This window comes from Epinephelus moara, chromosome 17, assembly GCF_006386435.1.
Source record: "Epinephelus moara isolate mb chromosome 17, YSFRI_EMoa_1.0, whole genome shotgun sequence".
In the NCBI taxonomy this organism is placed as follows: domain Eukaryota; kingdom Metazoa; phylum Chordata; class Actinopteri; order Perciformes; family Serranidae; genus Epinephelus; species Epinephelus moara.
In genome coordinates, this window is record NC_065522.1 from 20,956,297 (window position 1) to 21,027,735 (window position 71,439).

General features: G+C 42.3%; 4 protein-coding genes across 11 annotated transcripts in view; 2 read left to right on the forward strand and 2 right to left on the reverse strand.

Moving 5' to 3' along the window:
• Window positions 1-3,808, reverse strand: part of LOC126404509 (glycine-rich protein 1-like) — an 84,476-nt gene extending 80,668 nt beyond the window's left edge. For both annotated transcript variants that reach the window (XR_007571491.1, XM_050067780.1), the window contains exons 1-2: window positions 3,732-3,808; window positions 1-2,006 (exon numbers count right to left, since the gene is read on the reverse strand). The exon at window positions 1-2,006 is cut by the window's left edge. Coding sequence is in view for 1 of the 2 variants with exons in the window: in XM_050067780.1 (XP_049923737.1) it covers window positions 607-2,006; window positions 3,732-3,738 (1,407 nt within the window). In the remaining variant the exon portion in view is untranslated. The remainder of the gene's footprint in view (window positions 2,007-3,731) is intronic.
• Window positions 3,809-7,152: 3,344 nt separating this feature from the next.
• On the reverse strand, window positions 7,153-23,254 carry LOC126404532 (myeloid-associated differentiation marker homolog). 3 transcript variants are annotated; one of them, XM_050067809.1, is made up of 2 exons: window positions 23,120-23,254; window positions 7,153-9,685 (listed from the first exon to the last, which is right to left on the reverse strand). In XM_050067809.1, the coding sequence occupies exon 2, from the start codon at window positions 9,567-9,569 to the stop codon at window positions 8,724-8,726; it is 846 nt and encodes a 281-aa protein (XP_049923766.1). In that variant the 5' UTR covers window positions 9,570-9,685; window positions 23,120-23,254; the 3' UTR covers window positions 7,153-8,723. The 3 variants fall into 3 exon arrangements, with proteins under 3 accessions (XP_049923766.1, XP_049923764.1, XP_049923767.1); XM_050067807.1 differs by lacking the exon at window positions 23,120-23,254 and adding an exon at window positions 15,111-15,239; XM_050067810.1 differs by lacking the exon at window positions 23,120-23,254 and adding an exon at window positions 14,915-15,063.
• arhgef11 (Rho guanine nucleotide exchange factor (GEF) 11) lies at window positions 18,217-60,002 on the forward strand. Of its 5 annotated transcripts, XR_007571490.1 has the most exons (42): window positions 18,218-19,955; window positions 25,971-26,062; window positions 26,176-26,280; window positions 27,698-27,747; window positions 27,855-27,912; window positions 28,026-28,225; window positions 28,389-28,460; window positions 29,378-29,485; window positions 31,052-31,100; window positions 31,995-32,032; window positions 32,167-32,259; window positions 32,853-32,921; window positions 34,078-34,182; window positions 34,461-34,559; window positions 34,772-34,814; window positions 36,021-36,117; window positions 36,231-36,353; window positions 36,855-36,878; window positions 37,067-37,193; window positions 39,192-39,285; window positions 39,778-39,807; window positions 40,003-40,132; window positions 40,922-41,128; window positions 41,382-41,429; window positions 41,681-41,829; window positions 43,941-44,081; window positions 44,701-44,777; window positions 44,894-45,019; window positions 46,474-46,591; window positions 46,679-46,827; window positions 46,937-47,012; window positions 47,097-47,270; window positions 47,350-47,431; window positions 47,520-47,600; window positions 49,019-49,077; window positions 49,189-49,341; window positions 50,257-50,490; window positions 50,890-51,000; window positions 51,167-51,474; window positions 54,024-54,156; window positions 54,260-55,049; window positions 58,827-60,002. XR_007571490.1 is itself a non-coding variant. In XM_050067725.1 (41 exons), exons 1-41 carry the CDS (start codon window positions 19,921-19,923, stop codon window positions 54,307-54,309), a joined length of 4,317 nt encoding a protein of 1,438 aa, XP_049923682.1. In that variant the 5' UTR covers window positions 18,218-19,920; the 3' UTR covers window positions 54,310-55,349. The 5 variants fall into 5 exon arrangements, 4 of the variants coding, with proteins under 4 accessions (XP_049923685.1, XP_049923682.1, XP_049923684.1 ...); XM_050067725.1 differs by lacking the exon at window positions 58,827-60,002 and having other exon boundaries at window positions 54,260-55,349; XM_050067727.1 differs by lacking the exon at window positions 58,827-60,002 and having other exon boundaries at window positions 49,022-49,077; window positions 54,260-55,349.
• Window positions 60,003-61,452: 1,450 nt separating this feature from the next.
• Window positions 61,453-71,439, forward strand: part of LOC126404507 (vang-like protein 2) — a 23,558-nt gene continuing 13,571 nt past the window's right edge. The window contains exons 1-4 of the mRNA XM_050067778.1: window positions 61,453-61,734; window positions 68,171-68,415; window positions 71,178-71,301; window positions 71,382-71,439. The exon at window positions 71,382-71,439 is cut by the window's right edge and continues 550 nt beyond it. Coding sequence (XP_049923735.1) covers window positions 68,345-68,415; window positions 71,178-71,301; window positions 71,382-71,439 — 253 coding nt within the window. The 5' untranslated portion in view covers window positions 61,453-61,734; window positions 68,171-68,344. The remainder of the gene's footprint in view (window positions 61,735-68,170; window positions 68,416-71,177; window positions 71,302-71,381) is intronic.

Sequence of the window (71,439 nt, forward strand, 5' to 3'; positions counted from 1 at the left end):
CAATTCATCATTTTATCCTATTAGACATTTGTGTCATATAGTTAGTGTAGGAATTCTTGAGTTATAACCAAAATGTGTTTTGTGAGGTCACACTGACCTTGACCTTTGACCTTCAACCACCAAATTCTTCAGTCTAAGAGGATATTTTTGCCAAATTCAAAAACATTCCATCCAGGCGTTTGAGAGGAGTCGTGTTCATGAGATTGAGGCTGATGCAAGGTTACACTGACCTTGGCCTTTGACCAATGACCACAAAAATTTAATCAGGTCATGGTTGTGTCCAAGTGGACATTGGTGCCAAATTTGGCATTTTTTTGAGATACCACATTATCAAGAATTGGAGGGACGGACAGATGGATGGATGGAAGGACAGACAACCTGAAATCATAATTCCTTTCACTGGTGTGGAGGCATAAAGATAGATTGTAAAACAGGAAAAAGCTCTTGAAGCTCAGACAAGATAAAACCTGTGACATTATGAATAAACATACTTCAGCTCAAAGGTTAACGATGGGTTAAAAAGATTTTCATGTGATCTACGGGGAGACATGACTTTAATGATATATTTTCCTCCCCGTCTTCAGGAGTCACAGCTCATTGTAGGTTTTAACTCTCTTTTAACTTTGAATATGTTGGTTTGCTTGAAACATTCAAAGTTTTCAAACAATCTCCCACTCCATCTATGGTCGATTTGATAGACTGGGCTCCCTCGTTGAGAGCAGCTACTGTCATCTTTGCTGCTTCCCATGGTGTGTCTGCTCCCTCAGCTGCATGATATCCTTCATAACCTCCCACTGCTGCTCCCACTGCAGCAGATACCACTGCAACTGAGATCAATGCAATTCCAGTTGCTCCTAGTCCCCCTGCTACTGCTGCTCCTCCTGCTGTTGCTCCTGCTGCTGCTGCTCCTCCTCCTGCTGCTGTACCTGCTACTCCTGCTGCTCCTGTTGCTGTTCCTCCTGCAGCTGCTGCAGCAGCTGCTGCTGCTGCTGCTGCTTCTGCTGCTGCTGTTCCTCCTGCTGCTGCTGCTGCTCCTCCTGCAGCTACTGCTCCAGCGGCTGCTGCTCCTGCTGCTGTTTCTCCTGCAGCTACTGCTCCTGCAGCTGCTGCTCCTGCTGCTGTTCCTCCTGCACCAGCTGCTCCTGCTGCCAGTACAACTGTTTTGGCCGCAGGCACTAGTTCCTTTAAAGCGTAGACAACTACTCCAACCATCGCTACTGCACCAAACAAAGCTCCTAACAATGCACCTGTTCCAACACCTGCCAGTCTGATCCAGATCTCCTTAAATGCTCTGTCTTTAGCCTGCCGTGTGATCTCTTCCTCTGACATGTTTCCTGATGACTTTCTAATGTGCGTCTTCTTTTGTTCAATTATTTCCTGTACTTTTTGGAGCATCTCATTGGTGTAGCAGCCTCCTTTTTTTGCTTCAGTTACCTTATCTATTGTGTTAAGTATTTTCTCCACCTGGTACTTGTTGCTCCTGTATTCATCCTGTTGGTTGTTCTTCCAGTATTTATTATCAATGACATGGCAGCGGCCTCCGCATTTCTTCACCAGATCACTCAATGACTTATTATTGCAGACAAAATCCTCAATTTTTTTTCCTTCCTCCAGCTGGTCACCATGAGTGAAGACGATTGTTGCGTATTTGAAGACTTCAGAGAAGTATTGGCGTATTTTGTTGATGACATCCTGCTCTTGCTCTGTGAATTTCTCCACTTTCAGCACAATGAGAAAAGCATGAGGCCCAAGAGCGCACTCTATGATGCACCTCAGTATCTCACACTTCAGCTCTTCCTCAAATTTATCTGTGTCGAAGAAACCAGGAGTGTCGATCAAAGTGATGTTTCTTCCATTGACAGATCTGGTTTCTGCTTGACATTCTTTTGTTCCTGAGTTAGCAGTATTATCAACTTTGAATGGTTTCTCTCCAAATATGGTGTTAGCCAGGCTGCTTTTCCCAGCTCCAGTTTTTCCCAGAATGACAACTCTCCTTGTGTCTGGCACTGAAAGAGAATAATGTCCATCAATACATTGTACATTTATCTTTTGGTTGTTTCACATATATAGGAAGATACACATTAACTTATCTAAAATTGTCATTGGTCAAAAATAAGTTACTCACAAAACAATGGAATTGTTATTATAAGAGAATTAAGAGTGGTGTCAATACATGAAAAGAAACCAACATGACCCCGATCAGAGTCCTTTAATATTGGGTATCTGGCACAGACTCCAGACTCATACTTACATTTACCCAAACGTTAATGTTTATTTGGCACAGATGAAAGACAGACAGATAAAATGACAGCTGTAGACTACTCAATCATCTATGTTATTTCTAATTCCAGCCTTTATCTTGACTCAAATTGTCCCAACCATTAAATATGGCAGCTTAGTCAGTGGCCCTGTGCTTTAACCTATGACACTCAGAGCACCCCTCTAGCTTCTGTTTTTAAAGCTAAGGGACAGCGTGCCAATTTCTGCTCATTACAGGCAGTCTTTTCAAAATAAACGTCTATGTTCACAGGACACAGGCCACAAAACTAGTTGGTTATGTTTAGAAAAAAAATCATGGTGTGGCTTAAAATAAGAGCCTTTGTTGTGTATCTTAAGTTAGTTAGCAACTATGTTGTGATGTTCGTCACGTGACATTCACTACGTAACCAAGCTAAAAAATCTTGACATTTTACATGGGACATGAACACTGGTCTCCTGAGTCAAAGTCTCTTGTTTGTTTGACCCATCCACCACCCCTCCCTCCCTGCATGCACTTTCTTGCTCTTTATACTGTGTCATCACTGCAGATAGGTTTCCATTGGAGTTATTTGAGTTCTACTTTGTAGCACAGCACATTTATCATAGTTGGGTGGTGGTCTGGAAATAAATGAAAAGGTATGTAGTTCTTCAACTAGTAAGATAAGCAACATTTGGTTGAATTTGAGTTTTAAATCCTCTGTAAGACTTTGAATTTATAAGGTGCAAGGCAGTGGAAGATGATCTTCAGTTTACAGTTCAGTATTTACCAGAGAGGTAACATGGGTGAAACAGTCAAAACTCTCAGCAAGTCTTCCTCAGATACAGATGACACAGGATATTCTGCTGAAATGTTATTGGCCATGTTCCTTTTCCTGGTGTACAGTGAGTGGACATTTATACAAACCCAAGATCAAAAGTCTTTATAAGTGAAAGGTTAATTAAACTACTAACTACAGTGTGTGGGTAAAATTAAGGTGTGTGCATTTCATAACTGCTCTGATCATCAATTGCCAATCCTCCTCTGGTTCCTGGCTTTTCATTGAGTCTTTGAAAGAAGTTTAGTTTTCAGGGCCTTGCCCCAAAAGAGTCGTAACTATAGTAAACTGTCACTGTGGGTCCTGAACTCCTCCTAAATCCTTGTCTGTGGCGTCTCCAGGCCGTGTTGTAAGGTCAACTAGGCACTAAACTTCCATTTGTGACTCATTTCTGAAAGGAATTTCAGTTTTAGTGAAGGATCTGAATATTGTCTTCTGGACATTGTACATTTGGAGCATGAAGTGATTCTGATTCCGAAGAAAATCTGTCACTGTTCAACAAAATGAGAAAAAGAAGGAAGAAAAAACAGATCTATCAAAGCCATCTACTAATAGCACCTGTGCACTGTAAAATATATTTAAAACAAATAGCTATTATTCATATTTCAGTGTGCAGTTTTGAGTCCTGACAGAAACAATTGAAAGATATTAACTTACCATCCATGTTGTCAATGATGAAATAACAGGTGCAACAATAAGTCAGAGTCACACGACTGCCAGAGCGCTTGTGAATATGTTTGTTGTACCTTCTCTGACTTCTCTGTCACTAGTTCCCCTCTCTGACGTGTTTCACAATAGAGTAAAAAAAAAAAGCATACTGAACGTGTTTTCACACACGTGCGGCATTTAGTCACGTTTTAGATTTAATGATTTGGTTATTGTGAAAACACAGAGAAACACGTTGGACTGCTTTTCACTAAATGACTTTGCAGACCTTGTTATGAAGCTTAAAATCCATCAACATGTGGGCCTCTGTCACACTCAAAGGGAGGTAATAAATATAATAAAATACTACTACTACTTTGACTACTACTATTACTAATAGTACTACTACTACCACTACTACTACTATTTCTACCACTACTACTTCTACCACAACTACTTCTGTTGCTACTTCTACTTCTTCTTCCTCTACCATGATTAATTCTACTACTACTACTTCTACAACTACCATTACTACGTCTATTGCTACTACTTGCAAGCCCCGCACAACTGACCTCCACCTGAGCGCAAGTATCCCCTCGAGACCTTGGAACATGACCGGAAGTGCCAACTTCACTGTCTTTTTCTTTCTCTCTTTTTGTCATATTATTATATCCATTATTGTGTTTATGTAGGATTATACATTACTCTTTTCATTTTTCATATTATTTATTTCCTCCTAGTGTAATTTGCTCAGCCCTTCTTCTCTCTGTTATTTATCAGCCACAGACATGCACCCTAGTGCCCGTAGTAACCATCTATGGTATGGTAAAAACAACCAGTTTGTATATCAGTAGTGATGGCCAAATGAGGCCTCATGAACCACTGTCTTTATTTTCTGAAGCCACCAGATGGCGCTGTCTATTCAACAAAGGTTTGAAAGCACACTTCATTGCAAGTCCTTCAGCCTTTATCTTTAAACCAAGAGCGCCATCTGGTGGGGTCAGAAAATAAAGAAAGTGGTTCATGAGGCTTCATTTCACTATCACTACATATCAGTAACATCAAGAGTACTGTTATACCTGACTATATGTTGTTTGTTTTTGTGTTGCCCTGTTTTGTCCCATCTTGTCTATATTCCTGGCTTTATCTACCCCCTTGTATGCAGTGCCTGTCATTACCTGGATTTTTAGATTATTTAGATTATCTAATTGGTTAATTTGGTCAAATAGCATTATTCCCAAGTATATCACTACTGACGGAAATTTTCACAATCACATTTGCCTTCCTAGCACAGAGCATTTCTTCATGAACTTCATCCGTAATGAAACATAATGAGGAGCGGGGTGAAAATGAAAGAAGGGAAACATCTTGTGAACATATCTACAGGTTGAATAAATAATTCACCAACTGTTTGTCTGCTGCTTTTTAATGTGACAGAATCGTGTACCTGTTAATTTTTTACCATGATAAGTCTGTTTAATCTTGATGGCTTCATCAGTAGTTCAAGCACATTTCTGAGAAATTTTCCGAACAATTGTATCTGTCTGTCTGTGTCCCATATCTGTCTGCATCAAAGAAACCAGGAGTGCATGTTAACATACCAACCGCACCCTAGGCTGCTAAAAAAAATACCCACATGCCTCTCTGTCTGTCGACAGATTTTGTCAGTGCGATAGTGTCACAATCGTGCAAAATGCAGCTCAGAAACTTTACATGTGTGCAATTGAGATCAAAATAAAGGATGAGGTTTAAGATGGATGTGGTCTTAGCAAAAGGGGGCAGATGTAGGGGGGTAAAAAGTACAGAAGGAAATTCAGGAAGGAAATCAGATACACTCTGCAGAACCTCTTAAGCTTTTGCTGGCTTGATGATTCCCTGACTTTTACATCCAGTGCCGCTATAGCCCCGTTTCCACCAAACACTTTTGGTACAGTACCTTTTGAACCAAAAATAACCCTCCAGAAATGGTACCTAGACTCTATGCCCGCTTAGCGTTTCCACAACAAACAGCACTCTAAAATGTGGGCGGGGTTGTTGTCACTCACTGCTCCGTCCAGCACTCACTGTATATCCTCCTTTATGAGTCTGCACCTCATTTATCGTCCACAGAACGAGGCTGAATGTCAACATTTTCAGAACAAAATTAAACAGGCTGCAGTGAGAGTCTCTCTCCATGGGATATTTAAAAATATAGGGTTTGTGCATTTAGTCCTTCTCAGGCAAGCTCAGGGGTTTAGTGTTGCTGGAGCCCACAGGAACAACGCTCCACGATGCTTTTTTTTTCCCCCTAGAGTGAGGATTAGAATATATGCAGTTCACATAACCTGTTCGAAAATTAATATACACTAGTCCATACCCATTGGTAGCTTTGTCACCTTCTACCTATGCCAATCCTCAGTGCCTATGTGCAGTTTCACATAGATTGATCACATCAGTGAGTAGAAAAACGTGGGACAGACAGAATGACTGACTGACAGAATGACACACTGAAAGTTTCCNNNNCTAGATTATGTTCACCCAGTTTCATGCAGATCGGTCAAACTTCCTAGGAAGAGATCGATTTTAAGAGTTTTTCAAAAAATTCAAAATGGCGGAAAATCTGTATTATCAGAAGTTATGGGTTCTTGAGGCAAATGTGTTCCTCATGAGGAGAGGCATCTCTGTGCAAAGTTTCATGTCTCTACGACATACGGGGCATGAGATATACCCATTCCAAGTTTGCAATTTCAATCGGTTGCTATAGCGCCCCCCTTTGGCCAACAGATGTAATATTGCTTCATTCGCATCCTCCCATGACCCTCTGCCACTGTGCCAAATTTCACATGGATTGACCAAGTCAGTGAGGAGAAAAACGTGGAACAGAGACACAGACACACCCACAGACAGAGTTTTCGTCATTATATAGTAAGATATAAACACTTGAAGATCCACTCAGTACTAAAAGTGTATGTCATATAAAAACTAAAGTGATGGTCAAAGTTGTCACAGTGAAATTCAAGGTGTGCTGATTGATTCACATCGTCAACTCATACATTGAGTAACATTACATGTTCCACCTTAAAAGTCATCAGCAGTCGGCCCAGTGAATTAAGTTATTTTTTTCTCCGACTCCAGCTGCTACAAGAGGCAGCAAAACATCCTTTGATTTTATAGTTACAGTTTCCTAATAAAACTCTCCACAGTATGAACAGTGGTTACATGAGCCTCAAAACCAGCCACAACTCAGCCCTGAGCAGAGTGACCGTCCTCTATTGACCAATCAACAGACTGCAGTGTTCACAGCTCCACCTTTTAGTACCAGATCTGTGTGCTAGGTACCCCAACAGAGGGGGGACCAAAAATGGTATACCAAAAATTATGTATAAAGGGTCAAAGCTAGGCACAACAGGTAGTAAAATGATAATAATCACAGCACATACCGCATGCCATCACATGCTTTAAAATACAATATTTATTGGTTTCACAAAAACTGTATTTGCTCAAGTTACATTCTTTGATGTTTCAATACTGATGCTTTGTTATCAGGACAAAATGATAGCTTTTTCAAACCCACATTAACAAAAGATTATGAGACAGATACGGAACAAAGCTTTGACAAGTTGTGGTGAGAGTGCCCATTTTCTTGCACAAGATTCTTCCTCATCAGCAGCCAAAGTGCCGGGGTGTCTCAGATACAGTAAATACATTTCTTCTCCCTTCTGCTGTTCCAGTGTGTTGACTTGTTTGGATTTTAACAGCATTAACAGCCGACTTAGGTTTTGTCGTATCATTGTGAAAAACCCCACTTTTGTTAATGTAATACTTGTGTTGCACATTTAACACAAGCCCATTCACATTAGAGGTAAAATACTTTCATTGCAGATATCTGCAAACCAGTGGTGCCCCCAGAAATATTTCACAGGGGTGGCCAGATGGGGCCACTGAAAATCTTTGGGTGGCACACCAAAACCCAAATCCACGACTGAATTTAAGGAATTCGATTATACTGGTGAAGTTTAAGGGCTTGTTGAAAGCTATGTCAATGTGGTGAGTTAAAGAATCGCTTACAAATACTTTGCTTTCTCATTTTACAGTTAATATTACTGTTATCTGATGTGCACAGACTAATACTGACACAGTAAACATTTTGAGTTCTGTAACCATTCTGTTTTAACGTGTCTGGGCCACACTGCCCGCATGAGCAGTGCTGGTCTGCTGTGGAACACTTAGAGATTTGGAGTTTCCCCTACTTTTTTCTGCATGACGTGCACGGTTTTTAGCAAAAACAGATATCCACCCTTCACTACAGTTTCAGTTTATATATCAGTCATAATCATGAAAAATTGCTTTATTTTTTTTTAACTAAACCTTTCCTCTTACCGTTTCAAAATAAAAGCCCTCTGACAATGTGTCTGTGGACAGAATCCAAATCTTTTTACTGTGAAACATTTGCAGGGCTGTGTTGTTGACAAAGCAGTAGCTTCCACAGCTCTATAAATTTGTGGAATACTGGCTTTTAATTGTGAAAATTAAGTACTGCCCCGCAGCAGCAACGCCGTCTGTGTAAACACTACAAGCAAGGTAGCTGTCATCGCTGCTCACGCGGGCAGTGTGGCCTGAGCAATAGGTGTTTCTTCAAATAGGCTGGTTGTCCTTTTGTTTTAAAAGAAAAAAATATACAGCTTTAATTCGAAGGACTCCATTGATTGTAAGGGACAAAACATTGACATGTAACAAACCTTCTGAAGTTTAAAAATACCACGCAGAGGCCTCCAAATGTTTTTGTGATAAGTGGAGGCGCCACTGCTGCAAACGTGTACATATAGACACACTCTTAGTGAGTTTGGGATTTTTTTCCTTGTATCAACATAACATTTTACAATTAAACACAAAAAAGGGAAGAGATGTGTATTTTTTGTCAGAAATTCAACAGCAGCTACAATTTACTGCAAAGCTACTCAAGCTCTTAGCATCTTTATTTCTGTCCTTTGTCACTCAGTGTGTCTCCCTCCTTCTCTGTTCCTCTCAGGCACTGACAAACACCAGTCTGGCAGTGTAGGCCAGGTCAGCGAGGTAAAGCAGGAAGTTGAGGGCAGTGAGCACTGCCACAGCGATCAGTTTTGACTGATCGCCTCCATACTGGTACTTTCTGTCAAACTGGAATATGGGCCAGATGATGGTAGCTGTAAGGTACATGATAACCGCCAGGAGCCCGTAAGCTGACAGGAACTTGGAGAAGGGGATGGGGAGATAGCCGGTGCACTCGCCCACACACAGCACTACCACAGCCATGGAGAGGATGAAGCAGATGCAGTACACGGCCATGCACCACTTCAGAGCCGGATGGCGATCATACGACACAGGGTTGCTGACCAGGATGAAGATAATACAGGCCACAAAGGTCTGGCACACCTTCATCAGGCCTGGAGCTGTAGCCATGTAACCCGCCACTTCTCCTGGCCTCGCTTTCGTCAGGCTCACCTCCGCCATGTAGGTCACCGCTGCCAGGCAGGAGAAGACAGTGGAGGCGATGTTATAGTCGCGAGCTTCCCTGGAGATCCGCTGCTGGTCCTTAAGGAAAAAAAGTGGGAAGATGACGGAGGCAGAGAGGCAGAGCAGGGCGGCGTAGCAGGCAACTGTGATGGGAAAATTGGACCAAGACACTGGGGCTCGGGCCTGGAGGCCACACTGCTCCACCAGCAGGACCAGCAGGGTGCAGGCGAAGCTGAACGCCCAGCAGAAGATGCACCAGTCAGCCATACCTCCATGAGAGGCTCCGTGTGCTGCGACACTGAACGCCACGCAGGTGAACACCAGGGCGGCTACACGCACCCATAGAAGCTGGGAGGTGGGAAATACAATCAGTGGCATGATGGGATATCACAATCACTCAGGTGCTGAAAGTGGCCTCTGTAGTCCAGCGAGGGTAAATGTGAGATGTTGTATTGGCTGCTTGTCACACACTCTGTCGATATTTTTCACATATTCTGAAAGACAATAAAAAAAGAGAGTAATCAGAATAAATTAAAGCAGAAGTTTGGTGAGAAGATGATGTGATTTTGAAATATGTAGATGTAGAAAAAAACGTTCTTTATTGGTATCACATATTTTGCTTAAAGGGACAGTTCACCCCCAAATCAAAAATACATACTTTTGCCTCTTACATCTATTGGTACTTATTAATCTAGACTGTTTTGGTGTGAGGTGCAGAGTGTTTGAGAAGTCTGCCTTGGGGATGTCCGCCTTCTCTCAAATATAATGGAACTAGATGGAACTCTGTTTGTGGTGCTCAAAGCGCCCAAAAAAATACAACGTAAAAACTCAACAGCAATGTCTCTTTACAGAAATCATGACCCAGTTACTCAAGATAATCCAAAAACCTTGTTGTGAGCAATAGTTAGTGGAGTCCTGCTTGGCTGAGCTGAAACGTTAGAAAGCTCAGTGGTGCTCGGTGAGTAGCACATTCTTTCTGTGCATTGATACGGTTGGCAGGTATAGTTCAATAGGAAGAAGATAGTTCTACATGAAACTGCTTTACAACAAGGTCTTTGGATTATTTTGAGTGACCGGGTCATAATTTCTGGACACTGATGTTGAGTTTTTCAAATGCATATTTTTAATGCGTCGAGCACCACAAGCTGAGTGCCATCTAGTTCCATTATTCTGGAGAGAAGGCAGACATATATTGTCACGATATTGTCAACACTTGGCAACTCACACCAAAACAATCTTGATCGATAAATAGCACTACAGGTAAGAGGAAAAATATGTTATTGATTTTGAGGTGAACTGTCCCTTTAATGTTAGCAACAGGTAGTGATGGCCAAATGAGGCCTCATGAACCACTTTCTTTATTTTATGACCCCACCAGATTGGTTGGTTTAAAGATAAAGGCTGAGGGACTTGCAATGAAGTGTGCTTTCAAACCTTTGTTGAACAGACAGCGCCATCTGGTGGCTTCAGAAAATAAAGACAGTGGTTCATGAGGCCTCATTAGCCATTGCTAGCAACAGGCATGTTTGTCTTTCGGCTAATCAGAGCCTAATGTATTGGGGAAGTGGTCTTCTTAATGACTATAAAAATAATGTTGTCAAATGGTGAGAAACTGCAACATCAGAGCTGCTAATTTCATTAGCAATAACCTGATCATCCCTGACTGACGTGTCCAGGCTCACACTTAAGTTGTGTAAAAGACTGAGTAATGTTTGAGGAACCTGCTCAAGCTGTGACCTGTGCAGGGCAGGAAGCGGAAGTTTGTGTGCTTAAACGTGAAGGAGTTGGAAAGTCCCTCAGTCCAAAACGGAAGTGCACACTAAAAAGTGTGATGTTGGTGCCCTCTAGTGTCCAAACGGTTTTAGTGAAGGCTTTTTGCCTCAGAGAGCTATACACTTTGTTAAAGATGCAACCCCATCTACATCCCTGGAACAGATATAATTTAATCAATGCAATCAAGATCTCTTTTGCGGGAGAGAACATCAGATTTAGAAAATAACAGCCAATTAGAAAAGGATGCACAACATAAATGATGTACCGGATGTAACAAGAGATGAGATATTTTTAAAGTGATCTGTAATTCATGCTATTTGTAGATGCAAAGTAATAGAAGGCAGTCTTCCCAAGTTCAGTGTTAAATTTAAGAAGGCCCATGTTCTGTTTTTGCTGAGCAGTGGCTTAAAATTCAAGAAGCCATATGCTGTAGCAGCTTTAGCAGGAGACAGTACAGAATTAAGTTCTCTTTTTGTTTCCAATAAGGACCAGTTGGCTTTATGCACAGTGATGAGGATGATATTCTCCTGCACCAATAGACTGCATCAGGTTGCTTTAAGGTAGAGTGAGCAGCATGAGGATAAAGAATGTCATCATAGTCATGCACAGACATGATGGTTGACTGTATAATTATTTTCCCATCGTCACGATGGAAACATGATTTGTTCCGACATAAGAAACCCATTTCTGTCTTTAGTTTCTGTGCCAGTTGCTCCACGTGTTACTTAAACATGAATTCCCAAGTATTTATAAGATAAGGTGAGATAAGGAAAAACTTTGCCTGGGTAAAAAAAAAAAAAAAAAAAAAAAGAAGTGTTGAAACCTCACGAGGAGCAACAAGGGAGGAGTCCTTCCTCCATTTCCAGAGTTTAATGCGCTTAACTTTGGGAGGAGGAGGAACTGGCTTTTGCTTATGGAGCCAGGAAGCTGCCAAAATCAAAAATAAATAAATTAACCCTTTCAACTCTTCAACAGAAATTGTTTATCAGTGCATACACTGGCATTTTTTGCTTATTGTGATGTCATGTCCTGGAGTATCTTGAACTGCCTCATCTCCTCTAAAATCTGCACAACCTTGATCTAGCTCTGACAGACAGATAGAGCGAGTTACGGCACCTGAGGATTATGGCTGCCGGCATATTGACACAACACCACTCTATCCTGATAAAACAACACTCACAACTTGGATTAATCTTTATGAAAAGCCCATTTGATTATTTCATCTGAGGACCCTTACGGACTAAAGGAATATGAATAACTCACAGGGTAATCAAGGTATGGAAACATAATTTGAGGTAGCCAACAACCTGGTTTTATACATCCAAAGAAATAAAAATGAACTGCTTGGCAACCAGACCCGGCCTCTAATTGAGACAGGCCTGTATTTGTCAAAATGTGTAGTCACACCAGCCTAGTAAAAGGGACTGGGCGTTATATTGGGACTAGACTTTTAATTGATGTTTGAAGTGTTTTTGAGATACGCTCATTTTCATGAGCAGATTCCAAAGGGTTGTTGTAATAGATTAATCATTTATTCCTCTGGCGCCACCGCACATTTTCGTAAGCGTAATGATGTCATCAAGGGCGTACAAGATGGTGAAAAGGAAGACAGAGGCCTTAGCGTTCTGCTGCAAAAACAATACATGTTTTGGCCATTATGGTTCTTATTTTGGATTAATATATATAGGATTATGCAAACAAGAATCTCCTGTGGCCATTACGGGGAAATACCAGCAGAATTACTGGAATATACCACATTTGCACCACAGGTAAGGTAAGGTAAGGTAAGGTAATGGCATGATGATGGGAAAGACAGAAGCCTGAGCTTTCTAATGCAAAATGAATGAATGCTCTATCTATTATGGCTCTTAATTTAGATTGAATTAAAGTGTCATGCAAACAACTATGTCCCCCAGCTGTCCACGCAACACATTGTCACTCTGACCTCGTCACATATCTACGTTTGGTCATGGACTTTCCACGTCCAGATACGACATGAAAGGTACCCTGGGTGTGTTGGTTGTTGACGTTTTCGGACACCGTGTCAAGTTCTGCCTGTCACATGCATTGTCTTCTTTCAAAATACACTTTCATTTTCACAGGAAATGTAACACTTAAATACAGTCTCTTTCAAAATAAACACACCTTCAACAACAAACAAACGTGGTTGGGTTTAGGCAACAAAAACACGTGGTTAGGTTTTGGAAATAAAAACAGGGATTGGCTTTAGAATCTTACAGGACACGAACACCGCTCTGTCAGGTGAAAGTCAGTGTTTGCCCGCCCTAGTCAGCCTTAACTTTCGTCCTTGTCCCACCAAGTCTCTTTCTGACGCCACCAGGTAGTGATGGTTAAATGAGGCCTCATGAACCACTGTCTTTGTTTTCTGAAGCCACCAGATGGCGCTGTCTGTTCAACAAAGGTTTGAAAGCACACTTCATTGCAAGTCCTTCAGCCTTTATCTTTAAACCAAGAGCGCCATCTGGTGGGGTCAGAAAATAAAGAAACTGTTTCATGAGGCTTCATTTGGCCATCACTACCACTAGGTGTTGTAAAACTGTAATAGCAACCGGCCGCGTGTATTACCAATGTTACAGGACGCCTTTTGTCATTGGTTTCTGACGCCTCAAGTCTTTACCCAAACGCCGGATTTTGGCGACTTCAGAGTGAGACCAGGCTCCAACATGGGACATCTGTTTTTAAAAGGCTACTATGCCATTAAATATAGCAAAAATAATTTTAAAAATGAATGTAGGTATCAATTAATTGATCAAATGTGACATAAAACATAATTTAATTTGCTTTATTTATTTACCTTTGCATTAATTTATTTACTTTCCTATTTAGTTTTACATTTTATTAGTTTATGTGTATTAATTTTCAAATTTATTTGTCTAATTTTTTTTTAATTCATTTTTAAATACACGTGTGTATGTATTTATTTACTTTGGCAGCTTTTGACCTCCATATATTCTTACACATGGCACCAATTACGTTTGCATTCACAGAATATATTGAAAGGAGGCAATGCATGTTTTGTCACAGGGGCTGCACAGCAATGCCAGATGTTGTCCAAACATGCAGAATTATGAAAAGCATGTCTGGTGCTTGACAAACTGATAATACTCTGGTGTGCTTTCGATGCAAATGCTATGACTACAGATCATTCAACTTTTAACACAGCCTCGAAAAGCCACACGTGCCACTCTACAGGTCATGGAGGAAAACATGCTCCGTCATTCTGCTAATGCAAACCTTGAATATTGTCTTTAAGCCATTAACTCCAGAGCCACACTTCCTGTTTTGTGTAATGACTCTCATACAAAGGAAGCAGCTCTGATGAGCTAATAGCACGTCTGCAGGAACCCACACAGGCAAACACAAGCCAAATGAGCATTTAATCTCTTTAGCAATCCAGCCTGGAGTTAGAGTTAGACATACAGCTCTTTCAGATCTCAGTTGTTAATACAAAAAAAGCTCCTCTTTAACACAAGCTTCAATCCATATCTGGTGACAACTGTGAGTTCAAACATACTTGGTTACCTAGTTTCATTACTGAGAAAGATGTTGGTTATTAACTGGGCTAAAAGAGAAACATAACATTCTGAGAAACATGTGGTTAGTGTGTGTGGTGTGTGTGGCCTCATGCCCCGCTGCTGACAGGAAACCAGACCTTGGTTTGCTTTTTTAGTAAAATAGTATCATGCATGCTTGAGTTCCTCACATAGCCTAAACCATCCTGAGAGCTACTGTATATCACTGTAGAGATTAAATGTTAGTTAATAATTACCACTGCTTTGAGATAAAGGGATGTGACCAGCTTCTTAACACTAACACTGAAATGCATTGTCATATCGTCTTTTAGGAGAATCCATGCTCCAAGCAGACACAGCAGCCTTACAGTAAAACCAGATGAGATACACTTAGTTTTAAGGGTAAAATCGGCTTACTTTAACTGAGACATTAAGTGAGTGATGAGGAGGTTTTCCGTCCCAAATAGCGGACATACCGCGCCCAGCGCTGTGCCATTGCAATCAGCTCTTTCTCACTGTTCCAAAAATAGACCATGATAACAAAAAAAAAACGCTGCTAACTTCTATACAAACTCTGACAAAAGGAAAACCCCAAGTCTGAAATGGATCTTACCGATTTCTTGGCTCGGAGTTTCATTTTTTGTTGTTGTTTTTTTGTCTTAAGCTTAAAGTTCCTGTTACAGCGTGCGTACTTGGAGACGCATCCCCTGCTCTCATCCACCAATGCCTCACAGCACAGTGTATCCCACGCCCCGCGCTGGCCATATTTGGTAAAGTGTTGAAACCCTCTGCAAGCCTCAATAAGGTCATCGCAATTCCTCTTCCCAAGTGTTTTGGATTGGGTAGCATACATATACAGCTACATATACCCTTGAGACTGTCAAACTCCCATCACTCTGGACGCACGAATACAAATTGTATCATTGAAAGATCTGTGATTTGGCGTCCCCACACATCTGCTTGTGCTTGTGCCTCAGTTACTAAATGAGTTCACAAGATGTGTTAATAATTGCAGTAAAAATCTCACATCGTTTTCTTAGGCCAAGGTTGTAGCCATGGATCCTAACTGTTTTTTCTTTTGGACCCTGATCCTGTTTGAGTTTTATTTTATTGTAATGTTCTCAGTGCTATAACAGAAAATGCACCCATATACTCAGAACACTCCCCTGGGTGCTGTCAGTGTCATCTAGAACACCTTTTCCAGTTCACTGTCAATGGAGGTCCGATGACATCACACATTTGAGTTTTAGCAGTTTTTGGTTTTTAAGAGAGAGTTGTTCATGTCACTCGAATATTTTTGGACTGTCTTAGATCATAGGAATAACTAGTGATGGCCAAATGAGGCCTCATGAACCACTGTCTTTATTTTCTGAAGCCACCAGATGGCGCTGTGTGTTCAACAAAGGTTTGAAAGCACACTTCATTGCTAGTGATGGCCAAATGAAGCCTCATGACCCAGTTTTTTTTTATTTTTTGACCCCACCAGAAGGTTTGAAAGCACGCTTCATTGCCAGTCCGTCAACCTTTACCTTTAAACCAAGAGCGCCATCTGGTGGGGTCAGAAAACAAAGAAAGTGGGTCATGAGGCTTCATTTGGCCATCACTACTTTTGTCTAATGGGAGTTAGGCAGATATAAGAAATACATAGACTATGTGATACAGTATTTGATGTATAACATATACTGGATTTACTGGAGGTAGTTAGCCTTCATATAGTTTATATATTGAATATTTTCTGCCATATCTGGTAACATTTAAAAACACAGATAAAATAAAGTTGAATGTTTTCCTTTCCTCTTCATACAGCATGCAGCCTTTCTTAAAATAATTTTACAAGACAGATGTGTTTACTTTGTATATTGCATGTACTTATAAGATATTCTCCTCCCTATGCCAGTTTATCCTCCTGAGACCCTGTGTCCTCATATAAGGACTTAACATTTGGGGTTTTCTGGACCTTCTACTTCATTCTGCTTAATTTAGACCTGTTGTCCTCGATCGTGGACACTTTTTTGTGCCATCTAGTGGTAGTAAGAGCACAATACACTAATCTGTGTAAAAACAAGATGGCAGCCATCTCTGCCAAGTCAGTCCGCAGCCGATCCCGACACATAAACAGACAATAATAAAGTCTTGATGTCTTTCAAAAAGCTGATGATGCATTCCAAAAGTCTTTAAACAAGTATTTTCTAATTAACATCGTCTTAGCTTGTTACTGTTGCTAAAATTGGTCAAATTTGTTGTCGTGTCATCTACAAACATTATTGATCATGAATAAACAACTTTCAACCATAAAATGTGATCAGGTTTTGGACCTTGTCAATTGGGGGACATTGGGACTTTATTATCATCTCATTTGAGGACATTGGGACTTTACTATCGTCTGAGGACATTGTGGCTTTATTATTGTCTTGTTTGAGTACACTGAGACATTTTTTTCAATCATCTGGTTTGAGGACATGGGGACTCTATTATCATCTTGTTCTAGGACAATGAGACTTTTTTATTGTCTTGTTTGAGGTAACTGGGACTTAATTATCGTCTCACTTTAGGACATTGAGACTTTATTGTCATCTCGTTTGAGAACATTGAGACTTTATTATTGTCTCTTTTCAGGTAATTGGGACTTTTTTATCTTCTCGTTTGAAGACACTGAGACATTATTATCATCTCATTTGAGGACATTGGAACTTCATTATCATCTCATTTGGAGACACTGAGACTTAACTATCGTCTCATTTCAGGACATTTGGACTAATTATCATCTCATTTGAGGACATTGGGACTTTACTATCGTCTGAGAACATTGTGGCTTTATTATTGTCTTGTTTGAGTACACTGAGACTTTTTTATCATTTGGTTTCAGGACATGGGGACTCTATTATCATCTTGTTCTAGGACAATGAGACTTTATTATTGTCTCGTTTGAGGTAACTGGGACTTCATTATCATCTCACTTTAGGACATTGAGACTTTATTATCGTCTCGTTGAAGACATAGAGACTTTACTATCGTCTCATTCCAGGACATTTAGACTTTATTATTGTCTTGTTTGAGGACACTGAGACTTTATTGTTGTCTCATTTGAGAACACTGGGACTTTATTATCATCTCATATGAGGACATTGAGACTTTGTTATTGTCTCTTTTGAGGTAATTGGGACTTTATTATCTTCTCGTTTGACAACACTGGGACTTTATTGTCTCGTTTGATGACATTGGGACTTAATTATCATCTCATTTGAAGACATAAAGACTTTACTATTGTCTATTTTCAGGGCATTTGGACTTTATTATCATCTTGTTTGAGGACACTGAGACTTTATTATCATCTGAGGACATTAGGACTTTATTATCATCTTGTTCTAGGACACTGAGACTTTATTATCATCTCATTTAGGGACATTAGAACTTTATTCTCATCTCGTTTGAGGACACTGGGACTTCTGATCTCATGTGGGGATACTGAGACTTTATTATTGTCTCGTTTGAAGACATTGGCCCTTTATTGTCGTTGACATTTTTTTATATACTTATCAGGTCCTACTGATCCCATACAGCTAGAAGAAATTAAAAATGCATACCAAAGAAAACTTTGGGTTTCAGGAGGCTGATGTAGCCACATAGTGTAGCCTCCATGGATCCGAGCACGTCATCAACGTCGAGATTGCGGTGGAGTGAACTACCTACAGTACCACAGTCCATCCACACGGGGGCGCTGCTGCACCCTGTTTGCACGTATGATCTTTGAGGACATGGTGGTGGATCAGCAGCCAGTCAAGGCAGCAGGATAACAACACAGCAGAGATCTTTATTTCAAGAACTGGGATCTTTTTTTTGAAGGCAATACATATCTGCAACGACAACTTCTGAGTTTTCAGGCATACCACGAGAGAGAGATCCGGATTTTACCACTGTGACTTGTTTTGGAGAAGAAGAAAAAAGACCTGAGGTGGAGCTGCACTGGAATCGCATTGCCTTCTAACGTTAGCCAGCTGGCTAACATGCAGCTTTAGTGTTTGAATTTGCACGAAAACAAGACTCTGGGATATATCGAGCAGGAATTTGCGTGGACTGCCACTATCTCGACCACTTTAACATCCAACTACTCGCATGCAGTTAAAGTCATGCTGGCGTTTCACCCTACAGACATAGCCGGTTAGCTAGCTACCCCCAAAGGACCGACTCGTTTGCGCAGCTGCAAGCCGAACCCACGGCGCTTTTGGTCGGCTTGACGACCAACGCCATGCCGCGGGTTGAAACCGGCCCATCCCTAGAGCTAACTTCAGGAAGCTAACGCTAGCTGGATACAGCAGGCCGCTTCAGATGGTCGTTATCATTCCCAAGTCGGCTAATTAGATAAGTCAAAACTCAGACTCTTGAAGCACCTTTATCTTTCATTCTGCACGGTGCTTTCATTTTTTTATACGCCCAGCAGCACACGTAGCTAATGCCGGGTAATCTGCTAATTAGCTAGCTAGTTCGTTAGCGAGTAATGTAAAGCCAACGGTAGCTTATCGGTTAGTTGTTGTTTACAGTGTGCTAGCATGCAAATTACAAGTTACAGTTAGCTTGGAAGCTAAGTTGGAGTGGTGCGGTAGTTAACTTTTTCCCCACTTATTAAACTAAGGTACGTTTGTTGTGTGTGTGGAGTAATTTGCATTAACTAGCCACATACACGTCAGTACAGCTAATGTCAAATTCACTGTGGGCATTCATGTTTGATTTTAGCATTATCCAGGCTAACATGACTGAGAGATGCGCGACATTAAAGGTTAGCTTGGATGGGATTATTTAGGTTGGCACAGCCACACATGTGAACAAGTCTGACTGCGTGCACGGTTCTGGTTAGTTATTTCATTGCAAGGTGTCACTACGTGTCAATCAAGAGTATGTGCTGTTATCTGGACGTCAGTTGTGCGTTTTAAAGCTGTTACTTTGAACATATGTGCCACCAATTATCTTCACACAGACACTAAAAGGCATGGGAGTCTGTGACCTCCTGGAGCATAGCGAGACATATCAGCCATTCATTCATGATTGATGACCTTTGAGGAAGCAGACTGTCCTTTATCCATTTTCCACTACCGCTGCTGAACACTGCACCAAGCCACTAATAGCCTGTCTTGTAGTATTTATTTTTAACCACTAATGTAGCAGCGAGGAGGGATTTTTTTTTAGTGTTAGTTTTAGCAGTTTAAGGTCCCACTGGCGTGGATGGGAACATGAGGAGCTCCCTGTCTGATCTGAACCAGCTTCCCAGTAGCTTGAAGGTCTGATCAAAGCACAACAGAGAGCCTCATTGTGTGGACTGAGAGCTGAAGAGGAAAGAGACGATGATGGGGATGATGATAAAAGAGGCCCAGTGACAGCGTTGATCTCCCCGCACCAGGAAGCAGAGGAGTGTCACAGAGGCAGCAGACATGAGTCTCCGCCAACCCACCTCAACGCTGGACAGGTACGCGACATGACACCCGCTGCACCCAGACAGTTTCTGTGGTTAAGGATGCATCTCAACGCCTTGCTTAGAAATGTACTGCTCCCAGATCAGCCTATTGACACGTCTTTATGTGACTGAGGTCCAGTCTGGCCTCTGGAAAAACTAGTTGGACAGGCTGTTTGCTGGGAGGTGATAAAACTACTCCTAGGAACAAAGAAATTACTGTATGCATGACAATATTAGAAGCCTTGGAATTCATGCTAAAACAAATAACATTAGATCCTGAATCAATTCGCAGATGCCAACATTTTATTTTATTGTATGCTGTTAATAGAGTTTGTTGACGGAACCATAACAGCGGAACTCAATAACAAGAGCACAGTGCAGCGACCGGACGACATACAGCGCGCACACGCTTGAATTATCTTGTAGTTCAGCTCTAAGAAAAGCAAGAGTTTAGGCGTTTTTGGGGGTTTTATAGCTTAATAATTTTGCGTGGCATAAATGTGCTTGTTTGTTAGTTTTACTAACTCAAAGTGCACATAGAAACAACAGCATTTATTCAGTGAATCAGACACAGACGACTGTAACAGCCTTCCTCATTAATTCACATATTTCCAGTTAAATAAGTTGCATGCTCACACTTTTTTTTTCTGTCACTATTTTCCTGTCAGGTCAGAAAGTGACCTTCATGACCAGTTAGTCGAGCTGCAAAGATCAATTAGTTTGTTGTCGACCATTAACCGCCAGCTAATTTGATAATCGATTAATCATTTGAAGTCATTCAAAATAAAACAACAAAATATTCTCTGAGCCCAGCTTCTTAAATGTGAGTATTTCCTGGTTTCTTTCAAAGAAAATGTAAAAGAAAGAAAGGTCATGACGACAGTGACAGCATTCACGGTGCCAGACTTTGGTGTCACGTCTATCGAAGCCAATGAAGCGGGCGCTGCAAATCACACTGTAACCCATCATATCTGTACTGTTTCACCTTTGACTGAAAAATCCTTCCACCAGATTAAAATTCACACATTACATGATGTCAGTTGACGTTTTGTATCGAAATATGTGCATTTGTGTCTCTTGTTATTGGTCTCCAAACTGTCCGTCAGCTGCATATAACTCAACTCGAGCCCCTGTTGGGTCCAAGATCGCTAGCCTACCTGCTGTTAGCGGGTAGTACTGTCGGCTATATGTATTGTAGGGCTGCAACTAACGATTATTTTCATTGTCGACTAATCTGTTGATTATTTCTTCGATTAGTCGACTGATCATTTTTATCAAAAAATGTGTTTAAATGTTGAAAAATGTCAGTCTGTCTCTCCCAAATCCCAAAATTATGTCATCTAATGTCTTGTTTCGTACTCACGCCAAAGTGTTAGTTCACCATCATGGGAGAGTGTGTGAAGCTAACAAGCTGCAATAAGAGTATTTTGGGGTACTTTCATAGTACTTTTCTATGAAAAATGACTCAAACCCATCAGTCGACTACTAAAATAGTCACCGATTATTTCAATAGTCGATTAGTCGACTAATCGTTGCAGCCCTAATGCATTTGATTATCAAAAACTAACCAAACTTAAAACTGTTAATGATAGTTAATAATATTCAGGAAAGCTAACGTCAGATGATGTTTCCCATTACTGTCAGGAGGTGAAGCCAATCTTTCTTGTTTATCAATTAACTAAAGCTGCATTTGCACTTTGTTTAGCTAACGTTAGCCAGCAGCAACGTCTCTATTGAGTCACCCTACACTTATCTGGACCGTAAATGATCGTAAGCGATAATCCTGGTCAAGGTGTAAAAGAAACAGACAGGGAGCTGCAGTGTTAGTGAGTGATAGCAAATGTTACAGCCTCTCAAACTTAACCGTTGTAATGACTTATATGTGTACTAGCTAATTAACGTTAGATGACTAATATTAGTACAAATGTAAATCACTGAGGCAAGCTACAAGGCATTATGGCATGCGGTCAAGTTCTAGTTTGGCAAATATTTACCTAGCTGACAGATCATAAAATTAAATCCAGCTGGAATAATAATCAGAGCCATTAATAAGTTGATCTGGTTATAATTGCAGTCTGGCCAGCAATAACAGGTTGGACCTGTTTGTTTATGTATTATGATGTAATGTTTGCTATCTTTGAGCAAACAATGATTGAGCTGCAGCTGCGGGACAGAGACATGATCTGTTTGGAGACAATAATAAGGAAAAATATTGTACATGGTTAGTTAAAAAACATCAGTTAGCATCACCTATTGTGTGTTTTTTAATCTGTAGTGTGCTTTGCTGTGCCCACTCCGTTGACTTCAAAGTGCGGCTCCTCAAACGCTGTCACTGACCTTTCCTTCTTTAATATTTTCCTTGGTTTCTTTACTTCTCTATGACAGTGAACAGAAAATCTTTGTGTTGTGGACAAAACAAGACATTTGAGGACGTCGTCTTGGGCTTTGGGAAACACTGATTGGCATTTTCCGACATTTTATAGATCAAACAGCTGATTGATAGTTGAGAAAATAATTGACAGAATAATCACTTAGCTAATCAAGAAAACAGTGGACAGTGAAAATAATTGTCACGTGCAGCCCTACTAGTTAGCTTAACTCAGAGTTTTGTTTCACATTGCAATTCACAGTCATGGAAAACTTGGGATAAGTCATGGAATTCCTCAATCCTATTTTCCAGGCCTAGAAAAGTCATTAATCGTTGAGCTTTCGTGGATAATATTCCATACTAGCATTTAGTTTCTGTAGCCGTCAACGTAACGTAGCTCTAAAATGCGTCAGGGTGTAAAGTTTTGCTCACCATCACGTATGTTTACTTATTTTTCCCCTGTGCGCCGTCTATCCCTCTGCGTATGCCAGCTAGTTGGAATCACATTTGAATAGAGTTTGAATCTGATATGTTTGAATAATGCTGGGCAAGAAGCAAAATGTTGTGACGGTGTGATTTAACATGTAGGGTCATGAATCTTGAAGCTACTTTTAAATGCGCTGCATTTTGGGGATGGAGCAGTTGACATTTTCCCAGGTTTTCAATCATCGCTCGTTGTGCCAGTGCACGTGTTGATTTTGTTTTAACTGCTCTGAAAGTAGAGCATGGGTGCTTGAAGGTTGGGAGCATTTTTTTTCTACCTCTGTGTACTTCATCCTGTTTGTTACAGTCAGTCATCACCACTCACCATGTAGCCTCTCACTGTGTTGCTGTGATCGTCCGGTAGATGCATCTTTGTCTTGATCATGTGTCTTTCCTGTCTCTCCTGCTGTCGACTTCTCTTCCCTGTGTGTGTTCTTGTGCACGTGCCTACCACTGTGTCTGTGTGTGTCACGTGACAGCAGGGCAGCCAATAAGAAAAACGCCCACCCGTTCAGGTAGGACAGCTGTCCAGTGAGAGCTCACGTCAGGGTTTGGGGTCAATGACACCTACAGATTGTACAACTGTGGCAGCAGATTTCTCAGTGGCTTGTTATTTCAGGGCTCTTGGGCTTGACGTAGCAATGTAGGCAAACAGGCACTTACAGAAGGAGGAAAATATATGTATAAAAGGCATGTCATGCATTTAAAATGTATCGTAGTTCAATGATGTTGCAGTTGTTGACAATTGTTGGTTTGATGTATTGAGTTTTGATAACTGGCTACATCTAATGATCCTTTTTATGATCAATAATACTTCCATTAATATGTAGATTAAAGGGGAACTAAGCCCATTTTCACAATTCAATCATGTTATTCCCATGGTCTAAGACTGTCCAAAAATATTAGTAAATACAAACAACTTTCTCCCAAATCCAAAAACTAGAGTGCCAAAATTCAAATTTGTGATGTCACAAGGTACAAAATCTGGACCTGCTCTATAGACGATGGAGAGGGATCGATGTGCTAGATGACACTCAGTATGTTAACACGCACGCAGTAGTTGAGCTAAGCTCATAGCTCGGCTCATCAGTCAAGTCGAACTTCTTGTCTTGTCTGAGTATACATGCAGAAGAGATAATCGAATTTCTGTCCAAGTACGTCTGACTCTGATAGGCAGCGCTGTGTCCTTTTTTAATGTAGTGCGTATTGAACTAGTGTGTGACGTGGGAGGGAAGCCGCAGCTAGTCAGTCCTTCGGAAGTTCTCTCGTAAGTTGACGCGTTCTTCACCATTCCCGTCATCTGACGGTTAATGGCCTCTTCGTTTGCGAGGGCAAGGAGGGCGCGCAATTCCTTGTCTCCCCAGTTGCTCATCTTTACAGTGTCTGTCAGGTTTGCGTTTCCCTCTTGCTACTAGCTGCTCGCTAATTCCTGCTATCAGCTGTTTCCTGTTTATCCACCGCCAGTGACTCGCACGTGCCGCGTCATCAACAGCTCCTCCCACAAGTCATCAACGCCCCCTCCCATGGTGGAAGGGCGCCTCGGTCTTTTTAAAATAAAAGGGTTCCGCCAATATGACTACCCTACGAGGCGTAAAATTGGGCCCCTCGGATAAACTCACCAATCCGTCTCTGTGTGTCTAAACGCTCGCAGCTTGCCGGCAAAACGGTCCAACATTGGCGGAAAATCTGGCAGTGTAAAAGGGGCGAGAGTTTAAGTGAGGGTCTGCGTTAGTCCCCAGGGGCGATGGAGGTGCGCTTACCGTCCTCCTCCAGCCAAAATCGGGTGAAGCTGAAGCTAAGAAGACACCCCTGGGTCTGGAGGGAACGTTTGTCAAATATCCAACCTAAAACTAAATTCATTATGGTGCGGCAGCTTCAGCTGGCTTGAACGTAGTATTTTGGACTCGACTTAGAGAGATTGGAGCGCTTGCAGTTCACGCAGTCACAAAGAATTGGCTGCATGCAGACGTAAGCACAGGGGTCTGTGCGGGCCCTTACGGACATGAATTGATGATGACTAGAGTTGAAACAGTAGGAGTGCGATAAACATCTCGGAGAGTATTTCACGATATTGACACTAACAGAAGCTGTTTTGGTTAAACAAGCATTTTATTACTATAATTGAATTTTTAAACTATTTTTTAATAAGTTGTATATAAAGAGTAAGTAAATATAAAGAAAATAACTATAAAGGTGGGATTCCTCACCTGGTTGCATCTTTTGCCCAATACCGTAGATAAGCAAATGTACACAGTATGATAACCGCCAGTTTTCATACCACAGTATACTGCTGCGACCCCAATAATGAAATTTGTGCGGAAACTATGAATATGCCTTCATGTCTGGCTTTGAGAGAGTGTAGCTCATGTTCACAAATATTGACTGAACTTTACCAGGCCATGAAATGACATTTTGGAATTCTTAACTTATTTGGTGTTGCCCTTTAATCTTAGTTTCACATCTTAGTCCTCACATTCGAGAAACTAGAAGCTGTGAGTGTTTGACCATTGACATCAGAGGTTAGGCAAGTATTTGTTGGCTCAGTACCTCTAGACCTTAGTAAATCACACCACATCTATCTGCACATCTATTCTTTGGAATAATACCAAATCACTTCAGTGTTTACACTCGGCGTGTCCTTGCATCATACACCCTTAAATAAATATATTCCTGGAAGTCGAGGCTGCTCTCAGTATTTACAATCTGTAAGAGTATAAAGGGCGTTGGGATGATTTGAACTCTTGGTCAGTTTCTCTGTGTCCGTTTACTTCAGGATTGGTCTTCATGTTGAATTTCTCTTTTCTCTGTCTCTTTTCCCCTCTATCTGTCGTTTCCTTCTTTTCTGTCATGCTTCGCTTTCAGCCCTTTTGCTGCTTGGTGAGTTTTCCCTTCGACCGCTCTCTTGTTGCCTCTAGTGCTATTCATATTCTCGCCCTCTTTACCCCACATATCTGACCATGCGCATCCCTTGAATCCTCTCCCCTCTCGTTGCTCTGTGCTCCCCTCTTTCTCTTTGGTTTGGTTCGTCACTTTTTGTTCATCTCGATTCTTTCTCTCGTCATTTATCCCTCTCCCCTCTCCCAGTCCAACCAGCCCCACCAGAGCATTTTCTAAATCACCCTGTTTGGTATTGTTCACGCTAAGCGTCTCTTTGTCTCATCTCTCACCAAACCCAGGCTCAGCAGTCTGACCATCGGGGACTCGGAGCGCAAATCCTCTGCTACCCAGCAGAGGGAGCCAATAGTCGACTTCCCTGCTGAGAGTACGGGTAATTACAATTTCCCACACTGATTTATTTTTTAGTTTCAGGATCAGTTTAGAAATTCACTTAAGTTCATGTCTGCCAGACATCCTTAACATCGCTCTGTCATCCTCCTCAAGGCACTGGTCTTGTCCAGAGATGTGTGGTCGTGCAGAAGGACCAGCTCGGCTTTGGCTTCACAGTATGTGGAGAGAGAGTCAAGCTAGTGCAGAATGTCCGACCAGGTAAGACGCGTGCACAGCCGATGTGTTTATGTTATTACAATGTCTCTTCTGTTATTTGACACATGGATGCTCCAGCCAACTGCCATAAAAGGATGTTTTTCCTCCTTTCCTTTTATGAGATCATATACTGAAACTACGTCTGCACAATTATTCAAATGTTAATCTCAATAAAGGGTGGGCGATATGGCCCTAAAATAATATTCAGGGTACTTCAGGGTATTTTTGTGATAACAATATTCTTGATGATTAGTAAAAAAAAAGTTATTAATTTCAGAACATACAATTGCAACAAAAACATTTTGCAGTGCCTTCAGATATTCAAGTTTATTTAGTTTGTGAACATCAACAGTAACTCAGAGTGAGATTCAGATTCTGTATACAATATTAATAGTTCAACAAAATAAAATCTGTCACAAATTACACATTTAAACAGCTCCCAGAAAATAAAGTAAGTGGTTCATGAGGCTTCATTTGGCCATCACTAGTGACAGGCTGTTATGATACCAGAACTATCGCACATTCACATATATGTAGTTATTTGTCGAGCCATGAGCGTCACGTAGGTTTACATAACCAAAGGTTTATAACAAAATCACTTGACGACACCAAATCCCGTGTGCGCATGGCGAGAGAGAGGAGAGGGAGAGACGCTGTGCTGCTGCTCAGAGCTCAGAGTTCCCTCTGAGCGGTAAGTTGCTAAATGAGTCTCAGAAGTCCGGGGCTGTTCATAAAACATTTAGGACGCCACAGTTTATTCCACACTACTGAAGCTGCTCCTCTTTTTGGAACCACCATGGAGTCTGCTTGTTGTTGCCGTGGGTAACGGTACAACGTCAATGTCAACAAGTCGAAACATCGTGAGTTTCACAATATGAATTTTTCACATGATATCAAGAAAGAAAAAAGATTCCCGCACACTGTTGCCAAACTTGCAAAATATTTAATGGGACAAGGCAGTTATGTTTCGGTCATTGCAACCTTCGTCAGGCAGATATCACATGATATCAAAAATTATACCGGTATTACCGTGAATGAGATGATATGGCACACCCTCAATCTCAATCACAATTTCAGCTTCCCACAGCTAAATGAACATGATCAACTGCAGTGTGGACGTTTAAAAATGGTACTCCGCTCATAGAAAATACTGCTGCCTATCAAATCAAGTGCTTCCTAAACTAACAGCCATGGCAGCCATAATGCCGCTGAACATGCACACTACAGCGGCAGCCATTGAAAAACTTTCCTGAATGTTGCGGCTGCAGTCCAGGGTAGAAGAGTAATATACAACAGTCCACAGAGAATATTTTTGAAAATGTAATATGACCTAGATGACAAGGACGGTGATGAATTTGTTATTTGTAGTAGCATGAGCTTCTACGTGAGCTTCACTGTGTGCCTGGACTCATCTTTACAGGTGGTGCAGCAGTCAAGGCCGGGGTCCAAGAAGGGGACCGAATCATAAAGGTTTTTACTACTTTCCACCACAGTGTGCTAGATCTGACAGTTAATGGTTTCTTTTTGGTTTTAGTGTTGCTGATTTTCCTCATTTCCCGTCTGTCTCCTTCTCTCAGGTGAACGGCTCGCTGGTGTCCTCCATGTCCCATCAGGAGGTGGTAAAGCTTATCAAATGTGAGTTTAGAATAAGTGTAATTGTTGTGCATGTGTGCTGCGAAAAATGTGTGTTGGTATGTTTCTGTTCTTTTGTTTGTGTTGATCTGATTTATTTATTTACTGCGCCACAGCTGGAACATATGTAGCTCTGACACTACAAGGGCCACCTCCTTCTGCCGCCTCCCTGCCCCTAGAGCCCCTCCCCACTGACCTCACACCCAATCAAAGAACATCACTGGGTGGGGAGGCCCCACCCCCTCCACCTCCACCGCTGCCCTCTGGACTGAGCAGCACCCCATCCCAAAGAATCACTGGACCCAAACCACTACAGGTGAACGACATATTAAGGGTGGATGACGTTTCCTAGCTGCTATCATCTTGCATCTGCTAAATCAAACAAATGTCAAGCTTTAACATTTACAATATGTAGCAAAGAAATACTGATATATGTCACCAAAATGATTTACAAATTCTGCTGTTAATGTGTTTTTTAGGACCCAGAAGTGCAGAAACATGCCACTCAGATACTCAGGAAAATGCTGGAGCAGGAAGAGGCGGAACTGCAGGTACACACAAACAAATAAGCCGTCCCGCTTCAGTTCTGATCCCTGACTACACCCTCCTGTAAATGCAAATAAAGTAGAGCATTTCCATGTAAGGATCAATAATGTCTCACATTATTTTATACTGGAGTGTTCTGTGTAACCCCATGTTGCATCGTGCTATGTGCACAATCAGTTACAGACACAAGGGTTTTTACGAGGTGCTTGAAGTACTTGAATTTGGCTCAAAAGTTTAAGTACTGAGTATTTAAATCATTCATTTATTAGCTTGGTCCTTGAAAAAAGTAAGTGAATAAAATTAAGAGAACACATTAATTATTTTATGAAATGTATTAGAAAAATGTTTTAAACTAAGAAGCTGAGAATGTACGTGCTTGCAATTATTTTCTGATGCTGTGGCGTGAGATCGGAGCACCAATGAGCTGGTAAACATCAGTAAACAGTCAGCGCTAGGATGTTTTGCAAGCCTGCAAGACATTGCCACCGGAGCAGAATTAGCGCGAGTTGTGCAGCAGACCTAACAGCTGTCCCTGCAGGACTCCACCCAGATCCGGACTGTCTAGAGAAAATTTTGGTTTGTCTGCTGTTTGACAGGCAGGTACGAGGCTCTGTTATCTGTGAAGGTAGCTGTGTTGTAAGTAAACAGTCTTAACTCAGCTGAGTTTCCTCTGACGGGGAGGAGGTGCGAGGACGTGAGTTTAAACCTCCAGACTAATGTTGCAGGTTTAGAAAGAATTCGGGCTGAAATAAAGATATTTCTCTGCTACTTAACAGTGAGATCGACAGTTGAGGAAAAAAACGGTTTCTTCCTTGAAAATAAATATAAGTGCTTGAAAAAGTACTTCAAAGTCCTTGAATTTGACTTGGTCCTGTCTGTGCGAACCCTGAATGACGACCTGCTGTTGATAATCAATTTACAGGAGTTGATGGAGGAGCAGTTGAGGAACCCGTCGTCGTCACTGGGGGAACGGATAGAAAGTGCCAAGAGGAGAGCTCACCAAGTCAGGGTCAAGATTCAGCAAGATCTGGTGAGGAGACGTCATTCCTCTATCCTTTTTTAACGGTCTCTCTATAGTCACTGAATAGGATATAGTTAACCTTTTGTCATACCAGCATAGGAATTTTGATTTGCAGAAATGTTTTAGAGAATTACATCAGGTACCTGTCCACTTGATGATGAAATACTAAAAAAAAAAAAGGCACATTCAAATTCACTGGTCAAATCATGTCACCATAAAAAGCACGTTAAATTTAAGACAAAGTGGTGTTAAGGCTCTTTGATAGAAATGTACGAAATTCGTACGAAAGTAGATACATCCGTTTCAAACGCTGTAAATGTCACTGCCCTTATACCTCCGTGTCCTTCGTGATGGCACAGATGCAGTCAATAGATGGAGCTAGAAAGCACAGACAACAAACAAGGCAACAGTGGAGTAGGCTGTAATTTTGTACCTTTAGACGGAGGCAGCGGTGTGGACCGTGGTGGTATCTGAGGTCATTAAATACATCCAGACATGTAGACGGAGAATTCATTTCTTTGTCGTCTCCTACAGTCGAATCTCATTTGAACTACGCTACACTGGCTCCATGATCTCTGGTTTTATTGCTCCATTTCGTCTGTATCTGTAAGCTTTCAGAAAACGTGCACAAATACGGATGAAATGAATGCAGAGTACGGACAGGGGGCCCGTCTGTTTCCATCTCTGCATCTCCACATCGAGCATAGATGAACCCTGAAGGGATCTATATGAAATTTAAAATGTATGAGTTGTCTGGACTCAGTTCTCAACATGGAGTTGGCTGAGTTGGCAGTAGTGATGGCCAAATGAAGCCTCATGAACCAAGTTCTTTATTTTCTGGCCCCACCAGATGGCGCTCTTGGTTTAAAGATAAAGGCTGAAGGACTTGCAATGAAGTGTGCTTTCAAACCTTTGTTGGACAGACAGCGCCATATAGTGGCTCCAGAAAATAAAGACTGGACAGCGCCATATAGTGGCTCCAGAAAATAAAGACTGGTTCATGAGGCCTCATTTGGCCATACCTAGCAGGCAGCAAGCAACTGTACTAACTCCATAAACAGTGTTAAACAACAGTAACAGTGCCGACAGAGCTAATGGTGTTAACCGGCTAGAACTGGAGGGTGGGCACTATGCCACTGTGATGATGCTGTCCTGATATCAGTGGTAACAGCCATTTGAGCGCAATGAAAAGCGGCAGCAATGAGCTAGCCGGTGGGATACACACATGCACTAACATGCAGGGCAGACCGGCTACAGCAAACCACAAAGACAACACACAGAGAGGGAGCGTGACTTCATTCTCTGCTCAGGACACCTTTACTCCTTTGTATCTTTACAAAGCAAATAGTGGTTTGCTGGTGTGTTAATGCACCAAATGTCGCATATAGCTCCTTTAATACATTTGCTCACTGTTACTGCAACCAATGTCAAATTTGAGTGTAGACGTTGCCAGAGGGTTTTAAATTGGAATCTACATGTCAGTGTTGTGTTTACTGCCTGTTCTGCATTTAAATAATTTAAATCAGCTTAATTTAACATGAATTAATGGAATTATGCTTGGTTGTGCTTCTCCAGGAGGGAACACGATCAGAATGTGCCACGAGCTACGTCATAGCAGGAGAAGGTTTGTATCTCTTTATCTGTTACCCATTTAATTAAATATCTTGGTCAGCGTTGCCAGATTGGAAATGTTAAACTATGATACCAGCAGTGTTGCCAACTCTTTTCCAATTCATTCATTCATTTTCTGTAACTGCTTATCCTGTTGGGGGTCGCGGGGGTGCTGGAGCCTATCCCAGCTGACACTGGGCGAGAGGCAGGGTGCTCCCTGGACAGGTCACCAGACTATCACAGGGCTGACACATAGAGACAGAAAACCATTCACACTCACATTCACACCTACAGACAGTTTAGTCACCAATTAACCTGCATGTCTTTGGACTGTGGGAGGAAGCTGGAGTACCTGGAGAAAACCCATGCTAAAACGGGGAGAGCATGTGAGCTCCGCAGAAGGGCTCCCCCACCCTGGGTTCAAACCAGAAACCCTCTTGCTGTGAGGCAACAGTGCTAACCACTGCATCACCGTGACGCCACTTATCCAATGAAAGTAGCTAATACTAGCTTCAGAAGTCGCCAAATGATGTCGTGTGCTTATTTGCATATTGGTTATATCATCGTTCATGTATTTGGAAGCATTTTACAACTTTGCTGAATTACATTCAATACAAAAAACTTAAACATTTAAATGCAACGTCTCCTCTCGTCCTGCCTGCCCAGCACCTACTGATAGATGAGGAGATACTCAATGCTGTTGGCAGGTGGAAACACTAGGGTCTAGGTACCATGTCTGAAGGGTTACTTCTGGTTCCAAAGGTACCATACGGAAAGTGTTTCGTGGAAACAGGGCTTTAGAGCCGTCCATCTGCGATCGGATTACCAAAGACACATGTTAATACCAGGTGTACACAGGGCCTAAGTGGTTTCATAAGTGGTTTCAAACTGCTCTGTGCTTTGGCAGGTCGACTATCAATGGATTCAAGCGAGGGAGACAATGAGGTAGGCCGCTCAGTCTTTTCATAAAATGGTGAGATTGTACGTGTGCGTTTGTGTATGTGATGGTCCCACTCATCCCGTCCCCCTCGTCCTCCCTTCCTCCTCCTCCTCCTCCTCCTCCTCCTCCTCCTCACCAGGCCTTTGAGAGTCCCCACTCCTCCCCCTTATCCTCCTTCAGGACACCACACCACCGACGGCAGAACTCCGACACACACACCCTGTCTGATTCGGTGAGATGGACACACACACACACACACACACACACACACACCTGCATTCACTCTGAGACGTCAACACTTCAAGATCCTGACATGCAGCACAAGCTCCCTTCTGTTAGGGTTATACACATAAAATACACAAAGTACTTCCTAGATGTTGTTGTGCTGCAGAGTCAGTAACTGCAGATGTGACAACTGTCCACATGTTGCCTTCATTTAAAGTCCATTGTGAGACAGCCTGCATCACCAGCTGCATATTAGTGTTGCATCCTTCACGGTGCCTTTCTGAACCTCCAGGACAAAGATTAATCTCCTACTTTGAGACGTGGCTCTGTTCTTTCCTTTTCACCTGCTCCTCTCCATTTCTGTCACTGTGACTTACGTAGCTGTTAAAAATGTATGAGACGAGTGGCGAGACTGAGAGGATAAATGATCACCTCAACCTTCAGTTCACATTTCACATCATCCGACTCTTTTTGCACTGAGCACCGCATGCACAGTCTATCAATGAAATAGTGTGCTTGGAGCCGCTGTCATTGTCCTCCAGTGTGTGACTGAGTGCTTTCCATTTCTTGAAATCTGCGTGTGTGCGTCTGTGTTCAAAGGGCGGAAAGGCCCAGATCATCGGCCCCGAGGAAGAAGATGAAGAAGATGACGGCTATGCATTTAATGAGGTGAGGAGGATATTTGGTGTGACTCTAATCCAGGGGTTGCCAACGTGGTGCGCCAGCAGGGAGCCAATGAGGCGCCCACAGGGCACGTTGTAAAACTAACTGTGGTCACGCCAGCAGTCACTCGCAAATCAGCTGATGCTATAGTGCACCCATGTACTGACATTTATACTTCATGCATTCTAGCGGCACTGATCACAGATGGAGCTTAGGGTATTGCTAGCGAGGTTTTTCATGGGTCCATGAACTTTTTTCCCCCCCTCAGCAGCAGTTAATGAAGTTTTGACTTGCAGAGTCAATAAGTGATCAGTCGATCCATTTAGAGCTGATCAGATTAGTTCCATGGATGAGAAGAGCATGCAACAAACTGCTGATGTTCTGCTGCTCCGTCTGTGTCTGGAATACACTCTGTGCTCCGAGAGTCTGGAGCAATGAATGAGCAATGGCGACGGATGTTTTAATTGTGGTGGGCCGCCACAAATAAATTAATGTGTGGGAGACCCTGGGTGTTCCAAATTAGAAATCCCATACATTTCTGGATGATTGACATCTGTAAAAACCAATCAGGAGCTTCCAGATGTTTCCGTTTAAAACATCAAGAAAGGAGTTTAGAGACTTTAACATCAGACTCTTGTGTATTCCAACCTTATGTAATATGGAACAAAAATGTGACAAATGTGATATCGTCTGACTTTCAGATGTTGAAAGAAACAAATTATTGAGATGAACAGAGAAATCTTGAACATGTATACAATACACGATATACAATATAATACATTATATCAATATACGATACAATATACGATATAACAATATACAAGTTGTTAACTATGATTACTTATTTAAACATTGATAATGATGATTATGAGGAATTACTTACAGTAATCGATGAACACAGACAACCGTTCCCTAATATATGTAGCCTTTAAAATACATAACCTTCATTATTTAATGGTAACCAGAGCAAATTTGAATTATTGGGAAGATGAAATCAAACATGTAGTTCCCCGCATTACTCTATACCCTTCAGGTGGTCTCACAAAGGTTGGTGATCCCTGCTTTAGTTGATCTGTGTTGATATGATTTACAGTTTTCTTATACCATATCTACATTTTCATGCTTTTCCTTTGCGGCATGTTGTTGTTTCCTTCAATTTCAGATGGACGGTCCATTTCAGGACATTGAGTTGTTGAAGACCCGACCGGCACACATGGCGGTTTTCATGAGATATGTCTTCACCCAGCTTCTGGACCCCAACCCTCTGGTCAGTCTACATAAGACTTAATGTTAAATTTGAACAAATTTCATGGACCAAAGGAGGGCTGGGCAACCTATCGATGTTATGTCAATATTGTGATATTAGACATTAGTAGCATTAGTAGTCAACCCCACAATATCATTGCCACATCGTTAGTAACGAGGTATTTGGTCAAACATATAGTAATATTTGATTGTCTTCATATTGCCCAGCTCTTATTTTTGGCATTGCTATGTGTACATCTGGGTTTTCTTGCTTACATCTATGGGTATGTGTGTCTGCAGCTGTTTTACCTGTCAGTGGAGGCCTACCTGGGCTCCAGCCCTAAAGACGCCCGCGCACTTGCACCTCAGATCTGCTCCCATTACCTGGACCCAGATGCTGTATGTACCAACGAGTGTTAATGATTGTATACATTTTATTGTATCTGTTATATCTCAGCATTGGCTGCTAATGTACACTGTTTTGATGCTGATGTTGATGCAAATAACCACTTATACATCATATTAAATATGTACAAAAAAATGGAGCCTTTATGAGCCCTGCATCAGCTCGTATTGAAAATAAAGTTTCTTTTTTTGTCTTTTGTCTGTAGCCCCTGAAAATCAAAGTACGAGAGGAGTATCTCACAGATATAGGTAAGAAAAGTAAAAGCTAGCTGAGTTGTTGGCGTTCTTGGAAATGTCTCAATGGCAATCCTCTTTGCTAAGCTAGGTTAATACTCACCGTCGTGTCTCCATGTGCATCGTGATCTCATCCCTACTCGTCATGTTTTGACGCATCAGCAGAAGCCTCTGGCGTCACTTTAAAGGTGTCAGCAGTGATGGCCAAATGAGGCCTCATGAACCACTGCCTTTATTTTCTGAAGCCACCAGATGGCGCTGTCTGTTCAACAAAGGCTTGAAAACACACTTCATTGCAAGTCCTTCAGCCTTTATATTTAAAGCAAGAGCGCCATCTGGTGTGGTCAGAAAATAAATAAAGTGTTTCATGAGGCTTCATTTGGCCATCACTAGGCGTCAGTGGCAGCCTTTTGCGTTGTATCTTGATGCAGAAGGGGCCAGCAGGGAGTCTCCTAAGTCGACTCACATGACAAAGGTAGGTTTAGGCAACAAAACTACTTGGTTAGGGTTAGGGAAAGATCATGGTTGACGTGACCAACGTCTGACTCGCGTGATTAGCAACTGATGTGACAAAATAACTAAATGTTGACAATGAGTTTCACATGGCACATAAACACTGGTTTCCTGGATCACAGTCCTGTGCCTGTTTGACCCATCCACTTCCACCCCCACCTGCCCTAAGCGGACTTTTGCACTGTTTATACTACTCTTTATACAGCGTCTGATAATGAAGCAGATGGGTTTCCATTAGAGTTGGTTGAAAGTCCTGTGTGTATGTTACAGACTCTAAAGGTTGCCTCTGGTGTCATTATAAGAACGCCAGGGACGCTGCCCAAGTGGCGCATCGGGAGTGACACCAGGCTGCTGGATGCTTGAGCCAAAAATGACGTCATCACATACTTTGCAGAAAGCGCGACGGCTCCGCAAGTCAGATAAACTAGTGGCTTGGCTGGAAATCTGTTTGCACTGGAGGCGGACCAAACACATCTGCCAGAGCAAATCAAAACTGAGCTTGCAGATTCGTCTGGTTCCCAGTCTAGATCTTAATGTCTCACATGAGACAGAAAAAAAATGCTCAAAGCAAAGGTTGAGCCACATGGCTGTAACTGATTGAGTTTCCTCCTTGGGGATTAATAAAGTATATAAATTAAAATTAATGATTACATTAGTTTGTGATGAAGTACGCTAGCTGACATGATGTTGTATCCATCATCCCTTCAGAAAGTCGACTTCACGCCCAGGAGGACATCAGAGGACCTCTGTCTGAGCTGCAGCAGCAAGTGTTGCCAGACATCCAATACCAGATACAGGACTACAGGTACATTACTCAAGACTGACTCAAGATGTCTGTTAAGGCAGAATAATGACCAGTTGTGACATAAATACCATTTTCAAGAGCTCATATTAAACTCTTAAGCTTGTGTTTCATAGGAACAAGCAGATGATGGGCCTGGGCTCTCTGTTTGGAGAAGGAGACCTACAGCAGCTGGATGGAGACCCAGTGAAAGAGAGACAGGTGGTGGACAGACAGGTCACCGCCCTCTGGGAAATACTGTGAGTCTGTGACTGCTGTTGCGTCATCTGACAAAAATCAATCGGTTTTAAACAAAATTCGTCTCAGGATTTTACTTCAAACTCTGTAATTATACAGTGGTTTACTTCAACATGTGGCTGTAAGCATGAAGTGAATATTAACCTACACTCAGACTGTTGTATCAGGTTTGCCTAGCAACAGGGTCAGATGTTCGGGGCCCAATAAAATTGTTATTACAAAGCGACAGAAGGAGCTCACCCAGGCTATCATAACAAAGGTCATTACCACAGCCACAAAACCTGGAAACCACATGACAGTTCTGCCTTTGACTTTATACACACACGGGCCAATTCCCGTCACATGACTGCTGCACTACAGTCTGTTTCTTACACCTGTGTTTGCACCTGAATGGACTGAATTCAGCTCTGAGGAATTAAACTGGATATCTCTTTGAAAGCCTCGTATTTGTTGTGTGGCGAGTTAACAGCCTTTTTATGTCTCTCTTTCTGTTCCCGCTCCAGATCGAAGCACGAAGAGGACAGAAGGTAAAAGACATGTCTTGTCTGTCAGTGAAATGTAATTTAACAGCAGTCTGTCTGAGCAATTTGCCTCTTTCTTGACACCTTTTCTTTGTGTTCCCCTGTGGTCTATTCTCATCACGTTTCCCCCTCCCCTCCATGTTTGTCCTGTCTCTTTCTCTGTCTCTCTCCGCCCCCTCGCTCGTCTCCCTCAGTTCTCCTCTGGCGTCAGCTGTGCATCTATACCTGCGTCATTCTGGAATCAAGCTAAGGGACTCCAAGGTCTTCCCTGGTCTGAGCACAGAGAAGGAGAAGTGGCTCGCTTTCCTAAAGACGAAAAAGGTAAGTGCCCTCCAGGGGGAACAAAGCAGGGATGGGAGGGAAGGGAAAGATGTCGCAAGTGATAATCTAAGAAATATTGTCATTTTATGTTGAAACAACACTTCTACAAATGAAGTTGTGGTAAATGTACAAGGCAAGTTGTGAATGTACTTGCACATGTAAACAATGACATCTGTTTTCTTTTTAAAATATGCAAGAACATAATCTGCAGTATGATTTGTGTTTTAACTCTGTACTGTAATTGAGCCTTCGCTAAGCCACGCCCCCTTGTGATGGTCGGGAATAAGCATAGAGCCCTCACAGTAACTAACTGCACTCTCTGAAGAAATATTATCTTTTTTTTTTTGGAAAAATGAAAGAGTGATTCCAGAGAGAAGCAGACAGAGGAGTCTACAGTCTGTGTTTGAAGGATATATCCAGGATGTCAAGCTGATTCAGCAGCAACAACAGGTTCAAAAAACAAAGATAGTTAGAAGCTAAAGCCGAACTATAGGCTGCAGATCACAGTGTAAAAGTGAACCACCACATCACTGCTGATCGACACAGAAGACAATGAATATAAAGGGGAATATTGCTGATATTGAACCAGCTGTGTGGCATCACAGTGTGTGCAGATGAATGGTGTTTGCTGCTACCAGCACCTCTGCCGCCGGACGGGCATGGATCTCTGGTGGAAGTCAAACAATGTTCATCTGCACACACTGCGATGACACACAGCTGGTTGAATATCAGCAAAGTTTCCCTGCTTCCTTTCACTGGTTCCTGTACAGCAGGGTCGGCCCATTAAAAAGCAAAAGCAGCATGTGTATACATTCAGTAGGCTATATCTTCAGTAGCTAGCTAGCTAACCCTACACTTTTCAGGGTCTGATTTTGGTTTTGGAACAGGGAAGAAACGTATATCTTTTTCCAACCTCTCCAGGTAACGAGTATCATTAATACACGACGTGCCTCAGGCACAACATTTAGCTCCAAAGAGTCAATGGAGCACAGCTGTGTTGATGTCGCATGTGGCTCGGTGCTGCGTTATGATTGGACAGTCTGCGTCCTGGGGTGGGACTTTACATTATAAGCAAAAGAAACAGTACAAAGGCCTTTGCACATGAAGTTCATGTTTTTTGTCGGAAATTGACCCTTAGCTAAGTCTCACCCCTCAAACGCAGAATGGCCAACCATAGTGTGGCATTCGCCAGCTTCGACAAGGGTCTGACAACTACATGGTCGTGCTCCATAGAAACTGATGCAGTGATTTCAGATTTTCTTCATTTTACAACTGGTTTGTAAATTTTGAGCTAAACGTTGTGTCTGGAGCACATGTAATAGTGATACTCGTTACCTGGAGAGGTTGGAAAGACCAACTAGCCAGTAGCTAGCCAGCTAACTACTACCAGTAGTTAGCCAGTAGCTAGCTAACTACTGGCTAACTACTGGAAATAAAGCTTACTGAATGTATGCACATGCTGTTTTTGCCAGTAGTTAGCTAGCTAACTACTGGCAAAAACAGCATGTGCATACATTCAGTAAGCTTTATTTCCAGTAGTTAGCCAGTAGTTAGCTAGCTAGCTACTGGCTAATGAAAGTTAGCTAGCTAGCTACTGGCTAGCTACTGAAAGTATAGCTCACCAGTAGTTGACTAGCTACTGAAAGTGTAGCTTACTGAATGTATCCACATGCTACTTTTGCTTTTTAATAATTAGAACACTAAATATAGACCAGCCCTGCTTTACAGGAACAAGGAAGGGAAACACGGAGACTTAACGATATTCAACCAGCTGTGTGCCATTGCCGTGTGTGCAGACGGTATTTGGCTTCTCCGGAGTTCCCTGCCCATCCCTCCAGAGTCACAGTGCATGCATCAGTCTGCATACCATATATTTTGTGTGAGGCTACATGCATTGGACCGTGACCCCTGTACCGTGATATTTTGGCACGAATATAGAAACCGTTACAGCCCTAATATACATTGATTATATAGACTTGGTTGTTCCTCTCTCTGCAGCTGAGTGGTACCAAGAAAGAGAAAGATGGAGAGGATAAAAAGAGAAATCCCATCCTGAAGTACATCGGCAAACCCCGGACCACATCCCAGTCCAGTAAATACAAACACACTCACACATAACATACATAGAACTGGGAAAGGAAATAAGGACATTAAATAAAAAATAAATGATGCTTCAAGCCAGTGCCTTCATTAAAGGATAATCTTATAGCTCTGGAAATCATTATCGTAACCCCACATCTAAACCTAGTTCATTGTCAGATTGATTGAATGTGAAATTTTTAAGAATAGTTTATTCCTGTAATCTTCACGCTGGTGTCATGAGTACATCATCAGTATTTACAATGCAAATATGAGCCTGTTATCAGCTGACAGTATTGATACACTGGCACACCACATTAGAGGCACGCCAACACAAACATGTGATGCTCTCTCTCATTGTATTTGTCAGACAATATTGATTTAGTTCCGCCCTCTGTTTGTCCTTTTATTGTTTCTGCAGGTTTATTTATTGATTTATGGAATTTTCATTGTGTCATGCTGTTGTGATTTCATCGTTTCTTTTTGGTTCATTTTGGTTTTGTAGCATTCCATGTCCCGTTGTCCCCCACTGAAGGTATATATTTTATGTCATATCACTTTTTATTCTTTGGTTCAGTTTTGCTTTTTTAACAAACATACCCAGTAGAGTTTATTTTTTCTTTATGGAATGTATTAAGTTTAAAGATTTCTCGTGTTCCACCTCATTTTATACACTTTGACCCTGTCATGTGGACTGTTTTATCACACTGTGCGATATCTGTGTGTGCAGTCCGCCCTGGCAGTGTGAGGAACATCATTCAGCAGTTTGAGAATCACACAGAGACAGGAGAGGAGGGAGGGGACGCTGCCGACCCCCAGAGGCTCTCCTCCAGCAGCCTGGGAGAAGACAGCATGGACAGGTAGATCTCTTAAACTACATCATCGCCTGCGGTAGAGGTGGGAAATGTATCAGATGTGTCAAATATACTCACATTTTATTTTAAATGCAGTATGGCAGATGACTGTATCGTCATATTGAGATACTCCTTGCAAATTTTAGTAACCAGTAGTAAGTAACCCAACAATTTGACGTCATTGACATCACATTAATTCTGGTTCACACTACACGACATTCAGGTCTCAAAGGTTGAACATATTCCACCCGTTATTCCCAAAGTTGTATGAAAACGTGTGACCATTTTCCATCATTCAAATCTCCATTGTCACATCTATCCAGTCATTTATTGTAGGACCAGCGTGCATCATCCATTTTCTGGTCAGGGCCCTTTTCCCTGCTGCCAGCAATATACCCATTAAGTATTTGCCAGTACCTTTTACTGGAAATGTGAATTTTAAATGTGTAAATAATTAGTCAGACGTAATGATAAAGAATACTTTTACAAAGACCAGTCTGACGAGTGCTTCTCATATAATATCAGGACTTTCTGATGTGGAATTTAGAAATTAAAGCCCTCTAAATTGTCATGTACGAGCTGTGTTACCTCTAAATTCGGGTAAGTTTACTGGTGTGATTACACTGGTATTGTCATGTATGAGTCAGAGAATTAAATCAAACATGTTATTGTAGAGAAAATGGGAAAATATTGAGACCTATGCAATATATTGCGGCAATATTGAGCATCAGCCTATAGCACAGCAACATATTGAAAGTGCTTGATAGTCTGTTTTCTCTACGCTCTCTCTTGCAGCCCCACGATCTCCGTGCGTCTGGCACGCAGCGAGTCGTTGAAGGCTCAGGGAGAAGGCCGCCGCCGGGGCGTCGTCTCAGGGACGGATTCTGTCCCTCGCTCTCGTAGCGATGTGGACATGGAGGACTGTGGGGAGGAGAGGGAGGGGCCAGGCCTCAGGCCGCTGCAACACAGCACGTCATCATCTGCATCCAGCAGCTCTGCACGGTAAAGATTCACAAAGCCGGACTCCTTTGGGTGTTCTCACACAGATGCTTTTATGACTTTTGGTGTCGTCTGGAATTTCTTAGAGATGATACTGAGATACTTTATTTTGCATACTTCAGGCAGGGATAAAATAATCACATAAGCTTCAGAGAATCAAAAGTCACCCCTTTATCTCAAACACCCGGGACTCTACCCCTGGAAGTGCAGCTTTTCACCTCATGGCATCTCTGTCTCCACTCTCTCTCAAACTCAGGTCTCTAGAGAACCCTACACCCCCATACACCCCTCGGTCTAGACGCAGGTGAGTTTCAGTGTCATCCCCATAGATGATCAGTGATTTAAGTTCCTGTCTGGCAGGGAATAAGAAATAAAGATGGCTGACTTCTTTCCAACATACAAAACTCTCAGCATCTTTTAATTTCAAGTCTCCCTGTAGTGTTAGATTTGTTCTGTAGCAGCCATGTTACTAAGAAAAGTGTTTGTTTTTCTCTTTGTCTGTCCATACACACGTTGGCCCACCTCCCATGTTAATGTGTGTGCGTGACTCTGTAGGAGTGTGGACTCACCGCTGGCCCTGCTGCCCGATGCTGCGGCGCTGGAGGAAGAGGTGTGCGATGGTCAGAACTGGCAGGACACCGTTTCCCCGCAGCTCCTCGCCACACTCAGTCCGAGGGAGGTGGACAGACAGGCCGTCATATATGGTAGGGGTCAAATTCTGCACACGCGTTAACAGCAAACAGTGGAAAATATAGCTTCAGCAGTGGTGAATTGGGGCTGGCCATCTTGGGGGGGGGGGAATAAGGACGAAGAGGAGTAAGACAACGTTATTTTAGAAATCACGTGTCTCTAATCTACACAGCACAATGCCTGAGTAGGTGTCATTATCCCAAGCTCAGACTCACAACTTTAGACACCAAAGGTCATGATCTTGTTGAGCCACCTGCCAAGTGAGAAACTGTAGATCGGCTTCACGGTATAACTTTGGCACCAGAGTTGCTTGTAAGGGCAGATTTCAAATAAGTGTAAAAAAAAAAAAATCAGTTTACAAAACACAGAAGAGAATTTTTGTACTTCATCTACACAGCATAAAGGTGTGTGTCATTTATTTCCACAAAGATCCATAAATGACAAACTGATGTTTAAAGATGCTCTTATTTCCATTGACTTCTATAGTTAACATGAGGATAGAATTCAGAATTGGCAGTAGGTATTTACAGTACTGTTTCCTATCATCTCGTTCACAGTAATACCGGTATAACTTTTAAAATCACAGAAAAACTTCATATTGTGATACTCAAGATATTTGGACTTGTTGACAATGACGTCATACTGTTACCCATGGCAACAACAAGCATGGCTGAAAGCCAACTTATTACAGACTCCGTGATGGTTCCAAAAAGAGGAGCAGCTTCAGTAGTGTGGAATAAACTGTGACGTCCTGAATGTTTTATGAACAGCCCCGGACTTCTCAGTCTTTTGGCGACTTACCGCTCAGAGGGAACTCAGTCAGCTGCTCCTCTGGCAGCAGCACAGCGTCTCTCCCTCTCCTCTCTCACTGTGCGCACACAGGAGTTGAGTGATTTGTCATAAGCCTTTGGTAATGTAAACCTACGTGACGCTCGCGGCTCCACAAAAACACTCCATACATGTGAATGTGTGATAGTTGTGGTATCATAACAGCCTGTCACAGGTTACAACGTGATGAGTAGAGGAGAAATGGCAGAGCATAAAGGTCCAGGTGGAAAAAAAACAACTAATAAAATTTTCAGGATTTTATTAAAAGAAGGAAATCACCTGTTGATTTATATATACAGATCCCAGGGGGCATTTTTTGTATTTGGGAGCTGTTTAAATATGTGGTAGATTTTATTTTGTCTAACTATTGTTTATAGAATCCGAATCTCACTCTGAGTTACTGTTGTTGTTCACAAACTAAAGAAATGAGAGATCATTTACTCGTTAAGTTTTTACTGAATATTTGAAGGCAAACTGTAACTGTATTTTCTTAAATTGATAGTACTTTTTTTTTTTTTTTTTTTTTTTTTTNTAAATTGATAGTACTTTTTTTTTTTTTTTTTTTTTTTACTAATTTGCCATATCATCAAGAATATGGATATCGCAACATACCCCGAAATACCATGATATTATCTTAGGACTATATCACTCTTAATGCGCTCTGGCTGGATTTTTTGTGGAAGACCGTCTCAAGAGGCAGTGTAGGCAATCAGGTGTCAGTAGAGCAAAAAATGAGGGACGAGTTATGTTTAGTTATTTTTACAGTTTCTGAAGAAAAAACAAGAGCGATGGACTTAATGATTCCTGCCAGGCCCAAGTGTATGAACATTTCTGCTCAGCCAGGGCTACATTTTGGTGGAAGTTGCAAAGTCGCAGCACATACCACTGATTTATCAGTTTTTTAAAGTTTTAATCCTGAGACGGTTGCTGTAGCGCCACTGTCATGACTATTTATCAGTCATTTCAAAGGAGTGTCATTACACTTTTACGCTGATGACACCCAAATCTACCTGTCCTTTCAGCCAGATAATGTTAACTGTTTGAGCACTCTGATTGAGAGCTTCACTGCTATTAAGAAATGGATGACTTGTGAATTTCTGCAGTTAAAATTTAGACAGAAGTAATTATCTTTTGGCCCTGAACCTTTATTGGTCCTCTGGCAACTAATATGAAATCTACAACGAGAAATTTAGGCACCACTTTTGATATGTGTCATACATGTTTTAAGAGGACAGCTTGCAGTACACTGGTGTTGATTACCACTCCCTGTTTCCTCCTCTCTTCTCTTCATCATCAGAGCTATTCACCACTGAGGTGTCCCACCTGCGGACCTTGAGGGTCCTGGACCAGGTATTTTTCCAGAAGATGAGGTCTGTGCTGAACTCCGATGAGCTGGCCTGCATCTTCCCCAACCTGCCCCAAGTCTATGAACTCCACGGTCAGTCTGTGTGTGTGTGTGTGTGATCATGATCATTTTCAGGTCTCTTTTAGACTGCACATACAGTATTTGTATTTGCTGTAATTACAGATACAAGTATAATTTTTTGGCTGTGGATTAATGTGAAATTGTTTCCATGGTCAAGACCATTCTAGGTTATTTTCAAAACGAACTTAAAGAGTGAGCATTTGGGGAAGTTAGGGACGTTTCCTGTGTGTGACTTTGTCCTCTTGTAACAGTGTCACTGCTTTCTGCTCTTTCTGTTTGCACAATAAAGTGAGTTGTACTGTGAGTCAACATGTATTCAGGGCTGTATGTCGCTAGGTAAATAATAATAAGTGAAGCAAATACTAAGAGAAGGTCGTCACTGTTATGTGTAATATGAGCCTGCAGCTTTACTGAGTCAATATGTATTCTGGGCTTTAATAAAGAGACAACACGAGAATATATGGTATGTTATTATTGCTCTACTAGACTAGGACAATTTTTTGTGTTTTTATGTCTTTAAGGTATGAATTTTTTTTACTGGTACTATTTGAAATAATGTAACTGATGACCACAGACGTTGAGGTCCTTTTAATGTCAGTCTTAATGTTGCATTTATGTCGCTCCTTTGCAGCAAGTCTGTGCGAAGCGATGAAGAAGCGAAGAGAAACTCCCATCGTTCAGGACATCGGGGACGTTATGCTGGCCAGGGTGAGTGAACTAATCACTGCCATCACTTCCATGTTCTTTCACATTACAAGAGGAATGAGGTGTTTATGTGCATACGTGTATATTTGGTATGTTAACAACGGTGTGTGTGTTTGCAGTTTGAAGGTGCAGCCGGAGACGAGTTTCAGGAACATGCGTCGCAGCTGTGCAGCCAGCAGTCTCAGGCCGTGGAGCTGATTAAGAACAAAAAGCGTAAAGACCCTCGCTTCGCTCACATTATCCAGGTATGCACACACACTTCTGTTCCTAACACACAAACGTCTGCTCAACACAAGCGTGCTCCTGTGGAGACATCGCTTACGCCAGTAATTTCTGTAGTCAGCGTAGGAGTGAGGACTTCCTAGTTTTATGTACGTGGTTATTACAGTTCTATTTTTGTCATCATCACAGCAGGCATACGCAAGTTTTTTGCTTTAACTTATAATTAGGGATGCACTGATTCATTGGCTGAACATCGGTATCGACTGATATCAGGCTATCGACAAATGGATGACATCCACTGATGGCAGTGGCCGATGTCTTTCCAATGTCACAACAGTTTTGCTTGGGATGAACATATATCTTCTCCAGGACACATTCAGGATAAAACGACGCAATGGCCAAATGGCCATTCAGAGAAATACAGTTTTCCGTACTTACGTGTTCGCTTCATTTTCCAGCCCAGGAGGTTGGAATTGGCTGGAGGAGAGCTAGTTAACATTAGCAGGTAGCAGCCGCTGGCCGAAACTAATAGCTAACAGAGTTGCATTGAGTTATATCATAATGCGTTCAAGCTCTATTCTTCAAATATGACTATTGGGTTGAAGGTATATTATAATGTCCTCATGATGTGTTCAATTGTAATTTTGGAGATAAACTTGAATAAATGCAGCTGGTTGAAGGAGAAGTTTGTTGATGTCTTCACAGCAATGTATAATAGGTATTGGAGAGGGAATTATACATGTGTTGTGAACGGCTTTAGATGTGGTGTTTTTTTTTTATGGGAAAATCAATACAGCATAGTATCGTGTTATTGTATCAATACACGGACGACAAGTATCGATCTTTTTAACATAAGTCATTTTTGCAAATACACATTTTAATAAAACTTTTGGTACTAGAATGATAAAATCAGTTGTTTTTTCAGTCCACTAGATGGTGCTGATGTTTTTGTTTTGCCTGGTGAGGTCAGCAGAGGACCCAGTCAGCAGCATTTGGCAGGAAGTTTATCAAAACAAACATGGAGGCACTGGAGAAAGACATCAGAAACGCGCCATCTGTGTTTGAATCAAACGTCTGGACTTATTTGGGATTTTTCTTAAATACAGAAGGAAAGAAAAGAAGGACTTGGATATAACACATGTGATTTGCAAGCGGTGTCATAGGAGATTAAAATACTCTGAGAGCGGGTGCCCCATGCACAGAGGCTGCAAGTTCAATTCCAGCTTGTGGCTCTTTGCTGCATGTCATCCCCCCTCTCTCCCCCCTTGGCGCTGTGTGAACTGTCCCGTCATTAAAGCCCAAAAATAATCTTAAAAAAAAGATTGTTTCATAAATATGTAAGAGTGACTTTTTAGACTGTAGTTGGTATTGGTTTTTATGTCACCGTGTCTATGATTCACCATGTAGATTAAAAGACAAAGAACGATCTGCAGAATTCACACACGTGTGCTCTAATGCGTGTTTGACATTTGTCCAGGAGTGCGAAGCGAGTCCTCACTGTCGGAGGCTGCAGCTCAAAGACCTGCTGGTGTCAGAGATGCAGAGACTTACCAAGTACCCCCTGCTGCTGGACAACATCATTAAACACACAGAGGGTGAGAAATCAAGAGACGTGTTGTAAAAGAACAGGAAAACCAAATGCCAAGAAAGTGCGATTTTAATATTCTTGTTTTTTCGTTAAGCTGGTTCGTCGGACCTCCCCTCACTTCAGCGCGCCCAGGCTTGTTGCCGAGGGATACTGCAGGTCGTTAACGAGGTTGTCGGTGAAACAGAACAACGGCAACGCCTCAGCCAATACCAACGCAGGCTGGACGCTGCCCCTGTGTTCAAGGTAGTTGAATCGTTTATGCTGGCTAAGCTTTTTTGTGTCCTTTTCTTCCGGTTTACAGTGTTCATATTGCGATGACCAAAATTTGTATGCTTACTTTTGTCTCTCACAGAGTCTGGACCTCACCACCAAGAGAATGATTCATGAAGGTCCTCTTACGTGGAAAGTCAGCAAAGACAAGCAGATCGGTCAGTACCTTTGTGTAAATACATACAGTCTCACTGGTTTGGTTTCATACCTCTTAATCGCATGTCTCCGTATCCCTCCATCAGAGATTCAAGCGCTGCTGCTGTCAGACTGCCTGGTCCTTCTACAGAGGGGCCCAGACGACCGGCTACAGCTAAAGTATCCATCCCGCTGGCTGGGTGGAGGCAGCGGAGACAGCAAGACCTCCTTCAGCCCTCTTGTGAAGCTGGACTCTCTGCTGGTCCGCTCGGTGGCTACAGGTAGGACTGTGCAGCACTTAATTTCTCTCCTGCTTGTCCGGTGATCAAATGTGCATCTAATGTTGTGATTTCTCTCCAGACAACAGAGCCCTCTACATCATCAGCACCACAGAGAGGCAGATCTATGAGCTGGTGGCTGGGACGTCATCAGAGAAAAACACGTAAGGTCTTTTCTATAACTGGTAGGAAGACTCACCCAACATCCATGCTCTTCTTCAGCCTCCAGAAACTTGTGTTTTTGTTTTTCAGCTGGAAAGATTCACTTGAAAAGACCATCTCATCGGCTGGCGGTTCGTCACCCCTGATCAATCACGGATCTATGCCTTTATCGTGAGTAAATCTTGTGTCTATAAATAATAAACACAGCGACATGTTAGGAATCCTTTGCCAGAAGGTTACTCTAAAGACACTTGTCTTATTCTGTTGGATGTAGGGTTGGTTATTGGCACTGGAATCCTGTAAGGTATTCACCACAATAACCCAAGTAGTATCAAAATGTCTCCAGTCAAACGATACCTACATTTCATCCTCTTTGCGCCAGGGCTTTATCTGGGACCATCCTGACTCTTTGCTGGATTAGGAAAATTTCTGTTGCTGCTGTCTCCGGAGCTGCTCTCCTTTCAGTGATCAGTCAGTTAGCACAAGCTTACATAGCAGTGGCTAACATCTGACACCAGGCCCCTCAACAGTCCCAACAAACTGGACTGTGTCATTAAACCTGTTAATAACCATTAGGTGATGTTAGCTGTGTGATGCTAACAGTCAGCCTTCTCACTTTAGCCCTGCTTCCAAACACTTTCGGTATGATACCTTTGGAACCAGAAGTAACCCTTCAGACATGGTACCTAGACCCTAGCGTTTCCACCGCAAACAGTACCCTTAAATGTGGGCGGGGTTGTTGTCACTCACTGCTCCATCCAGCACTAACTGTATTTCCTTTATCAGTCTGCAGCTCGTTTATCGTCCACAGAACGAGGCTGCTCACCGACATTTTCAGAACAAAATAGAACAGGCTGCAGTGAGAGTCTCTCTCCATGGGATATTTAAAAATAGCTGCTTTGTGTATTTAGTCCTTCTCAGGCAAGCTCAGGGGTTTAGTGTTGCCGGAGCCCACAGGAACAACACTCCACAATGTTTTTTTTCCCTCCAAGTGAGGATTGGGATATAATCCCGTCGAAATTAATACATATTTTTAAACGCTTGAAGATCCACTCATTACTAAAAGTGTATGTCATATAAAAACTAAAGTGATGGTCAGAGTTGTTACAGTGACATTTAAGGTGTGCTGATGGATTCACGCCATTAACTCATGCACTGAGTAACTTTACAAGTAAACATTCCACCTTAAAAGTCGCCAGCAGTCGGCCCAAGGAATCAAGTTATTTTTTCTCAGACTACAGCTGCTGTGAGAGGCAGCAAAACATCCTTTCATTTTATAGTTACAGTGGACTCTTAACTGTCCCTGGCAAAGAGCTTACACTCCAGCAGCAGCAGATATAACCCATATAATAGGTGGTGTGGTAAGGTTGAGTGCGGGGTAGTTGACAGAGTGAGCACTTAAGCGTGCTGAGATGCCGCCAAAACGTTCTAAAGTATGGCTTTACTACACTCCATTAACATTATGGGTAACTTTTAGGGTACTGGTATTTTAATTTTTTAAAATACACCCGAGCCTTAATTAGATGTTTTCATTTTCTCATGTACTTCTCTCTATGCATTTATTCTCACCACCGTGCGTATGTTTTCAGTAGTTCCCCCAGTCTGCGCAGTGCATCCCCAGTGTCAACTGGCAGCAATGTCTATGCAGGTAATAACCACATTATAAACACCAGCTCTTAATATGTAAACTGCCTGCAAATATTTCTGATACAAAATAGATCTTTTTGGCTAAGTCATAAAACAAAACCTCTGATTCCAGACAACTCCATGACGGAGCAGTCAGATTCCATGGAGCCTCATTCCTCCAACGACGACATAGAGCTCTCAGCAAACACACCTACGGACCAATCAGGAGCTTTCCTCTGTGGGGAGAGAAAACCAGTTGGTGTGGCAGAGGCCGCTTTACGAGACGGTGAGACATCAAACACATTTGTGTCACTTCTGCAAAGTGTTGGAGGTTAAACTTATTTAGTGTTTTGAATTTGATGGTTAACATGTAATCATCATATTGGTCTTCATGGGTTAATAACCTGTAGTGTAACAGGTGTAATTTAATCCTTTTTTTTGCCCATAGGGCTGTCCCCGACTAAGAATTTTCCTAGTCGACCACTAGTTGTCATTTAGAGTCATTAGTCGACTAGGTGCCCGCATGTTTACGATATTAATTTGATTATTAATTGATATATTTTGGGCGGGGCAACACAATGGTTTGAGTTGAAGGTGTGAGAAAGAATAGTATCAGTAACATTGTTAACACTGTGCTACATTACAGAGAAATACAAAACCGTACTAATGAACCTTCATTAATATAGGCCTATATTTTATCTACAAGTGCACGTCACACACTGAGCGAGCCGCCTGTTAATGACGCTGTGGGCTAATGGGCATGTAGCTACTTCCATGTTTCAGATGATACGTCATGTTTGTAGTCGACCAATGAAGATGAGTTTACATATCACCTTGGGTTTGTCCTTCACCTTCTCAAAATGATCCCACACTTTGGATTTCCTGCCCGACATGTTATCAACTAGCCTGTGACATCATAATGAACTGCAAAAACACTTTTCTGCCCATTACTCAACGTCATATCTCAGGAACAATTGATCAGATACTGGATTGTTGACACTAATCTTGGGTGTCCACATTTAAACTGTGTATCAATCTTCTTTGTGTCTTCTGTGTGTGAAGCATCCATGTTTTTACAGACATGAATGTAACTGTAAGTGCAGCTTGACTGGTGAGCGGAGGCATACAACCACAAGGCAGTAATTGTAGTTTGTCCTTTTTTTGTTTATTTATTTTTGTTGTTGTTTTCTTGCCTCTACAGTTGAAACACTAAGGCAGCTCATATTACGAGATTTGGAAGAGGACGCTTGGAGCCACGACTCAGACGACACGCCCACCAACGAGACGGCAAACGAAAGGAGCTCGTTCACTGAGAGACAGCGGCCAGAGTCTCTGGAGACCGTCCTCAACTTCAGCACCAACGAATGGGAGGCAGAGCCTGAAGAGGTCCCGCCCCCAGACGCAGAGCAACCCAGCATTCAGGTCGTACGGAAAGGTAACGGATCAGAGGGAGGAAACTTTTCTGAGATGATCATCTTAAATTCTTCAGCAGTGCTGGCTGAGCACTCTGAGTTCATTCAATTCTCAGATAATTACAAATTAAAAGACCTAATTTGGCCTTGACTGAACCGAAAGTGAATTCAGCTGACTGCTTTCCGTCTGTTTTTCGGATAAAATCTTGGTGGCAGCCTTCCTCTGCATGTTTTCTCTGCACTCTGTGATTCATTATTTTGTTTCTCACGCACTTTATCTTCTCATTTTCTTTTTGTCTGCCTGCTTTTCACAACACACTGATCTTACACTTTGCTCCTACATCGACATCTATCCTCACTCCTTTTCACTCTTCTTTCCTTCACACACAAACACTTCCACACGTCTATCCTCTGTGCTATAGCTGTGGTTGCGGGTCCTTCTTCTTCTTCCTCTGTCCCTGACGACATCACTGCTGATGTCACCCTCCCCTCCGACCAGTCGTCCAAGCCGAGAGGCGAGGCCACTACGCAGGGTAATGATGAATAAACTGGTGAAGTGCTGTGCATCCTTTCATCTACATGTGTATTTTTCCATGTATAATATTCATCAAGATAATAGATAAAGAACATAATCTGCAATCTTAGAGCTGGTGTTGATTTTGCCCTAAAATGACTCACCCCACACTTTCTGCACTCTAGGGAACACTTTCTACTTGGTAATGCCTACAGAGCAGGGAGAGACCACCACTGATGACCTCAATGACCCTCCTACCCCCACCGCCAGCCACTTCCCGCAGCCTCTGGAGGAAGTGATATCACCACAGACGCAGCCAGAGGAGGAAACGCCCGCCTGTGGTCCAGAGTCCAGTCAATCAGAGGCTATGCAACCGGAACAGTTAGAGGAAACGGGCCAATCACAGGCTGGGCACCAGAGCCACGTGATCAAAAATGTAGATGAGATTTTCCTCACGATTGAGGGGTTAACGAGCAAGTTGCGGCAGCTGAAGGTGAGTTTGTGTTAAAGGGACAAGTTCACCCCAAAATCAAAAATGCATGTTTGTCCACTTGCCTGTAGTGCTTTTTATCAAGCTAGATTGTTTTGGTGTGAGTTGCCGAATGTTAGAGACATCGGCCGCAGAGATGTCTGCCTTCTCTCCAATGTTGAAATCAGGACCCTGTTACTCAAGATAGGCCGCAGACCTTGTTGTGAGCAGTTTCATGTCGGAACTATTTTCTTTCTACTAGGCTCGTGCCAACCGGATAAAGCGGAGGAGAAAAAAAAAAAAAAAAAAGCTTTTCACATCGGCGGCGTGTCAAGGGACTATATTCAACTTATCTTGCATTGTAACATGCATTATGACAACTTAATAAGGTTTATGTTTGTTTATAAATGAAGTGGAGGAGCCTACAAGTGTTTTGTTTAGTTTGTCTCAGAGGCTTCCTCCGCAGCTCCGCTCAGCTGTCTGCTGCTGCTGCGAGAGATCAAATTTCATTGGGGGCGGGGAAAAGTGTGAGGGAGTCAGCAGTCATTCAGTTTGTTGCCCTAGTAACCCGTTTCCACTGAAGAAGTTCCTGGTACTATTTGGGGGGCTGGAACTACTACAGGAACGTCCTCTCGCTCGGCCCTCTCAACCGCCGTGTCTCCACTGAGAGAGCGGAGTCGGAGGAAGGTTCCTTGGTGTCCTTCTGTGTCTTCTTCTACTTGTGTACACTTGTGTGTATTGGCGGTTAATACAGCATTACCACCACCTAGTGGATTGGAAGCGCGTTACACCTATAATGGGCTTTTATTGGGAAAAGTAGCTCAAATGCGACCCCCAGTGTAAAATTAGGAATATAATTCGATATATCGGTTCGGTTAGATATTTGGCTTTAAATCAAACCGGTTGGAAAATTTTCAAACCGGCACAAGCCTACTTTCTACCAAAACTGTGACACTGCTCCAAAGCCAAGATACTCGTGCTCCTGTCAGCACACAAAAACATTAATGGCGTCCTTATCTGATGAGCTGTTACTTAAGCTAGTTCAGTAGTGCTAGATCAGCTAGCAGTACCCTTCCTTCTGCGCCGTATGTGTTACATTTTTAAAAAATGAAGCTAACAGCAGGGATCAGTAGTGATGGCCAAATGAAGCTTCATGAACCACTTTCTTTATTTTCTGAATATGAAAATAGTTTGCTAATTGCACAAATGCAAAAGGAATATTTCCAGATATTTTTGCAGTATTATATATATTTTAGCATTTAAAAAAAGAACAAGGTAGAACTAACATTTTTCATCAATCAACAGAAAATGAATTTAACTATATCAGGGGTGTCAAACATATGGCCCACAGAGGACAGAATCGGCCCACCAAAGGGTCCAACTAGTGATGGCCAAATGAAGCCTCATGAACCAATTTCTTTATTTCCTGACCCCACCAGATGGCGCTCTTGGTTTAAATATAAAGGCTGAAGGACTGGCAATGAAGTGTGCTTTCAAACCTTTGTTGAACAGACAGCGCCATCTGCTGGCTTCAGAAAATAAAGACAGCGGGTACATGAGGCCTCATTCAGCCATCACTAGGATCAGCTTTCATGGAAGGGAAGCTAACACTGCAGCCTTAGAGTGGACTGTAACTAATGCAGCATTTATCATCGAGTCATAAATAAATGAGTGTGAGTGTAGAATAACACTTGAATGTTACTTTTTTTTCAAATGGATTATACTACAGGGTATGTCTTTTTTTCTGTTGTGACACCACTGATGCCTTCATGGTGAAGAGGTTTTGTCCATTCTATTAAAACAACAACGACGACAACAAGCAACAAACTGGCTCAAACATTTCTAAGCAGCAGGATATTATCGTATTTAACCCACTACGTTTACAACAGGATGAGGACGAGGGATGTGTGTGATTACTTGATTAGTTGATTAAACGTTTCTACCCTCGCTAGTCGTTGACAGAATTACTAGTTGGTAAGCTTATTATTAAGATATCAAGAGGGAAACGGGTGAGATTGATCAGTATGCAAAACTAACCGGCGGTTCTGATCATCAGCTGCTCTCCCTCGCAGTCTCTTTCTCTTTTACACACATGCACAAACTCACATGCGGCTCTCTGAATCAATATATGGAACCGCGTGTGAGTGACTGGTACAAACGGACATTGTTCCAGGAAGTATGTCTGAGCCTCACACACGCTCACGCCTGTTCCATGTTTTGTTACTAGGTTAAACGAGAGAGGGGCTTCAGCACATCCAATGCATCAAAACATTGTTCTGTAGTTGGAGCCGCGCCTGTATGGTTTGACTAAAATGAACAATGACAGCAATATAGTCCATGATGACCAGCGCTATTATCAACCTGCGTAGTTGTCCCTCCATTGTGACATTAGAAAGTGTCACATTTTGTCACAATTGGGCTCAATTTCGACTATTTTAGCGTCTTTTATTTTAAATTTTTCGACTAGTTCCGACTAGTCTAAGTTTAAAGTCCCCCTTTCTCCTCTCACCTTTTAGTGTAATTACACTCATTGTTCTACCTGTGTAATTTTCTGCATCTTCACCCCTTTACAGGAAATAGAAAAGTCCCATCACAAGCTTTTGAAAACCCTCAGAGAGCCTTTTGTCAATCAGGAGTCAGAGGACCAACAGTGTCACTTGGCAACCGTCTCTAGAACACCGTCTTTGGATCGTGGCTCAGGAGACGGTGAGGGGGACTGAATTTGCATCTCAAACCTTAAAACAATGGCTGACGATTCAGTTTACTTTTTACACCAAATAATACTCCCTTTTTTCTTGAACCCAACCAGGCAAAGAGGGAAGTCCAGCAGAACCCAAGATTCAGTCGACTGGATTCTGACATCTGGATTTACTCGCAGTCACTCAATCTTGATTGTTGGCTTACGGACGCACATGTATGTACCCACAGTCAGACTCGGGCACCTCAGCCCTGCCTCCCGTCGCCCCTCGTCCCTGCATGCACTGGCCAGTAGAACAGAACCCAGGACGGACCGTAGCTGTTTTTTTTTTTTTGTTTGTTTGTTTGTTTGCTTCCTGTTGCCCTGGGATACCAGTAAGCTGGCCGGATTCACCAGGATTTCTGAGGTCAGAGCAACTTCTGACTTCTACCAGAGTACGAGGGAGTCCAGGACAGAGTGAGGAAAAAGTATGAAGGAAGAAAAAGGCAGAAGACAAGTTGGCTGACGAAGAGAAAAGGAAAAAGTAGGAAGAACTGAAAGTTGGAAAGAAAATAACCAAGTTGGATATTTGTGAAGGAAAAGGAGTCGTACGTCGAGTTGCTTTAAAGAGCTGGTTGAAAAGACGGAGCAGAAAAGTGTTGAAATGTTAATTTAAGGAATAATCCGAGGGACCCATCACCCCTGCACTTTACCCACAATGCATCCCTCTGTCGTGTACGTCCTCTCTGTAGTGGACAGATCAGGGACTGGAGATGCCACTGGCTTTATTTAGGGGCCGACGTTATGAGCCAAGATGGCCTCCGGGGGTCCCCGCCCCGCCTCCACTGGTTGCTTTACACTGAGTTCACCTGCCACCACGGCCGAAGGACTGTGTCTATATAATTCAGGTTATTTGCACTGGGTAAGGAAACCAATATCACACACACACACACACACATCATTTAACTGCATCATTCATGTCAGACCTTCATATCCCTTTCACACCGGGAGAAACACTATTGTCATTGGGAACAGTTGCAGCCACACTGACATATCCTTAAGTTCTCCTTTAAGCGGCTGTTTGGAACCATTAGTGCGACTTATTGATCATTACATGGTTCATATTGATTGTTCATTTTTACGTTCTGGAAACACTACTGCGCTGTTTACTACTGAAATGCTGGCAGGTTTTATTTTCTGCGCTGCTTCAGAGGCATACAGGAAATCTCAGCGATTTAAAAAAACAAAGCTCAGCGGATTCACACAGCTGTTCTTATCATGTAAAGTTGTTTAGGTTTAAGTTTGGGAGATTTAGGATATTTTGGGGGCGAGGTTCAAGACAGGCAATGTTGACGACGAGTGTGAGGAAAGAGGACAAATACAGATTCAAACTGAGAAACTTGAACTTTCACTGCAAACCTGTTTGTCACTCAATGAAACTGCTGCCAAATATCGCCGCTGACATTGCCTGTCGACACTTTAAGATACGACTCTCTAGCTTTCTCTCCAGTGTATCGTGTGTGTGTGTCAGTATCGCGGTGAATACTGTGAACCAGCAACTTCTCCCTTCCAGCAGTTATACCACACATATTGTTCATATGTAGCCCACATCCAAAGCCATGAAAGGACTGCGCTCTTCACCAAGTAGCTTTACAGTGAGAGATCCACCACAGAGAACAACTTGTATTTATTGGGAGGAATACAAAGCTTTGTAAAATTACATTTTACAAACTCAAGCACATGGTCCAAGACAAAAAACAAAAAACAGTACTGTATATGCAACTAGATTAAGGAAATATTAATTTAAAGGAAGAGTTTGACATTTTTGGAAACCACTTTTATATCTGTTTGGTAAATGTCAGAGTTCCCATGTTCATTCAATTTCTGGAAAAGTTATAAAATTAGAAAAACTTTTTTGAAAAATTTTGAATATACATTTTTTTTAGCTATTGTTTAACATATGTTCATAAAAACCCCAAAACGTATAACATTATGCTCCTTTCAATACTTATTTAAAATCTAGTGCTGCACTGCGTGATCCTTAAAAGGTCAAGTGTCACGTGATACACATAAATCGCATCGGCATCATGTCATTGCCATGGTGGTGCCCAATATTGGGGAACGGAAACACACTGTCACATCAGGAGGGAAACAGGAAGATGCTGAAAAGCTTTTCTTTACCGGGTTAACCAAGGCGTTCACACTGAGATTTGAGCCGCATAAGGTAGCTGAATATTCACTGCCAGTGTGGTAAATCTGTAAATGATGCTGGTGACAGTCACTACTGACGGATAGCTAACGTTAGCTTGAGCGGGAGGCTGCTGCAGTACAGTCATACAGTATAGCCGCATCCGACTGTGGTCCCCAACTAAATCTCAGCCTGTCGATCAAACAGTTGGCTGTTAACAGGTTGGTTATTTACACACAACACATAGCCTAACAATTCTTCATGATTCAGTCAAACAGATATATGTATAGATGTCCAGATAAGCAAATTCCAGCCAGTGTGTTGGATCATTGATCCACTTGGACGGGGGAAAACTGAAGGGACATGATGGCCGTCAGCCTTGATTAATTAAAGTATCATGTACACTCAGATTTAGGCAAGGTCACAAACTAAATTGTCAGAATTATAATCCATACATGTCAAATTGCATTCACATCCATATGATCTTTGGTTTTCTATCACTAAAAAAGGGGCGCTTGCTTTGTACCTGTATGTAGTGATGGCCAAGTGAGGCCTTATGAACCACTGTCTTTATTTTCTGAAGCCACCAGATGGTGCTGTCCGTTCAACAAAGGTTTGAAAGCACATTTCATTGCAAGTCCTTCAGCCTCTATCTTTAAACCAAGAGCGCCATGTGGTGGGGTCAGGAAATAAAGAAATTGGTTCATGAGGCTTCATTTGGCCATCACTACCTGTATGTGCTGATCTGATCTTTTGGCATATCCAGGTGGCTGGCAGCAGAATTATCTAACGAGCTGGAAAAGTTAGGGATAGGGCTGGGCGATATGGACAAAAATTCATATCTCTGTATTTACAGGCTTACTGGCGGTACACAGTATATATCTTGGTATTTTCTACGAAATGGGCTACATGTTGTCACTTTCAAGTCAAAGCCACATTTCAGATGTCACAAGCACTTTTATAGAAATATGCAGCTGCACAACGGTTACACCTCCAAAACACTAGACTGCGGTGGGGTTTCTGTGAAGTGCTGTAAAGTTTAGTTGATTCAAAACACACATTAAACACACATTAAACACACATTAAACATGGCATAATAGCAACACTTTCAAACACAAGTACACAAATCAGCTTCACTATAACTCAGCATTCACAGACAAACACTTGTTTTAATCTGGACACATTTTCCCCTCAAATACAACATGCTAATATTGTTAGCACAAGCCTATGGCATTTTACATTGTATAAATTAGCATAGCAGCTAGCGGACTTCTCGTCTACTCATATGAAGCCAGGGACAACAGCAACATTTAACAAAGGTAACTTAACAAAATTCGGCTCCATTACAGCTCATGGTTTTAAATATTTATCTCGCTCGAAAAACGATATATCATACATAGTTGGCATATCGCCCAGTCCTACACCAAGACCTGGCTTGTCCACAAATGCCTCAAGTGTGCATGTTTAATAGATCTACTTGTTTTAAACTACTTAAACTAAGTCATGGAAATGGGGTAGAATATTATGAAAAAGTTTAATTGGTAAAAATGTGTGGGACCCTGAAATGTGAAGCTAACGCCAGTGGCTGCTTAGCTTAGCTTGTCTTAGCTTAGAGAAAAGAATGAGAACTGGGGAAACAGCTAGCTTGGCTCTGTCCAACAATTACGACATTCACTTCCCAGCACCTGTAAAGCTCACTAATGAACACGCTACACCTCATTTGCTCTTGGAGTCTCTGGGGGTTGCCTTGCTCAGTGACGAAAGGACTTAAGAAGGTTACTGCATCTGGCACATAACTCCACTGTAACAATAAATTGTGAGTATTTGTAAGTATTAAACAAATGAGATATAAGGTGTTAAGTAGTGAGCTTTAAATGTGTGTGACAGGTGGATTTTATAATCTTTAGACAGAGCCAAGCTAGCTGTTTCCCCCTTGTTTCCAGTCAATACGCCAAGCTAAGCTAGCCAGCTGCTGGCTACGGCTAGTGATGGCCAAATGAGGCCTCATGAACCACTGTCTTTATTTTCTGAAGCCACCAGATGGCACTGTGTGTTCAACAAAGGTTTGAGAGCACACTTCATTGCAAGTAATTCCGCCTTTATCTTTAAACCAAGAGCGCCATCTGGTGGGGTCAGAAAATAAAGAAATTGGTTCATGAGGCTTCATTTGGCCATCACTAGCTACAGCTCCGCACCTGACATGTGGAGTGGTATCAGTCTTATCTAAAACTCAGCAAAAAAGCGAATGAGTATTTCCCAAAATGTCAAACTATTCCTTCAACTATTTTTGGATCCTGTGTAGGAGTTATTTAAAGTCCTTGAAGTGCAGATTGGTTTTTGTACACCTTCGTTGAGGCATGAGTAACCAGCAAAGACTGACACTAAAGCCAAGTGCTTTTTGAGCTTACTCTAATACATGCTAGACAGAACTGTTACAAGGAGAGAACTTCTTCTGGAGAAGTTTTATGTCTGTACCAGTTTAAACATTTGTTCTTTCTTTCTCCTATCAAGCTGGGCAGAATCACACGGGACTGGATTTTATTTGAGCTGGTTTCAAATACTAACTGAGGAGCGCTTTAGTGAGTTACCCAGCAAAACTGACAATACTCTACCAAACCAGGAGCCAAGTATATTTACACACTACCAGCCGCTGATATTACTATTAAAAGGATATTTCACTGCCTGGTGGAAGGTTTTCACTCTTTAGCCAGCACACATCAAAGGAGTTGTCGATGGGAAGTGTATTTGGCCGTCACATACGAACAAAATAATGAGATGCAACGTAAAATGAGAGCTACTGATCGCCAGGGCGGCTGTTACAAGCAGCTGACTCTGTATGAACTTGAGGAATTTGTGCTAAAATGTAAAAATGTTCTACCAAAGTGAAATATCTCCTCAGAGGTTTTGAAGGGAAGCTTGTTTTTTTCTCCACATTTCGGTTGCTGATTTTCAAGCACCTCAGACCAGACGTTTTGTCGTTTTAATGCTTTTCCGTGCCAAGCTATGGACACACAGTCATCACATACATAACATATGTGCTGTCCAGAATTTGGCACAGAAAAATGCCGGTCTGAGCTGGTTGAATCAGGATCTCTTCCTCTCCTCAACATCTCTTTCCTCTTCTTTCCTCCCATCTCTAACTACAGCATTTTTCATCTCCAATTTCTACCTCTACACTTCAGTTTCTTTCTTCCATAATTTCCTCTTTTCATACATTATCTTGTACATTGACATCAGCGTTGTGGCCCTAAACGGCTGTATAATTTAAAAAAAAGAAAAAAAAACAAGCTATAACTGATTCCTTTCTTTTTTTAAAATAAAATGTTGCACAAACAAACTTCCCTGCACGGTGCAAACTACTGTATGCATACACACGTCTTTAACTATCATCTCATTGTCTTTTTATTTTGTGTCTTTTTTTTTAAGGAAAAACAAATCTTGTTCACTCATGTAATATAGAGAGATCAGACCCACTTGTTTTATATATGTTAATTTTTTTCTGTAAAGCCTTAGTCCTCGTATTTGATTTTATTTTTGTAGATATGATTAAAAAAAAGGATGTATAAATTATTTTCTTCTCCCTTGTTTTTAAAATTGGTGAGATTGTTTAGCTGCACAGAAGGAAAAGAGAGCTCATGTCTCAGATTCATGTGTTTTGTGAGATTAAAAAGAAACTGGATAAAGGAAATGAAAATGTTGTTTGTGAGTTTTTGATCTTTGAATTTGGGAAATTGTCACAATTTAGGGCAGCACGGTGATGCAGTGGTTGGCACCCTCTTGCTGTTGCCTCACATCTAGATGGTTTCTGGTTTTGTATGTTTGCATGTTCTCCCAGTGTCAGCGTGGGTTTTCTCCAGGTACTCCAGTTTCCTCCCACAGTCCAAAGACATGCAGGTTAACTGGGGACTCTAAATTGTCCGTAGGTGTGAATGTGAGTGTGAATGGTTGTCTGTCTCTATGTGTCAGCCCTGTGATAGTCTGGTGACCTGTCCAGGGTGCACCCTGCCCCTCACCGTATGTCAGCGGGGATAGACTCCAGCAACCCTGCGACCCCTAACAGGGTAAGTGGTTATGGAAATGAATTAATGTCACCATTTAATGTTTGTCAAAAATTCAGAAGTGCATCTTCTTACAGGCAACATAGACAAAAAATGCCACCAAAATAATATAGGGTTTCCATCAATGTATTTATTTGGACATTAAAGAAAATCTATGCAGAGCCTATGTCGTAGCCCACAGATGTGGCCTACACCGTTTTGAGCATTTATAATTGTGCGGTGGTGTGTCTGTGTCACTCTGCAGTTACACCTCCAAAACACTAGTTGGCAGCAGAGATATCTGAGGTGCTGTAAAGTTTAGTTGATTCAAAACACACATTACACACACATAAAACATGGCTTAATAGAGACAATTTCAAACACAAGTACACAAATCAGCTTCACTATAACTCGCAGCATTCACAGACAAACACTTGTCTTTATCTGGACACATTTTCCCCACAAATACAACATGCTAATGTTTTTAGCACAAGCCTATGGCATTTTACATTGTATAAATTAGCCTAGCAGCTAGCAGAGATTTCCTCTACTCATATGAAGCCAGGGACAACAGCAACATTTAACAAAGGTAACGTTACAAAATTCAGCTCCATTACAACTCACAAGGTTCACTGACAAAACAACTGTCTTATACTAAACATGCTAACATTATTAGCACAAGCCTATGGCATTTAACATTGTATAAATTAGCCTAGTGTCTACAGCACCAAATGTGTTAGGCCCAGCACTGCCAAAATTCATACTTGTAACTACATTATGTTTCACCGGGTTTCAACCAAAATTAAGGGTTAAAACATAGCTACTTTTATCAGAGAGCCTTTCCTGATTTTTACTTGAGCTTTAAAGTTCAGTTAAAATGTCTTTTATTTCCTCAGTTTTTATAAGCTAATGTGTTTTAGTCAGTTCTTTTAAAGGTTGTTGTTTTCATGTCTTGTCTGTTTTAATTATTGACATGTAAAGCACCTTGTAACTCTGTTTTAAAAAGCGCTTTATAAATAAAAGATTACTATTTTGAAAATCCCCACCGGAAGCTGTGAAAGCACTCCGTGCCGGTGTGCGGTGCTGCTGGGTGTCCTCACACAGCCGCTCAGCTCAGCCACACAGCGGATGCGGGGCCGGGATGAGGTGCGTGTTGCTGCCTTTTGTGCGGCTTCGGTGCGTCGATTAAAGATGCGATTAAACAGCCGAGAAACAAACAAAAACAAACTGCGTCAAGCGAAAACACACCGAGCAACACTCCGGTGATGACCGAGCGTGGAAGCTGCGGACGGATGCGCGTCGGGAGAAAGTGAATTTGGAGGCACTTTGGCTGCTCGGCTCTTTGTGCTGCAGGTTGCAGCTTTTTCCTTTTGGACTGAAAGGTAAGACACCCCTGCATGCATTCTGGGTAAGATGTGCTTTTTAGTGTGTGGGCATTAATATGATAACACCGGCTTTAAAGCAAAAACTACAAATCTAACATTTGCTTCTTCTTTTTTTATTATGAATGCATTTTTATGTCTGTATTTGCGCTTGCTCGCCTGTCAGAGCTGATGAGCTGGCAGATAACAGTATCGATCACACTGAATACCACTAACAGTGTGAGCCTTCTCACTGTGACTCAGAGCTCATCTGCCGGGTCTTGCTTTGTGTTTTTATCCGCGCACTTTAAACACTTTGCGCTTTTACGCACCGTGTGCCAAACTGAACGCCGCACACTCCACACTCCACACTCCACGTCTGGTAGATCCACGTCTCCGTGCTCATGTGTGATGTGTTTGCTGTGTGGTCACCAGTCTGTTGCACATCACTTCATCCTGGGTGTGTTCTGCTTTGTCTCACTCCTTTTGTTTCCTCTGGTGTTACATCTCCCTCAGCGCGGCCGCTGCAGCTCATTCTTCACTCGTCGGTCATCATTATCTTTAATTCACGCATGTATGTGCATGTTTGTCATGTAAAGGCCTTGAAGCCTGGTCTTGGGTTGCTCAAAGGAGTTTGTATTGAGGCAGCAGCAGCCACGCCTTGCTGGCCCACTGCCACCCTGAGGCCTGGAGGCCCCCGGGAGCCACACAGGCAGGCTGGTTACCCGAATCTGAGGCAGCATGCATTTGAACAAGATGTTTCATCCCGAGCTGACAGGTCAAGAGAAACATGTAACAAACTAAATACACTTGCACTCATGTTGTTTAGACTTGATAAACCTCATAAAACAAGTGCAGCTGTGCTTCATTATCCCACAGCATCAGCAGAGATTCACACTCTTGCAAAGAAAAACTTATAGCACAGGGCTGCAATGGTATGAGATTTTCACAGTACGAAAACCGTCTAAAAAAATATCGCGGTTTCATTGTATTACAGTATTACAGAGTTTATCCAGTTCAATAGGACTTTATTTATCTCAAAGGAAATTCTGGTGCCAGAAAATGCTTCAAATTACAGAAACACTAAATACAGTAACAACAATTAATGATTCATAACCCAATACCAACCAGACAACCAGTGGGTTCCCCCGGTCAGGGTCACTCACTGGGCCCAGTTTTAGAACAATAGAGCAATAAATATTTGGCAGAATATACAAATATACAAGATAGAGGTGTTTTCAAGTACCAGAAGCAAAAACCAGTGCCTTAAAGAGTAACAATAGGAGTATGATAAGTACAAGAGTTACTAAAAATGGACTAAAATGGTGGAGAAAAACAGACTGGTCCTGATAGTCAATGTTATATTGAATATGATGTAACAATGACAAGTAGTATTGCACATGACTGTGAAAATGATATTGCACTACACTGACAAGTGATCAAGATATTGAAGAATTCCACAGAAACAGCTCCTTGCAGAGTCTCAGATGACTTAATGATGTCATCTGATGTGGGTGAATGTTCTCTTTTGGTGCAGTTAGATCTTAGCACAGCGTTCGATATTGTGGATCACAGTATCATGATTGAAAAGCTTAGATAGTGGGTGGGTGTCTCTGGGAGTGCCCTTGACTGGATTTGCTGCTACCTTTTGGATAGGAGTTTCTTGGTCCTTTCAGGTCTGATACTGCAGCTCTTTCCTGTGGTGTACCTCAGGGCTCTGTCTTGGGTCCTATATTATTTGCTTTATACATGCTTCCACTGGGTCAAATTATTAGCAAGTTCACAGGCATATCATATCACTGTTATGCTGACGACATTCAACTTAATGTCTGGTTTAAGCCTGATAACACAGACAAACTTGCTGTTCTTAACAACTGTCGGATGTCAAACAGCTAGACTAGTTTTTATTGTAAAAAGAATATTTATTAATATTAATATTTATATTAATGAATTGATCTCTCAGAACACGACCTACTTGCAGTACCCCGCTCCAGACTGAAAAACAAAAGGTGATGGCGCCTTTGAAATGGTGGCTCCAACACTATGGAACTCTCTTCCATTAGGTGTACGGTCCGCGGTCTCTTTAGAAAGTTTTAAAAAACAACTGAAGACCCATCTTTTAAAAACAGCCTTCGTCCCACCCTAAATTGTCCAGTGCTTGTTCCCTGGTGTGTTTCTGTTGGAGGCCTCAGTGGCCTGCATTTGCTCTATGTTTTACTTTCTTTTATTGCCTTTGTTTTTATTGATTGCATGTGTCATTGTTTGAGTGCTTTATTGTGTTTTGTGAAGCACTTTGTGAATGATAGGACTGATAGGACTCCAGAGTGGCATGCAGGGGGTGAGGGGGTATTATTATCAGTCAGAATGACCCTTAAAGGAATAAAAATGGAAGAGTTATTTTTGGTTGAAAATATTTTGTTACTATAATTGAAACCATTTTGTTAATGTAAGAATGTGTATGTGCAAATGTACATGGTATGATAACCAACTTTTATATCACGGTATACCTTGAAACCAGTATATCGCTGCAACTCATAGTGTGGCAGCAGTTTTGGTTCTGGTCAATGTGTTTCCACGCTGCACGTGGAACCTCTCACATCCCAGATGATGCTGAACAGGGACTCCAGGGTAAATCAATCGGCGGTGGATTGATTACAGTGGGAGAGGCTCGCCAGTGTGATCGATGGGATTGACTGTCTCAGACAGGGTGGGAGAGAAACACAGCTGGTTTTGTTTATGTTTATGGCACAGTAATGTAGTTTGGAAGCCGTGAGAAACTCTGCTGCTCTGACATGTTGAGAGAATGACTGGAAATACTGCTTCGGAGCTAAGATTTTAAAAGGAGCATGTAATAGTGTTGTAATCAGGAGATTTAGCGGCATCTAGTGGCGAGGATCTCCTGATTAGAATACCCTCAATGTTCATTGCTCTGGAGGTTTTTACTGAGAGCCGAATTATCTGCAGAGGTCTCGTCCTCTTCGATACAAACCAACCCAGGGGCGTAAATATAGACAGTGCAGGCAGTGCGGTTGCACTGGGACCTGTTGGGTGCAGGGGCCTGATCATCACATATCGACGTTTGATCATGGAATTTCCACGTCCAGGTACGTTGTGAAAGGTACCCTGGGTGCGTTGGTTGTTGACGTTCTGGGACACCGTGTCAAGTTCTGCCTGTTACATGCATTATCTTCTTTCAAAATACACATCTGTTTTCACAGGAAACGCACTACGTCGGTACAACAACACAAATTGACGTTTGTTTTCCTCTAACAGCTAATGCACATGGTTAGGTTTAGGACAAAAGGACAGGGTTTGGCTTTATAGTCTTATGGGACGCGACCGCCGCTCTCCTGGGTGAAAGTTAGTGTTTGTTGGATCCACCCTTCCTACTTTGACTTGCGACACCTTAACTTTTGTTCTTGTCCTCCGCGTTTCCACCCGATGCCGGCGAGCACTGTTAAACTATAACATCCACCGGCGGCATATCATGCTGAAGTTAAAGGACAGCATGATATGACTTGAGAGGCACAGAGCTCTGAGTAGAGCCGCTGCTCCTTCACGTCGAAAGGGGTCAGTTGAGGTGGTTCGGGCATCTCATCAGGATGCCTGTTTCGGCCATGTCCCAGTAGTAGGAGGCCCCGGGGCAGACCCGAGAACATGTTGGAGGAACTACATATCTGTCCTGGGGATGCCTCGAGGTCCCCCAGGAGGAGCTGGAAAGGGCGGCTGGGTACAGGGATGTCTGGGGTGCTTTGCTTGGCCTGCTGCCCCCATGATGGATGGATGTACACTGAAGAGAACATACTACTTATATTATATTCCACTTCTGCCAGTATACTCCCCTAAATCCCACACACTGGACCTCTAAAGGGCTCTGTTGTGTCTGGCCCAAGACCGATTGACCAATATACACGTTTGACTGTCAGTTCCTGACTGTGAAAAGCTTTTTAAGTCTTCATAAGCTGCAGCAAAGATAAGTTTTCATGCCACTAGAGAATGTGCGCTCTCAGGTCAGTTCCATTTTTAATCAGAAAGCGCGCAGAGTGCTCTGCTTGGCTTGATGATGTGACAATGGCCCAGTCTCCTTTTTTAAAAATGTAGAGAGATGTTTTCCCCTGTACAGCATCTATGAAAGGTGATTTTAATGTTTTATTGTCTCTTCAGTCACTCCGGGACATTAACATTGTTGTTAAGCCGTTCCTGTGTAGCTCTGGCTTCATGCATGGGCTCGTTTTCTTGCTGGAAAATTGTCTCCCTGGTGGCAGGATACTCGCAGACTGCATCAGTTTTTTGTACAAGATTTCTCCATATTTAGCTGCAATCATTCCCCTTCTACCTTCACAAGCCGTGCAGGGTCTGCAGCAGAGAAGCATCCCCACAGCGTGACGCTGGTTGACATCAGGATTCATTAGCTCCTGTGTGAAGTATTGTAGATCCTTGGAAGTGGATCATTTTTAGTGCAGCGTTGTACTTACCATGGGTCTGCTTGCAAGATGTCCCAGCTGAGAAGTCCATGTGTGAGTCACATGAAAGCCATTACTGCAAACTGTAGTGTCTGATGTTGAAGATGGACACAGGAGGTCACGGCTCAAATTGAGAGCGCGAGCTTTGGTATTAGATTAAGAGTGTGCTTGTTGTACGTCCAAATCGGAAAGTACCTTTTGGGGGAAAAAATGTTACTGCCTGGTTGAAAACTCAAACCTAAAGGAGGACGTTACAGAGAAAATGACCATTTGTATATCGATTAGTCATGTTGTGTTACTTACAATTCCTGAAACTAATGTTTTTCTTGCATGCCACCATGGTGAATGACGAACATATTGATTTGTGTGCCAAGAAAATATCCCCCACACCATTACACCACCACCACCAGCCTGAACCGTTGATACAAGGCAGGATGGATCCATGCTTTCATGTTGTTTACACCAAATTCTGACCCTACCATCTGAATGTGGCAGCAGAAATCCAGACTCATCAGACCAGGCAACGTTTTTCCAATCTTCTATTGTCCAGTTTTGGTGAGCCTGTGTGAACTGTAGCCTCAGTTTCCTGTTGTTAGCTGACAGGAGTGGCACCTGGTGTGGTCTTCTGCTGCTGTAGCCCATCTGCTTCAAGGTTGGACGTGTTGTTGGTTCAGAGATGGTCTTCTGCAGACCTTGGTTGTAACCAGTGGTTATTTGAGTTACTGTTGCCTTTCTATCATCTTGAACCAGTCTGGCCATTCTCCTCTGACCTCTGGCATCAACAAGGCATTTTCACCCAGAGAACTGCTGCTCACTGGATATTTTCTCTTTTTGGGACCATCCTCTGTAAACCCTAGAGATGGTTGTGAGCAACAAAACATCCATTTGCAAATGTTCACACAACTCTTGCAGTATTATCCAAGTCTCATTTATCCATTCGCATGCTCAGTACTTCCCAAACAGCATGAGTTGTATGAGAGTTTAACAGATGTTTTTACATAGTGTTGCTGTTGCTAAACATGGCCCCCTTTTGGATTCATTGTTCACCACGGAGGCATGCGAGAAAAACAAAGTTTTGCTCATGAATTTAACATAACACAGACCGAGTAACTGATATTAAAATAATCATTTAGGTTATGAAGTATTCCTTTAAAGTGGAGGACAGAAACAGATTCAGAATCGCAGCCTGGTAAATGATTAGTGTCTCTCTCTGTCTTCAGAGGTGTGTATTTGAGGCAGAATGAGAGGAGGGGGGATATAGAGTTGATGTTCTGGTTGCTGTGGCAACAACCCCCCTCCTGTCTTTTCTCACCCCCAGCCTCCCATTCATCCCCATTGTAGTAGTTAAGCTCTGTTGCCCTTGGAGACCACAGGGGACAGTTGGGGAATGTGGCGTCTGGACAAGTACATATCACACATGGAAAGAAAATGGAGATGAACCAGCACAAACAAAACATATTTTCTGTGTTTGTAGAAATGAGACGTTGTGGACGTTCTCCAAGGTCGTCCAGTTTTCAGCTTTGCTTGAGTCATTCATGCATGAAACTGGAACATTTTAAAGTCGCTCTGATGTTCTACCTCCACCCCTGCATGTCGTGCACACTGGAGACTCGTAGCCTAGAATAGAACGTGGCGTAATTGCCCTTTATTGGCTGTGAACACACTCAGGGCCAAATCACTTGAGTCTGCTCATAAAAACTCCCTCAAAGCGGAAGAATGAGCCCGGCTATGTCCTGTGTGACACACACACTTTCACACACCTCAGAGTGCCAACATTTTAACAATGTCTCTCTTCTTGTCGCTGTTACTTGGCATGTTTCCCTCTGAGATGCTTTTATTCTTGTCTGATATGACAAATTATCCACTCTCTTCACTCTCCTCTCTCCGCTTTCTCTCTCACACTGTTTTCGCCTTTTCCAAACTCACCATTTTCATCATTTATCTTCTTCTCTCTCACCCTGTCTTCCTCCCCCATCCTCCCCTCATTTTCTCAGGCCTCCAAGATAGATTCCCTCAGGAGTAAAGTGGACTTGCTGCGCCTCCCCTTGGCCCTCTCCACCAAGTCCATTAGCAATCGTAAGAGTCAGCTGGGCGTGGTCTGGGAGAAAGGCGGCGGCGGCCCGGGGGCAGGAGGGGCTCGGAAACTCCGCCCACCGCTAGCCTCCGACATGGACAACGAGTCGACGTACTCGGGCTACTCCTACAAGTCGTCCCACTCACGAAGCTCCCGCAAACACAGGTACCAGACCACAGATCGTACTGTACGCGGTCAGGCAAGTGGATCACAACTGTACTAGCCAAAGTCAGTTTTTATTTTGCCCCGTGCAAATTGTTTTACCTCTTAGTGGTTTTCAAATCGCAACAAAAACTAAAGCTGCCATGCAAGCAAGATGCTGTCGGCTCCTGTTATGTCACTCTAGCGATGTTTTTCAGAAACTTGACGTGTCTTTGAAAAACAACCCCATTTTATTGACCTTGCTCTCAAACTTGCAGCAAAAGCCCCGTTTCCACCAAACACTTTCGGTATGGTACCTTTGGAACCAGAAGAAACCCTTCAGACATGGTACCTAGACCCTAGGGTTTCCACCGCAAACAGTACCCTTAAATGTGGGCGGGGTTGTTGTCACTCACTGCTCCGTCCAGCACTCACTGTATTTCCTTATTATCGGTGACACAGATGGAAGTCTGCACGCCGACATTTTTAGAACAAAAACAGGCTGCAGTGAGAGTCTCTCTCCATGGGATATTTCAAAATAGCAGGTTTGTGCATTCAGTTCTTCTCAGGCAAGCTCAGGGGTTGAGTGTTGCTGGAGCCCACAGGAACAACGCTTCATGACGCTTTTTTTTTTTTCTCCGAGTGAGGATTAGAATATATGCAGTTCACATAATCAGGTCTAAATTAAAATATATAAACCCTTGAAGATCCACTCATTACTAAAAGTGTATGTCACATAAAAACTAAAGTAGTCAAAGTTGTCTCAGTGAAATTTAAGGTGTGTTGATTGATTCATGTCATCAACTCGTGCATTAAGTAACATTACAAGTTAACCTTCCACCTTAAAAGTTGCCGGCAGTCGACCCAGTGAATTAAGCTTTTTTTCTCCGACTCCAGCTGCTGTGAGAGGCAGTAAAACATCCTTTCATTTTATAGTTACAGTTTACTCATAAAACTCTCCACAGTATGAACAGTGGTTACATGAGCCTCAAAACCAGCCACAACTCAGCCCTGAGCAGAGGGACCGTCCTCTATTGACCAATCAAGGGACTGCAGTGTTCACAGCTCCACCTTTTAGTACCAGATCTGTGTGCTAGGTACCCCAACAGAGGGGGGACCAAAAATGGGGACGGTACGGCACGGTTCCATCGGTACCATCCACAACTTTTTACAGTGGAAACAGAATAAAAATCGTACCGAACTGAACCGTACCGTACTGCTCGGGCCGAAACAGGGCAAAACTGCCCAATACATAGTTGGAGTTTAGCTCACATCCTCTTAACACCACCCAGCTAAACTCCTGTTTCCAGGATAATTGAAATGGTCGCCTGCAATTCAGCTCGTTAGCTTTATCTATTGTTGTGAATGCCTGATCAGTAGTACACATTTGCAACTCTCAACAGAGATGTGAAGGAAGCAAGGTGGCTGGCTCCTCAGCTATTTACACCATCACCTCTGGAACTTTCCCGATTGGGCAAGTGAGTTGCTAGATTTACTAGCCCAGCATTTCACTTGCCCCGAACAATTGGGGAATCCTTATTGTTTAGCTCTGCATTCAATTTACAAAGACTGAGAAAAAATGGCAAGTATTTACACGTGTTTAGTCAAAATCAGTGAATCTGGCTCTTTTGCTAAAATATTTACGCAATCAATCAAATATGAAAATAGTTTGCTAATTGCACAAATGCAAAAGGAATATTTCCAGATATTTTTGCATTATATATATTTTAGCATTTAAAAAACGAACAAAGTAGAACTAACATTTTTCATCAATCAACAGAAAATGAATTTAACTATATCAGGGGTGTCAAACATATGGCCCACAGAGGACAGAATCGGCCCACCAAAGGGTCCAACTAGTGATGGCCAAATGAAGCCTCATGAACCACTGTCTTTATTTTCTGACCCCACCAGATGGCGCTCTTGGTTTAAAGATAAAGGCTGAAGGACTTGCAATGAAGTGTGCTTTCAAACCTTTGTTGAACAGACATCGCCATCAGAAAATAAAGACAGTGGTTCATGAGGCCTCATTAACCATCACTAGGTCCAACCAGGCTCACTGGATGACTTTGCACGCCTGTTGATGCACTTCTGAAGGCTGAGAGATGTCAAGTTTCAGGAGCTAGGTAAAATGTGAGAAGAATACGTCATGTGAAATGTAGCTTCAAAGACTTTGAGAGAATCAGTAATATTAACTTATTTTTCTTGAGACATTTCAGACTGTTCAACATCTGTTTTGTAAATGGGTGAGCGTTTTCATAATGCGCTTGATCCACTTGAGGTCAAACTGGACTGAATCTGGCCTATGAGCTAAATTGAGTCTGACACCCCTGATTTAAGATGGATTATTTGTTTCAGGTTTTTCAAGCAAAAATGCCCCATAATTGTCTAATTGAGAACCCAATCAGCCGATAATCAACAATCAAAATAATTGTTAGTTGCAGCCTTAGAATAGATGCATAGAAACAAAAGGACATGAATTAAAGGTACCACATATGCTTAAAGAGTGGAGACTTGAGAAATTTCAAACTTTGGCGCTCCCCAGTGGTGATATTAAAAATGGCAAGATACCATAATCACATAAAAAATGTACCTGTCCTGGCTTTAAATGCTCAAATGAAAAACTGTAAAAGAAGAAATTAGGGTTCAGAGATTAGATTAGGCTTTAACACAGTGGCTTATCAAATAATCATATCAGCGACTGGAGGATTATATATAGGACGTGCCACGACGTGATCCATGATAATAAACCATCTCTGACTTCTACACTTTTTCTTTCTCTGCAGGGAGAGGAGGGACAGGCATCGCTCGAAGAGTCGGGACAGCAGCATCCGTGGAGACAAATCAGTGACCATCCAGGCTCCGGGAGAGTCGCTGCTGGATGCTGAGTCCACCAGAGGAGACGACAGGGTGAGAGTTAGATTTGAATCATGCCTCGTTAGCTGTGTTCTGTCGTGTGCCATCAACACTCCTCTCTATTCTCTCCTCAGGATGACAACTGGGGCGAGACGACGACTGTGGTCACTGGCACCTCCGTGGACAGCATCT

Bases quoted from the DNA above. Each gene is read 5' to 3' on its own strand.
- LOC126404532 (XM_050067809.1), bottom strand. From the start codon at position 9,569: ATGCCACTGATTGTATTTCCCACCTCCCAGCTTCTATGGGTGCGTGTA.
- arhgef11 (XM_050067725.1), top strand. From the start codon at position 19,921: ATGAGTCTCCGCCAACCCACCTCAACGCTGGACAG. The intron at 32,033-32,166 runs GTAGGCCGCTCA...CCTCCTCACCAG, and splicing joins CAAGCGAGGGAGACAATGAG to GCCTTTGAGAGTCCCCACTC. The intron at 47,601-49,018 runs GTGAGTAAATCT...GTATGTTTTCAG, and splicing joins CACGGATCTATGCCTTTATC to TAGTTCCCCCAGTCTGCGCA.